At 43.2% G+C, this 72,089-nt stretch overlaps 2 protein-coding genes across 2 annotated transcripts in view; one reads left to right on the top strand and one right to left on the bottom strand.

Moving 5' to 3' along the window:
- Positions 1-11,314, bottom strand: part of LOC139367849 (BTB (POZ) domain containing 16) — a 27,213-nt gene extending 15,899 nt beyond the window's left edge. The window contains exons 1-6 of the mRNA XM_071106184.1: positions 11,176-11,314; positions 2,505-2,754; positions 2,382-2,409; positions 2,086-2,211; positions 1,688-1,881; positions 1,253-1,567 (exon numbers count right to left, since the gene is read on the bottom strand). Of these exons, the coding sequence (XP_070962285.1) occupies positions 1,253-1,567; positions 1,688-1,881; positions 2,086-2,211; positions 2,382-2,409; positions 2,505-2,754; positions 11,176-11,314 (1,052 nt within the window). The remainder of the gene's footprint in view (positions 1-1,252; positions 1,568-1,687; positions 1,882-2,085; positions 2,212-2,381; positions 2,410-2,504; positions 2,755-11,175) is intronic.
- Positions 11,315-16,503: 5,189 nt separating this feature from the next.
- Positions 16,504-61,419, top strand: LOC139368002 (wings apart-like protein homolog). Its single transcript, XM_071106475.1, has 20 exons — positions 16,504-16,784; positions 18,173-18,666; positions 25,349-26,057; positions 26,347-26,690; positions 29,511-29,635; positions 34,427-34,519; positions 35,434-35,604; positions 37,225-37,361; positions 37,533-37,644; positions 37,775-38,008; positions 41,870-41,981; positions 47,304-47,401; positions 47,829-47,905; positions 50,529-50,707; positions 51,015-51,130; positions 51,235-51,399; positions 54,819-55,038; positions 55,256-55,344; positions 58,407-58,502; positions 59,144-61,419. Exons 2-20 carry the CDS (start codon positions 18,195-18,197, stop codon positions 59,207-59,209), a joined length of 3,615 nt encoding a protein of 1,204 aa, XP_070962576.1. The 5' UTR covers positions 16,504-16,784; positions 18,173-18,194; the 3' UTR covers positions 59,210-61,419.
- The last annotated feature ends 10,670 nt before the right edge of the window (positions 61,420-72,089 follow it).

Below are 72,089 nucleotides of genomic sequence, written 5' to 3'. Positions count from 1 at the left end.
GCGAGTGGAATTCCAACCGGATGCTTCAGCTTTATACATCGTGTGAAATAATTTTCTCCTTGTTCTATCTGTGCTATTACCACAGAGTTTCTAAACCCAGAGGTGCAACATCGTCAGACTTCCAGGAACGCTTGCGAAATAGACCAAGCAGACCAGGCGTGGGTTTGGGGTTTAAGAAGTCAATGAGAGAAGTGAAAAATTCTTCTTTAGTTGTTAATTTTCTCTAAATATAAGGCACAACCTAGATTTGAGCCATGTCTTAAGTAGTTGAACATGTTTTTACTCCAACCTCGTGAAAGTAGCAAACTGACACATTTTCATTTTTGTCAAAAACAACTTTACTCTATATCGAAAGTGTGCCTTTGATTTGAAGGCCTGCACATGTGCAGTTTGTTGCGAAACAACCGTTAAACCCGATGACGTGTTTCTGCGCATGAGCTCAGCTAGTCAACATCACCATAACATCACCTACAAGCGTGATCTGGGATTTCTATTGGAGAAGCAGTTTCTGCCTGTACTGTCTTTGGTATTTCCTCTAGGTGTGAACGCAGTCAGCCCAGCCGGTAATATACTTGTGTCCCCTGGCAACAGATTCCTACATAAAGCATCCTCCATTCAGGCTGCAAAGGGAAATGGATTCCCTAGGGAAAGCAAGAACAAGATGGTTGTCAGGAGTAGTGCAGTATTATCATAAGGAGATGTATACTTGGAAAACGGAGGAGGAATGGAGGGAAAAGGAGAAGGAGAGGAGGTCTAAGAGAGAGACTGAGCTTGAAGAGGGTGAGCTTGAGTCGGATAAAAATGGTGGGAAAAATGGAGATGGTTTGTTTAAGAAGAATGGTAGAAAGTGTAAGAAGAGGGAGCGGAAGGCAGGAGGAGAAATGAAAGTGTGTAAGGGGTGCGTAACTGGTGGCAGGGAAGTCAAACGCAGGAGAGCAGAACTTGGTGAATAGCCGGAGCAGTTTAATATATAAAACTAACAGCATACAAAACAACAAACACATGGGTACAAAACCCGTAGCGCATAGCATGAGTACTTACAAATAAACAATTCCCGACAAAGACATCGGGAGAAACAGAGGGAAAATATACAACATGTAATTAGGGAATTGAAACCAGGTGTGTGTGAAAACAAGACAAAACAAATGGAACATGAAAAATGGATCGGAGATGGCTAGAAGACTGGTGATCAACCTCCGAACACCGCCTGAACAAGGAGAGGGACCAACTTCGGCAGAAGTCGTGACAGTACCCCCTCTTGACGCGCGGATCCAGCCGCGCGCCGACACCGTTCTCGGTGACGACCCAGAGGGCGAGGTGCAGGGTGATCCGGAAGGAGACAGTGGAAATCCCGCAGCATAGAAGGTTCAACACGTCCTCCTCCGGAACCCAGCATCTCTCTTCCGGACCGTACCCCTCCCAGTCCATGAGGTACTGAAGGCCCCTCGCCCGACGTCTCGAATCCAGGATGGATCGAACGGAGTACGTTGGTTCCCCCTCAATGTCCAGAGGGGGCGGAGGAACCTCTCGCACCTCAGATTCCTGGAGCGGGCCAGCCACCACCGGCCTGAGGAGCGACACATGGAACGAGGGGTTAATGCGGTAATCAAGGGGAAGCTGTAACCTATAACATACCTCGTTCACTCTCCTCAGGAATTTAAATGGCCCCACAAACCGTGGACCCAGCTTCCGGCAGGGCAGGCGATGGGGCAGGTTTCGGGTCGAGAGCCAGACCCGGTCCCCCGGTGCGAACATCGGGGCCTTACTGCGGTGACGCTGAAGATGGACAAGGGCGGCGTCCCATGTTTCCTCCGCGCGCCGGAACCAGTCATCCACCGCAGGAGCCTCCGTCTGACTCTGATGCCAAGGAGCCAGAACCGGCTGATACCCCAATGCACACAGGAAAGGAGAGAGGTTAGTGGAGGAGTGGCGGAGTGAGTTCTGGGCCATCTCTGACCGGGGCACGAACACTGCCCACTCCCCTGGCCGGTCCTGGCAGTAAAACCTCAGAAACCTACCCACATCCTGGTTAACTCTCTCCACCTGCCCGTTACTCTCAGGGTGAAAACCTGAGGTAAGGCTGACCGAGACCCCCAGATGTTCCATGAACGCCCTCCAGACCCTCGACGTGAACTGGTGAGCCCGATCAGACACTATATCCTCAGGAACCCCATAGTGCCGGAAGACGTGAGTAAACAGGGCCTCCGCAGTCTGTAGGGCCGTAGGGAGACCGGGCAAAGGGAGGAGACGACAGGACTTAGATAAACGATCCACAACGACCAGGATCGTGGTGTTACCCTGTGAAGGTGGAAGATCGGTTATGAAATCCACCGACAGGTGTGACCACTGCCGTTGTGGAATGGGTAAGGGTTGTAACTTACCTCTGGGCAGGTGCCCAGGAGCCTTACACTGGGTGCACACCGAGCAGAAGGAAACATAAACCCTCACATCCTGAGCCAAAGTGGGCCACCAGTACTTCCCACTAAGACAGCGCACCGTCCGACCGATCCCAGGATGACATGCGGGCCCAATAGATCAGCCAGTCGCGTACAGCAGACGGAACGTACAGACGCCCAGCTGGACACTGAGGGGGAGCGGGCTCTGCACGTGACGCCCGCTCAATGTCTGTGTCCAGCTCCCACACTACCGGCGCCACCAAGCAAGAGGCAGGGAGTATGGGAGTAGGATCCATGGGCCGCTCCTCTGTCATACTGCCGGGACAGTGCGTCTGCCTTAACGTTCTGGGAACCTGGTCTGTACGAAAGGGCAAAAACAAAACAGGTGAAAACATGGCCCACCTTGCCTGGCGAGGGTTCAGTCTCCTTGCTGCCCGGATGTACTCCAGATTGCTGTGGTCAGTCCAGATGAGAAAAGGGTGTTTAGCCCCCTCTAGCCAATGTCTCCATGTCTTCAAGGCCTTGACGACAGCCAACAGCACCCGGACTCCCACATCATAATTTTGCTTTGCCGGGCTGAGCTTCTTCAAGAAGAAGGCACATGGTCTGAGATTCGGTGGCGTACCTGAGCGCTGAGAGAGCACCGCTCCTATCCTAGCCTTGGACGGTCCACCTCCACTATGAACGCCATAGAGGGATCAGGATGGGCCAGCACGGGCGCCGAGGTAAACAGAGCCCTTAGTTGCCCAAAAGCCCTGCACGCCTCAACTGACCACTGCAGACGTACAGTACCCCCCTTCAGCAGTGAGGTAATGGGAGCAGCCACCTGACCAAAACACCAGATACATCTCCGGTAGTAATTGGCAAACCCTAAAAATCGCTGTCGGCCAATTACGCACGGCTGAAATGCGTTCACTCTCCATCTCTAACCCTGATGTGGAAATGTGATACCCTAGGAAGGAGACGGCTTACTGAAAGAATAGGCATTTCTCAGCCTTGACGTACAGGTCATGCTCCAACAGTCATCCATGTACCCTGCGCACCAAAGACACATGTACGGCGCGTGTAGTGGAGTATATCAGAATGTCATCAATATACACCACTACACCCTGCAGGTAACTGAAAATTTCATCTACAAAGGATTGGAAGACTGATAGAGCATTCATCAACCCGAACGGCATGACGAGGTACTCATAATGCCCTGAGGTGGTACTAAACGTCGTCTTTCACTCGTCTCCCTCCCGGATACGCACCAGGTGGTATGCGCTCCTGAGTTCCAGTTTTGTGAAGAAGCACGCCCCGTGAATTGACTCAATCGCCATGGCGATAAGGGGTAGCGAGTAACTGTACCTCACTGTGATTTGATTGAGACATCGATAATCAATGCACGGGCGCAGACCTCCATCCTTCTTCACAAAAAATAAACTTGAGGAGACGTGGAGGACCGAATGTACCCCTGACGCAGGGATTCGGAGACATATGTCTCCATAGCCACCGTCTCCTCCTGTGACAGAGGATACACGTAGACGCTGCACTTCTCAGGAGTCACCAGGAGATTTATCGCACAAACCCCCCATCGATGGGGGGGTAATTGAGTCACCTTCTTTTTACAGAAGGCAAGAGCCAAATCGGCATAGTCGGGGGTGATCGGAAACCCCTACACACCTCCCCAGCACTCTTGCGACCACCCTGCAAGAGCCCTCTGTTGCCTTGAAATGGTGGGGTCATGAGGAGCCAACCAGGGAAGACCCAGTACCACGGGAAACGCAGGAGAGTCAATGAGAAAGAGACTGATTCTCTCCTCGTGACTCCGGGGAGTCACTATGGCCAGGGAGATAGTGGCTTCCCCGATTAGCCCGGTCCCCAATGGTCGACTATCCAGAGCGTGTACGGGGAACTGTCTAACCACAGGAATAATGGGGATCGCTAAACTAAGAGCGAGCGCTCTTAGAAAGGTCAACAGTCCACCAGCACAGGGAGTGTGTGTCAACATTGTAGATAGCACTACCAAGCAAGTGGCACCATGGCGAACGTAAAGGTAATGGCGGACTGAATGAAGTTATGTAGAGCACCTCAAGATAAAACGTCATATTCAATATTCGCACTACATAATCTGGTGGGTGATAACCTTCAATCTGGATAATAACACATAACAAATTTTAAGACTAGAGACATGTATCAACAAATATTACGAAAACAAGAAACACCTAGACATGACGGAGATTAAGACAGGGGAACCGATTTCAAAACGGAAACGTGACTCTTCTACAGACACAGACGATTTCATATTTTCACCACCGGGAATGGTAAAGGTCGAAACCGATCTGTTAAACTCAATAAATGACAAGCTGGGTATACTTGAATTTGTTAGTAAGGATGTAAAAGAGTTGAAGGCAAGCCTCGAGATGAGTGATGAAAAAGCTGCGACATTGGAGAAGGAAACACACAAGCTAAAAGGGACAGTCAATAAGATTGAAACTTAAATGAATTAAATTAAAAAGGAGAACACCGTTCTGAGGGAAGCCTTACTGGACATACAAACTAGATCAATGAGAGAGAATCTGGTACTTACAGGTATCCAGGAGAAAGAAGGGGAAGTTCCTGAATCTGTAGTTAGAGATTCAGCGCTTCAGATTCCACGCAAAGTTGTCGACAAAATCCATCTTGAACGTGTACACCGCTTCGGACAGAGAGGCCAAAGGTATGAACGCCCAATCGTTGCCAAATTTGCTTCATTTAAAGATAAAATAATGGTTAAAAGCCTGGGTAAAAGACTTGCTGGGACCAAAATTGGCATGAATGATCAGTTTCTGAAGGAAATTGCAGAACGGCGCAAAGTTCTGTATCCAATTTTCAAAGAAAATAGATTAAAAGCGAAACGAGTAGCTCTCGTCATTGATAAACTATATATTGATAACCAGTTGTTCAGAGACACAAAGACTACTCCATGGTTATTTTAAAAATTACAAAGTTCTCATAGATGAGGAAAATAAACACAATTCTAGCCCGGTTATGGATTGTAACAATACAATAAACAATATAGCTGTTCTATATATCTTCACATATAACTAATTGAACACACAAGCACTAATTCAACATAGTGAAGATAAAAACTATGTAAACAGAAGCCACAGTATGTGTGGATGGTGTGGTGTGTGTTTATTTTGATTTGTTATGTTTGGAAAGTTGAGTGAGTGAGTAATGAAATGGCTGCGTATCCCAGAGACAATGTATTGCTGTGGGCCGGGGTATGAGAGAGCTCTCAATGTTGTTCAGATGATGGATATACTTTTATAATGAATTATGTCTTTAGTTATTGTCCTATCATGGTGGAACAGTTTTAAAATAGATGATACATTTGATTTGTTATTGTCCTATCATAGGGAACTACATTTTTAAAATAAATTATATCTAATTATTTATTTATGATCCTATTTTAATGGTACGGTCCCATGACCCTATACCCTAGACACCCACCTGAATGACCCAGAGACTCAGGAGAAGTCCCTAACTGTTTTATGTGCATGCTGTAAGCGGTCTGTATGCAGCCAAAATGATGGACAGAGACCAAGAGCAGCACTGCCCCCTCAAGATTCTGAGCCTGCTTGGCAGGGTTGGTCCTGCAAAGCCAAAGCCCCCTAAAGGGAGAGCATACTACACAAGGAAATTCTCAAAGCTGCTAATGAGAACCTTGATGACCTTGTACCTAGCCGGTGGGGATTCCGGTGGGGTTCCCCCACCCAGGCAGTGGCAGTGCTGGTAACACTAGCTGCAGTAACCCATGGGGAGGGGGTCACGCTCGGACATGCAGAGAGGGGGTATATTATTGTGACCCTAGTGGCACAGAATCAAAGTCGGACTGCATGGAGATGCTTGGGAATATGGTCAATACGGGTGACCGTATTGTGGGTGTTTCAGGGAAAGGTGTACATTTGACCTCCATCATCTAGGATGTGATAATGGTAAATAAAATCTCTCAATTTTTGCCTATTTTTTGTGCGGTCTTGCAGGCCTTCTCATGCAGCTGCAACTGCAAGTGCATTTGTAAATCAAGACCTATCTTGATTTGGGCTCTGGAGTGGTGCAATTGTTGAGTAAGTAAGCTTATGGTTGTGTGGGGGTATGGGTTGAGTGTGTGTGGGTGGGTGTATGTGTGTATCCCACAACTGTTGCGAAGGAGTAAAAGATGTTAGGGACAATAGAGGATGATCCACAGCTATATATAATACAAATCGAGGTGAGGGCGATGGAAATGCATTTGGCAGTTAATCTACTTCAATTTTGTAAATGGCACTGTGAGATCCTTTCAAAGGATGGATCCCAGTCGGTTATGGGATACAGGGGGTCGAGGGTGGTCTGCCGGGCATTGGGATGACAACCCAACTTGGGATGAGGAGGGCTTTTAGCGGGTGGAATAGTAGGGACCAATTGGAGGTTTACTTAGTAGAAATGCAAAGATCATGGTACAGCTATATAGACACTCAATCATCATGTTACTTTTTAATGGTACGTTTACAAACATATATTTTGATAAAAAGAATTGAAAGTTGTGGTGAAACAAGTATAGCCAGTTACAATTGTAATGGCCTAGCAGGTAATAAGAAAAGACAATCAGTATTTACCTGGCTAAAAGAGAAGGAATATAACATCTATTGTTTACAGGAAACCCATTCAACAGTTGTAGATGAAGTTTTGTGGACAAGAACTGGGGGGACAAAATATACTTCTCCCATGGGCAAAGAAATTCAAAAGGTGTGATGGTTTTAATTAACAATCATTTTGATCCAAATGTGCAAATTGTCCAAACAGATCCTCAAGGTAGATGGATTATTTTAAATATGTTATTGGACAATAAACAGATATGGCTTATTAACCTATACGGTCTGAATAATGATGATCCAAGCTTCTTTGAAAATATATGTAAGAATTTATCAACTCTACAAGCAACACTAGACTCTATTATTATGGTGGGAGATTTTAATATGGTCTTAAATACCTCTATGGACCGGAAAGGAAATCACACTACAAACTATCACCCTCAGACACTTAAGGAAATCATGAATGTCATGGATATATTGGAATTAGTGGATATATGGAGACTTAAATACCCTGACCTAGTGAGATATACGTGGCTAGTCGCCTTGACTACTTCCTTATACCATTCTCTCTGGCACCAAAAGTTTAAAAAGTGTTGATAGGGGACAGAATGCGGTCGGATCATCACATAATTGGCATATATATTACTCTTACAGAATTTCCACGTGGGCGAGGATATTGGAAATTTAATCAAAGCCTACTAGATGATAAATTGTTTAGAACTAGGACAGAAGAATTTATAACTGACTTTTTCAGACATAACATAGGTACAGCAGATCCCCTTACTGTATGGGACACTTGAATGTGCTTTTAGAGGCAATGCAATTCAGTACTCATCTATAAAACAAAAGCAATTTAGATCAAAAGAGTCCATATTAACAAAGGAAATTGAAGGACTAACAGTACAGTTAGATAGCAATAAAAACGGTACTATAGAGGCACAGAATAAGTTAGAGGAAAAACAAAAAGAAAGGGAGGAACTTATTCAAGAAAGATCCAGTGTAATATATTATAATAATAAAGCGAACTGGATGGAATATGGGGAAAATGCACCAAATTATTTTTCAATCTTCAATATAGAAATGCTACCACAAAAAAAAAAGTATAAAGCTTGTTACAAATGATGGAGTCACGCATGATTCACCAAATGATATTTTGAAAGAGGAAGTACTTTAAGAATCTGTTTTAATTTCAGGCTCCTCCATCTCCACTAACTGAAACTAATTGTATGGATTTTTTTCCTAATAATAATGTAAAATTAATATCTGTACAGAAAGACTCATGTGAAGGCCAAATTACAGAGGAGGAACTGCTTGAGGCAATTGGGGCCTTTAAGGATGGGAAAACTCCAGGGCTGGATGGCATACCAGTGGAAGTATACAAAACTTTTTTGGTATACTCAAAGGACCATTATTGGCTTGTTTTAACCACTCCTATATAAATGGTAGATTATCAGACACGCAGCAAGAAGGTCTGATATCATTATTACTGAAACAGGACCCAAGCGGTATATATAAAGATCCAGTCCATTTAAAACAATTGGAGACCTCTTACACTTCAGTGTTGTGATGCAAAAATCCTAGCAAAATGCTTGGCACATAGAATGAACAAGTATTGTCAGATATTATTCATCCTAATCAGACAGGTTTTTTTACATGGATGATACATTGGAGATAATATAAGACAAGTACTGGAAACAATAGAACACTATGAAATATCGGGGACACCAGGCCTGGTTTTCATAGCTGATTTTGAAAAGGCTTTTGATAAAGTACGACTGGAGTTTATATATAAATGCCTAGAACATTTACATTTTCGGGAATCTCTTATGAAATGGGTTAAGGTTACGCATAGTAACCCTAGGTGTAAAATAGTAAATAATGGCTACATCTCAGAAAGCTTTAAACTATCTAGAGGAGTAAAACAAGGTTGTCCACTATCGGCATATCTATTTATTATTGCCATCGAAATGTTAGCTGCCAAGATTAGATCAAACAATAATATTAAGGGATTAGAAATCCGTGGCTTAAAAACTAAGGTGTCATTGTACGCTGATGATTCATGTTTTTTTTAGTTTTTTTTTTTACCACAATTAGTCTCTCCACGGCCTCTTAGAGGATCTAGATACTTTTGCTATCCTCTCTGGATTAAAACCAAATTATGATAAATGTACCATATTACGTATTGGATCACTAAAAAAATTCACATTTTACATTACCATGTAGTTTACCAATTAAATGGTCTGATGGAGATGTGGATATACTCGGTATACAAATCCCAAAAGAAAGAAATGATCTCACTCCAATACATTTTTATAGAAAGTTAGCAAAAATCGATAAGATCTTGCTACGATGGAAAGGAAAATACCTGTCTATTTGTGGTAAATCACCCTGATTAACTCCTTAGTTATATCACAGTTTACCTGTTTGCTTATGGTTTTCCTACACCTAGTGACCTGCTTTTTAAATTATATGAACAAAAAAATATTCTATTTTATTTGGAACGGCAAGCCAGATAAAATTAAAAAGGCCTATTTATATAACGAATATGAATTCGGTGGGCAGAAATTATTAAACATTAAAGCATTAGACCTCTCACTAAAGGCATCAGTCATACAAAAGTTATACCCTAAATCCAAACTGGTTCTCTAGTCAATTGGTACGAATGTGTCATCCTATATTCAGGAAGGGCCTTTTCCCCTTTATTCAGATTACACCTGCTCACTTTCGGTTGTTTGAAAAGGAAATAGGTAGGAAGGAAGGAATAGGAGGAATAGGAATACATACATTTAATTAGTGGAGTAGTGTTCATTTGTTTTGTTAATTTCATTTTATATTAGTGTTAGATGTTAGATGTCTTTTCAAGCAAAGTATAAGGGAGTTGTATACCAGTCTTGTAGGTGGTGCAACAAATTGGATGCTAACCTCCTGTCCCCTTTGCAGAAAAGCCTCCCCAAAGAATGATGTTTCCACCTTCATGCTTCACGGTTGGGATGGTGTTCTTGGGGTTGTACTCATCCTTCTTCTTTCTCCAGACACGGCGAGTGGAGTCTCATCAGACCACATGACCTTCTCCCATTCCTCCTCTGGATCATCCAGATGGTCATTGGCAAACTTCAGACGGGCCTGGACATGCGCTGCCTAGAGCAGGCGGACCTTGCGTGTGATGCAGGATTTTAATCCATGACGGTGTAGTGTGTTACTAATGGTTTTCTTTGAGACTGTGGTCCCAGCTCACTTCAGGTCATTGACCAGGTCCTGCCGTGTAGTTCTGGGCTGATCCCTCACCTCCCTCATGATCATTGATGCCCCACGAGGTAAGATCTTGGATGGAGCCCCAGACCGAGGGTGATTGACCGTCATCTTGAACTTCTTCCATTTTCTAATAATTGCGCCAACAGTTGTTGCCTTCTCACCAAGCTGCTTGCCTATTGTCCTGTAGCCCATCCCAGCCTTGTGCAGGTCTACAGTTTTATCCCTGATGTCCTTACACAGCTCTCTGGTCTTGGCCATTGTGGAGAGGTTGGAGTCTGTTTGATTGAGTGTTTGGACAGGTGTCTTTTATTCAGGTAACGAGTTCAAACACGTGCAGTTAATACAGGTAATGAGTGGAGAACAGGAGAACTTCTTAAAGAACTTCTTAAAGAAAAACTGACAGGTCTGTGAGAGCCGGAATTCTTACATTGTTAGTGAGTGATCAAATACTTATGTCATGCAATAAAATGCAAATTAATGACTTAAAAATCATGCAATGTGATTTCCTGGAATTTTGTTTTAGATTCCGTCTCTCACAGTTGAAGTGTACCTATGCTGAAGTGTACTACATGCTTTGTAAGTAGGAAAACCTGCAAAATCGGCAGTGTATCAAATACTTGTTCTCCCCACTGTATATGTACATGAATGCGTGCGTGTATGGAAAAATATATTTACAAAAAAATGGGGGATTGGAAATGATGCAGACAATTACATTGGAAGCAACATTCTTTCCACAATATTAAGCTGATCCACCCCCTAAAAAAAAAAAAAAAAAAGAGTGAGCGCTCTGACAATAAAATTCCCAGTTGCGCCTGAATCGACGAGCGCCTTATGCTGGGAAAATAAATAAATAAATAAAAATCAGGAAAACAAACAGGTACAAACAGTTGGACAACAGAGGACTCTGGACAGGAGTGGTGCAGACTCACCTGGGGTGCCCTGCCTGCTGCCTCGACTCCCAGAGGAACCAACCTGGCACCGACCGGCAGTGTGCCCTCTGCAGCCACAGATGGTGCACGAACTGGAACCCCCTCCGGTCTCCCTACGCACCGCCCCTCCCAGCTCCATAGGTTCAGGAGAGGGGGTGCGAGGGGATGGAACCACCAGACCCCGATCTTAACATCCGTGGGTAGCCAGCAGGTTGTCCAGCCGGATGGACAGGTCCACCAGCTGATCCAACGTGAGGGTGGTGTCTCTGCAGGCCAACTCCCGACGGACGTCCTCGCGCAGACTGCAATGGTAGTGGTCGATCAGGGCCCTGTCGTTACCATCCCGCATCTGCAGCCAGGGTCCTATACTCCAGGGCAAACTCCTGGGCGCTCCTCGTCTCCTGCCTCAGCTGGAAGAGGCGCTCACCGCCTCTCTACTCTCGGGCGGGTGGTCGAAGACAGGTGAACTCTGTGAAGTCCTCCAACGCCGCATCTCCTTCTCCCCACACGGCTTTGGCCCACTCCAGAGCTCTCCCTTAGTGGCATGAGATGAGGGCCGTCACCCTCTCCATTCCCAAGGGAGCCGGGTAAATGGTGCCCAGGTATAGGTCCAGCTGTAACAGAAAACCCTGGCACCGTGCTGCCGTCCCATCATACTCCCCGGGAAGGGCAAGACGCATCCCACTGGGACCGGTTGCAGGGGGACTGAGTAGTGGAGGTTCGGGTTGCGTTGTTGAAGGCGCTGGAGGACATCCCTGTCTCTCCCAACGGTCCAGGGTCTGGATAACTTGATCCATGATGGCGCCGAGATGGTGGATTACTTTCGCTTGTTCCTGAATGCGCTCCTCGACCCCTATACCAGGGGCATCTGTTCCTGCTGACTCCATAAGTGGTCGGGAATTCTGTAAGGGGTGCGTAACTGGTGGCAGGGAAGTCAAACGCAGGAGAGCAGAACTTGGTGAATAGCCAGAGCAGTTTAATATATAAAACTAACAGCATACAAAACAACAAACACATGGGTACAAAACCCGTAGTGCATAGCATGAGTACTTACAATAAACAATTCCTGACAAGGACATGGGGGAAACAGAGGGAAAATATACAACATGTAATTAGGGAATTGAAATCAGGTGTGTGTGAAAACAAGACAAAATAAATGGAAACAATTGGGTAATGTGGAATCGGTGAGGGTAACCAGAAGTGGTCTAGTGATAATTGTTTGTGTTTCTGTTGGTCAGAGGGAGAAGGCGCTCGGAGTAAAACAAACGGGGGCAAGAAAAGTTTATTGTTTTGCTCTCAAGAAAAGGGCACCAATGGAAGGAGTGATAACTGGGGTAGTAGTAAATTTAAAAGTTGACCAGCTGAGGGGAAAGATTCCCTGTGTATGTGGTGCTCGTCGTTTGATGTGAGGCAAACAGGGTGGCAAGAGTAGAGAAACAGAAGAGTCATTGTCTGTTCTTTTGAGTTTTGAAGAGTCTTTGCCCGACAAAGTGAAGTTTGGTTATATAAGTTATCCTGTACTAGCGTATGTGCTGAATACATGACAGGTGTCAAGCTTATGGGCCTGTGGCAGCAGTGTGTAGGAGGGAGGGTCTAAGGTGTGAAAGGTGTGCAGAAGGGCATGAGACAAAGGAATGTGTAGTATTTGGGAAAGTAGTGGAATGTGTTAATTGTAGGGGTGCCCATGGAGCTGGGGATCAGAAATGTCCCGTGTGAGAGAGGCAGGTTGAGTAGTGCAGAAGTTGTCATATGCTGAGGCAGTGAGGAAAGTAGAGGACGATGGGTTAAGGGGGAAGAGTGGTGAGAGTAGTAGAGATATCCCAGTGTAGAGGGATAGGCCAAAAAGTTATATAAGTTTCAGTAAGATTGGATTTTTAGCTCTTATAGCAATGGTTATCAACTGTACTGCAGGGATGGAACGAAAGTCCCAGAAAATTGAGGTTGTGGTGGAAGCTGCAGAGAGGCATTTGGGTGTGTGAGATTTGACATCAGAAGAGTTACAGGATGTGTTAAGTGGTGATGTCCCATCCTTTCAGGATGATGGCATGAGGTAGGAATACATACATTTAATTAGTGGAGTAGTGTTCATTTGTTTTGTTAATTTCATTTTATATTAGTGTTAGATGTTAGATGTCTTTTCAAGCAAAGTATAAGGGAGTTGTATACCAGTCTTGTAGGTGGTGCAACAAATTGGATGCTAACCTCCGTTAAACCTCATAGAAGAAGATGAAGACGAAGAAGAAGGAAGGCTGCGAAGGCGTCGGTTTGTTAACTCGATTTAATGGCTTGTCAGTGGAAAATAAAAGTGGAAAATATGCGTACTGTCTTAATAAAACACTATTTTCCACCACCGTGCTAGGGGGGCTAATGCTACTTCCTGATGGTGCCCACCACATCCAGCAAGGGGTAAACAACAGACTCATGCGGTGTGCAACATCTGTAAATTGTCAGAAAATCCCAAAATGGTGGTGGAAAATTGTGTTCTATTAAGACAGTATGCATATTTCCCCAATTTATTTTCCACCGACAAGCCATCCGATTGAAATTGAGTTAAGGAGGAAATCAGCGCCTTTGCAGCCTGAATGGAGGGCGCTTTATGTATGAACTGGTCGCCGGGAGCGCATTAATCCCAGATGAATACCAGATGATAGTGAGGATCCATAGTGCACACTAGCAGATGCTCAGGCTAGGGGGGACCAGCTTGGTTGTCTTAAGGGTTGGTTGTCACAGTGCTAATTATTCCCAATCGTAAGTGGTGCTGTGTAGAATTTTTAAGCTTTAACATTTGTGAATTATTTGAAAGAACTCATCTACCTAGTCAATTCATGTCAGCATGACATAACGTTGAGGTAAGGGGAATTTATGTGTTTTGGAGGTGAAAGTAAAAATGGTTATCAACACATCACGCCAGGGTAAGCCTACAGAAACACAGCCCTTATTTTAAGTCTTTCATAAATCCCCTATGGGAAAAATGAATGGTGGAAAAACAATTGGAACTATTTCCCTGTTTGACTGCTAGGTTTTATGCGTATTATGACACCTCCACTGTGGGGCTGTATACCACATCAGGAAGAACGCCGCCCTCTAGGGGTCTTGGGCTATGGTCTTCCCTATTTTGAGCACATTCGTGCATATCACGTTATTCAAGATGGTCACCGTCTTTCAACGCGTGTTGCATTATGGGGATAAAAATTGTCTGACTTGCATGACGACCGCATGAACTTTACAGAAATGATGTGATCAAAGATCATCAAGTTTAGACTGCAGTCGACTCCAAGTTTCTGCAGTTGCTCTTCACCAACTTCCGCCTGCAGCCTTGCTTGCATTGTTCGGAGGCTCTATTGTTAATCAGTCGTTAGGGTGTTTTTTGTTTGACCCAATGGAATGTCACCAAAGACATGACTGAAACAGGAACCTACATAATTCATACAGTTAAAAGCCTATATACAAATGAATGTAATATTTTAGTCTCTCTCCCAGTAGTTGATTGTACAATGAACACACGTATGATTTCAGTTCATGAGTGTGTGATATGCAGGTTAGAGACATTTTTAATTAGACATTATAAAGAACAACTTGTATGAACAATGGCAATATTGGTTCTGTGAGCTTGTGTGGCCTACCACTTCGCGGCTGAGCTGTTGTTGCTCCTAGACGTTTACACTTTACAATAACAGCACTTACAGATATCTCAAGTTTTGAGGGAGAGCTCTGACAACACCAGAGCTGTTGTCAGAGAATTGAATTTTAATTTCTCTACCATGTTGTGTTAGAGAATTTGGCAGTATGTCCAAACCAGCCTCACAACTGCAGACCACACGTATGGCGTTGTGTAGGTGAGCAGTTTGCGGATGTCAACATTTTGAACAGAGTGCCCCATGGTGGTGGTGGGGTTATGATATGGGCAGGCATTAGCTATGGACAATGAACACAATTGCATTTTATCGGTGGCAATTTGAATGCACAGAAATACCATGATGAGATCCTGAGGCCCATTGTGAGGCCATTTTTTTTAAGGTATCTGTGACCAACTGAGGTATATCTGTTTATTTTTTATATTTTTTATTTCACCTTTATTTAACCAGGTAGGCTAGTTGAGAACAAGTTCTCATTTACAACTGCGACCTGGCCAAGATAAAGCATAGCAGTGTGAACAGACAGCAACACAGAGTTACACATGGAGTAAACAATAAACAAGTCAATAACACAGATTATTATTTATTTTTTAAAGAGTCTATATACATTGTGTGCAAAAGGCATGAGGAGGTAGGTGAATAATTACAATTTAGCAGATAACACTGGAGTGATAAATGATCAGATGGTCATGTGCAGGTAGAGATACTGGTGTGCAAAAGAGCAGAAAAGTAAATAATTAAAAACAGTATGGGGATGAGGTAGGTAAATTGGGTGGGCTATTTACCGATGGACTATGTACAGCTGCAGCGATCTGTTAGCTGCTCAGATAGCAGATGTTTAAAGTTGGTGAGGGAGATAAAAGTCTCCAACTTCAACGAGTTTTGCAATTCGTTCCAGTCACAGGCAGCAGAGAACTGGAAGGAAAGGCGGCCAAAGAGGTGTTGGCTTTAGGGATGATCAGTGGGATACACCTGCTGGAGCGCGTGCTATGGGTGGGTGTTGCCATCGTGACCAGTGAACTGAGATAAGGCGGAGCTTTACCTAGCATGGACTTGAAGATGACCTTGAGCCAGTGGGTCTGGCGACGAATATGTAGCGAGGGCCAGCCGACTAGAGCATACAGGTCGCAGTGATTGGTGGTATAAGGTGCTTTAGTAAAAAAGCGGATGGCACTGTGATAAACTGCATCCAGACTGTATTCCCAGTCATGTGAAATCCATAGATTTGGGCCTAATGAACTTTAACTCTGTAAAATCAATGAAATTGTTGCATGTTGAGTTTGGGCCAATTTTGGCAATTGATAGGGTCTTCAACTTTTGTTTTTCTTGGCTAATTGTTCCTTTGGGATATTGGCCAGCACCTAGTCAAATGTACAATATAAATGCACTTTTATTGATTGGTTTATAATTAATTTCAGCACACAATTTGCCTTCAGTTTGCACATTTATTTACATTCCAGGAGCTTCAACCACTGAATGAGCGATATATGAACGGCTTCGACACCCCCCAAAGAGGACGCCTCTCACCAACAGTCCAATGAAATGCGAAGGTGTTTGGTCTTGTCGGCTTTTGAACCAATCACAACGGAGAATACTGCTTCGCAGCGCTAGTTCACTGTCACATCCAAATATGTAGCTTCCTGATTGGACCACAGTGTACTAGCGGCTAGGTGACAGTGCGGTTGGAAGCGAAAGGGAGGGGGAACCCGAATGCAAGCCATCGGTGTAACACAAGAGGAGACAATTGAGTTTGAGATAGCTTCAAAAAGGGAATATATCAGACGTAAAACCAACATTATCAAAATAACTTTGTTACACAAAAAACACAGGACTTTGTGCAGTTGTTGACTGTCCTCTAGCTTTCAATACTACAGGAAATTTAGTCTTGTTTATATTGTAAGGGAGGCCCAATCTGCTGCGGGAAGCGGACGCCTTCGGAGTGTTGTTGAGTGGTTCGGTCTTTTCGCGCACCTAGTAAGTGAGGCTGTTGTATGGTTGTATTCACTTACATTTTATGAAATATACAGTGATTTTCAAACTACTTTAAACCTTCAAATCAATGTGAAAAGTGGATGTTCGTCAATCATGTTTCGTCTGTTGATACTAACCTGATAGCTAACTAGCCAAGTAGCTATTTCGTTACTATACTTCGCTAGGTAAATTGTTTTTTTCCTCACTTTCTAGCCACAACGATAATGTGATGACTAAATTATGTTAGTGTTAGCCAACTATTATTATATTAATGAACAACGCACAGGACGTTTGCAGATGGCGTTGGCGTTATTTAGCTAACGGTAGCTAGCCATCGCACTATCACACGACGTTAATGGCTAAGTTGGTTAGCTAGCTAACGTCGCAACTAGCTAGCTCGCCATATGGGTCTGTTTTGGTATCAACACTAAATTAATACTACAACTCCCTATGTCAATATCATGATAATATCGAGGCTAGTTAGATAACGTTAACTTTGCTTATATGTACTGCTGCTAGACACCCTATATTTTCTTCAATAACAACAGCTGATTGATTTAACTAGCTAACTGTATAGTGGCTAAGCTAATTGTGGTGTATTGTTGCTAACGTTAGCTAGTTGTACACACATTGCGTTAGCCACATCCAGAGCAGTTGATGCTGCATTAAAGTGCTAATCGGAACGAGGAAACTGCGACTTGTTAACTGGTTGTAGTCATACACGTGCTGCGTTCAACGATTCAGAAAGTCGGACATTTCCGAGTTTAGTTCCGGTTAGTATGCTAACGCAGCAGTAGTCTCAGTTTACTCAAGCTGATAATAAAGATCCCACTAACGCAAAAGGGTTCCCTAAATTTTACTGCACAACTACATATTTAAACTAGAAAATGCAGCATACCTCACTTAGACATATTTGATTCCCTAGTTAACGCTGTGTGTTATTATTCACAATTTTTGGTCCCGCAGGCTGTCTCAACACAATGACATGAAGTGTAAGGGGTCCTTAGTTGACACAAAGGTTGTATTCTATGCCCATTTGAAGATGAATGAGACAATTGGAAGCTGGGGATGATTAGGTGGACAGATTGGGAATTTAGCCAGGACACTGGGGTTAACACCCCTACTCTTACCATAAGTGCCATGGGCACTTAAGTGACCACAGGCAGGGCACCTGTTTAACCCTCTGAAAGAGGGCACCCTACACAGGGAAATGTCCCCAATCACTGCCTTGGAGCATGAGGATATTTGTTTTAGACAAGAGGAAAGAGTGCTCCCTTCTAGCCCTCCATTACAGTAAAAGTACATTTCAACCACAATATTGTTATTGCGTTGATGAGAAATGGCCTATGATGACGGCAACTAATGCATTTTATATTTTGTGTCCGTCCCAGAGAATATGAAACAGATGCCACAATGACATCGAGATTTGGTAAAACCTACAGCCGTAAGGGCGGCGATGGATCATCATCATCCAAGTTTGATGAGGTCCTGTCCAACAAGAGAGCAACGCTCAGCACCAAATGGGGCGAGACGACATACAAGGCCAAGGTGAGCTCCAAGCGCCCGGGCCAGAGGAGTGAGGTGGCAGAGCAGCCCAAGAGGCCCAAACTCTCAGATGAGATCTCTGAGGACCCCTTTGGCTTTGACAGCGATGATGAGTCCAAGACGGTCACCTCTCGCTTCCCACACGCCAAGGCCTCCCCAGCCAAGCCGGCATCAGCAGAGCCGCCTCAGGCAGGGAGGCCAGGCTTCTGCCTGGAGTCCAGGAGCAGCCAGCAGAGCAGCCTTGTTCCCAGTAAAGCTACCTCTAGCATGGGTAGTGACAGAAGCCAATTGAGGGTCACAGAGGACACAGCCAGGTTCTTCAACACCACCACCACAACAGGTAGGAGGAGCCTCGTGTTGCAAAGTAGGACTACTAATCCAATGTAGAATCAAATCTTGGGCCAGAAGACCTTTGCTTCCAGGGGGTGTAAGGGATAAATTGCTTGCAATATGGCGGACTCATTTGTTAAGATCAAATGTTGTGTGCCGTGTCAGCCAACTTCGGTTCTAATTATTGAAACGGTTATTTCCTGTCATTGATTTCAAGCACATTTATTTTTAAGGTAGTTATAGGACTGAGTACCAAATATTTTGATGGTCTTTAGTGATCCAATATTAGTAATCCAATATAGTAAAAGATTTGTAAAGAATAAATTAGTTGTGCTAGTGAGTCTACAAAAGGAAAATGCTAAATTAAGTTAGGATGCACTTGCAATTCGTCTTGTTAATTTCGGACCATATGATGTCATCCAGCCATTTGATTTAGACAGCAGATTGGTAGCTGACCTTAGGATTCAGACAAGTAGTCATTTAAATTGAACAGCAATTTAACTCTTTACAATCATCGTTGTAAGCTTTTGACTTTGGGAAAACTTTGATAGCCCAAATCTTGGAACAGAAAAACATCTAATCTGGCAGTGTGTTTTTGGAGCAGGCTTCAACAGGCTGCCAGGAGTGAGTTTAGCTTACCCTCTGGACTGGAATAATGGGCACCAACTGTCAGCCTAGCAGGTGGCTCTTGTGGATTACACCCAAAGCACTCGCTGGGGAGAAGCAAACCCATCAAAATTTACAGTCTGCATTATGTTGATGCTCTTCTCTAATACGAAACCGGTCCACTTGACGGGTACAGCCTCGTTTTAGGAGGCCATCTCCTCTATGGCAGGTGGTTCTGATTGTATTCCGCATTGCTAAGCAGACACGCTGAATGTTATTTACTGCCAGAGGCAGCAACTTATTGCTCTAGTTACGGGCCCGTTTCAATGCAATGCTGCCTGCTGTTGTGTGCCCTTGTCCACTGCAAAAACACTATCACATAATTTGTCACTCCTCCATATGGCTGTATGCCCTCTGTGACTGTCATTCAAATCAGTGGCCCTGGAAGTTGTCTAGGCTTTGAGTCACTTAGAGAATGGGCTTGTTTGACACATTTCTGTAGGCATTGAAGTTGCAGGCTCAGGTATGGAACAATAGCCACAAGCATATCCTTTGTCATGCAAGTTAGCGCTAGTCACATGATGAGTAAAAGTTCTGTCAGTCTGTAAACTGAACTGAAAGTATTACTCATTGGCACATTTAGCAACAGCACTGCCACATTCCTACACAAACCCAGGATATCCTCCAAGGCCCAGTGTTCACTTGTCCACCCATAGAAACTCTCTACTTGTTTGTCTTGAGGAGAAATCAATATGAGCAGATCTGGGGTTAAAGGAAACTTTTCACAGCTGGGACTTGCGGTCAGACTGATGTTAATACTTATTGAACCTCGTTTAAGGATTCATCAAGCAAAGCATTCCGGCCCTTTTTTTATGTGGCTAATTATTGAAAAGCTTTGTTGGATCTAGAAAACTTTTTAACTCCGAGGTGCTCAGTCTTTAGCGACAATGGCGTGATTGTCTTTGCATTCAGAGTGTGTCCAGACAGCGATCCCTCAAGTACCAACTGCATAATAAACCAGGCCTGTTACGGCTCTGATTGAAATCTAATCAGGCATTTTCTCAGTCCGATGATTTTTTTTAGTGCAAAAGATTCTAAAAATAAAACATTCCCATTAATTTTTTTATTTTTATTTACAGAGGTGGAAGGGTAATTCAAAACACAACCTGTTCATCAAATGTCTTGGCATGCTCAGCAAAAACCACACCACCCTGAATTAATGACAAAACCCAAGTTATTTTGAAGTAAAATGTAGATTGAGGATGTAGGATGTCTACTTACTATCTTTCTTGTGATAGGATATTTCTCATTGATATGCCAAGCTCAGTTAAAGGGGTACTTGGAGCTCAGTTAAAGAGGTACTTGGAGCTCAGTTAAAGAGGTACTTGGAGCTCAGTTAAAGGGGTACTTGGAGCTCAGTTAAAGGGGTACTTGGAGCTCAGTTAAAGGGGTACTTGGAGCTCAGTTAAAGGGGTACTTGGAGCTCAGTTAAAGAGGTACTTGGGATTTTGGCAATGCCATTTAGCTACTTCCCCAGAGTCAGATTAATTTGTGGATAATTGCGCTAGGACTAAGAAGTTGCTAACTAGCGCAATTGCTAACTAGCATTAGCGCAATGGTTGGAATTAATTGTATTAACACTAGTTAGCATTGGCTCGTGAATCTACCTCTAACTTTCTTCATACTGGACACTGTGGTATCCACATTTTCATCTGAATCTGGGGAAGTAGATATATGGCCTCATTGCCAAAGTATCTCTTTTCAGGATTTTTTTGTTAGACAGCTTTTCAATTTTGTTTGCATGTGGTGCACATATGTAATGTAGTACGCAATTTTTGAGGACTACTTTTGCCTCGTGGGTGCTACTTTCAGAACTACTGGCTAAACAGTAAACAGAAGTGCAGGAGAATCTCTTTAATTCCCTTGGTTGAATAACTTTGAATTCTATGGACATTTTGGACTGAGGTGTCAGCTCTTGTCAGTGATGAACCGTCAAATCACATCTGATTTTGGGATTCCGAGCCTTGGAAGGATTAGTTTGGGACTTGTCAAAAATTAGGGGCCTTGGTCGGGGAGGTGACCAAGAACCCATTGGTCACTCTGACAGAGCTCCAGAGTTTCTCTGTGGAGATGCAAGGACCTTCCAGAAGGACAACCATCTGTGCAGCATTCCACCAACCAGGCCTTTATGGTAGAGGGGCCAGACAGAAGCCACTCCTTAGTAAAAGGCACATGACAGCCCTGCTTGGAGTTTGCCAAAAGGCACCAAAATCCAATAAAATCACATTCTATTGGTCACATGCACATGGTTAGCAGATGTTATTGTGAGTTTAGCAAAATGCTTGTGCTTCTAGTTCCGACAGTGTAGTAATATTTAACAAGTAATCTAACAATTCCACAACAACTACCTAATACACACAAATCTAAGTAAAGGGGTGGAGTAAGTATATGTACATATATAAATTCCAAATCTGGCCCTCAAACCATCAGTCACCTAATAATCCCCAGTTTACAGTTGGCTCATTCATCCCCCTCCTCTCCCCTGTAACTATTCCCCAGGTCGTTGCTGCAAATGAGAACGTGTTCTCAGTCAACTTACCTGGTAAAATAACGGATAAATAAAAATATGTAAATAAATGGATGACCGAGCGACATAGGCAAAGATGTAATAGATGGTATAAAGTACAATATATACATATGAGTAATGTAGGATATGTCACTTTCATAATGCCACTTTAATAATGTTTACAAGTGATCCATTTTTTTAAGTGGCCAATGATTTCAAGTCTGTATGAAGGCAGCAGCCGCTCTGTGTTAGTGGCTGTGTAACAGTCAGATGGCCTTGAGATAGAAGCTGTTTTTCAGTCTCCGTGTCCCAACTTTGATGCACATGTACAGACTTCTCCTTCTGGTGGGGTGAACAGATGGTGGCTTGGGTGGTTATTTTCCTTGATGATCTTTTTGGCCTTCCTGTGACATCGGGTGCAGTCGGTGTCATGGAGGGCAGGTAGCTTTCCCCAAATGATGCTTTGTGCACACCGCACCACCCTCTGGAGAGCTTTGCGGTTGTGTGCGGTGCAGTTGCCGTACAAGGTGGTGATACAGATCAACAGGATGCTCTCAGTTGTGCATCTGTGGAAGTTTGTGAGGGTTTTAGGTGACAAGACAAATTTCTTCAGCCTCCTGAGGTTGAAGAGGCGATGTTGCGCCTTCACCACACTATCTGTGTGGGTGGACCATTTCAGTTTGTCCGTGATGTGTACACCAAGGAACTTAAAACTTTCCACCTTCTCCTGTGCTGTCGATATGGATAGGGGGGTGCTGCCTCTGCGGTTTCCTGAAGTCTAAGATCATCTAATTTGTTTTGTTGATGTTGAGTGAGAGGTTGTTTTCCTGACATCACACTCCGAGTGCCCTCACCTCCTCCCTGTAGTCTGTCTCGTTGTTGATAATCAAGCCCACTACTGTTGTCGTCTGCAAACATGATTGAGTTGGAGGCGTGCATGACAACGCAGTCATGGGTGAACAGGGAGTACAGGAGTGGGCTGAGCATGCACCCTTGTGGGGCCCCAGTGTTGAGGATCGGCGAAGTGGAGATGTTGTTTTCTGCCTTCACCACCTGGGGGTGGCCCATCAGGAAGTCCAGGACCCAATTGCGCAGGGCGGGGTTGAGACCCAGGGCCTCAAGCTTAGTGATGAGCTTGGAGGGTACTATGACGTTGATTGCTGAGCTGTTGTCAATGAACAGTATTATTAGATAGGTATTCCTCTTGTCCAGATGAGATAGGGCAGTGTGATGGTGATTGCATCATCTGTGGACCTATTGGGGCGGTATGCAAATTGACGTGGGTCTAGGGTGGCAGGTAAGGTGGAGGTGATATGATCCTTAGTCTCACAAAACACTTCATGACATAAGTGGGTGCTACGGGGCGGTGGTCATTTAGTTCAGTTACCTTTGCCTTCATGGGTACAGGAACAATGGTGGCCATCTTGAAGCATGTGGGGACAGCAGACTGGGATAGAGACAGATTGAATATGTCCATAAACACACCAGCCAGCTGGTCTGCACATGCTCAGAGGATGTGGCTAGGGATGCCGTCTGGGATGGCAGCCTTGCGAGGGTTAACACGTTTAAATGTCTTACTCACGTCGGAGAATGAGAGCCCACTCCTTGATAGCGGACCGCGTCGGGGCCACTGTATTTTCCTCAAAGCAGGCTGGTTTTCTATTTGTAGTCCGTATTTGCCTGTAGACACTGCCACATACGTCTCGTGTCTGAGCCATTGAATTGCAACTCCACTTTGTCCCGATATGGATATTTTGCTTGTTTGATTGCCTTGTGGAGGGAATAACTACAGTGTTTGTATTCGGACATATTCCCAGTCCTCTTTCCATGGCTAAATGCGGTGGTTTGTGCGTTCAGTTTTGCGCAAATGCCGCCATCTATCCACTGTTTCTGGATAGGAGTGGTTTTAATAGTCACAGTGGGTACAACATCTCCAATGCACTTCCTTATAAGCTCACTCACAGAGTCTAAATAGATATTATTCTCTGCCCGGAACATTTCCCAGTCCGCGTGATCAAAACAACATTGAAGCGTGGATTCCGATTGGTCAGACCAGCGTTGAGTAGTTCTCGTCACAGGTACATCCTGTTTGAGTGTCTGCCTATAGGACCGGAGGAGCAAAATGGAGTCGTGGTCAGAATTGCTGATGGGAGGGCGGGATAGGGTCTTGTATGCATCGCAGAAGTTATTGTAGCAGTGATCCAGTCTATTGCCCGCAAGAGTGCTACAATCAATATGCTGATAGATTTTAGGTGGCCTTGTTCTCACGTCTGCTTTGTTAAAATCCCTAGCTCTAATAAATGTTGCCTTCCAGTTTGCATGGTGTCCAGTGAAGTTCCTTGAGGGCCGTCGTGGTATCGGCTTGAGGGGGGATATATATGGCTGTGACAATAACCGACGAGAATTCTCTTGGGAGATATGGGTGGCTTTTGATTGTGAGGAAGTCTAGGTCATGTGAACAAAAGCTCTTGAGTTCCTGTATGTTACGATTATTACACCATGAGTTGTTAATCATGAAGCATACACCCCTGCCCTTCTTACCAGACCATGAGAAACAAGATTCTCTGGTCTGATGACACTAAGATTGAACTCTTGGCCTGAATTCCAAGCGTCACGTCTGGAGGAAACCTAGCACCATCCCTATGGTGATGCATGGTGGTGGCAGCATCGTGCTGTGGGATGATTTTCAGCGGCAGGGATTGGGGGAGAGTAGTGAGGATCGAGGGAAAGATGAACGGAGCAAAGTACAGAGACATCCTTGATGAAAACCTGCTCCAGAGTGGTTCCAACAGGACAACGACCCTAAGCACACAGGCAAGAAGCAGGAGTGGCTTCAGGACTTGAACCCGATAGAACATCTCTGGAGAGACCTGAAAATAGCTGTGCAGCGATGCTCCCCATCCAACCTGACAGAGCTTTAGAGGATCTGACGAAAAGAATGGGTGAAATTCCCGCTTGTAGCATCGTACACAAGACTTGGCTGTAATCGCTGCCAAATGTGCTTCAACAAAGTACTGAGGGTCAACAAAGGGTCTGAATACTTATGTATATGTCATTAATTTATTTTTAACGCATTTGTGCAGATTTATAAACCTGTTTTTGCTTTTTCTTCATGGGGTATTGTGTGTAGGTATTAAAAAAAAATAAAAAATTAGGATAAGGCTGTAACGTAACAAAATGTGGAAAAAGTCTAGGGGTTTGAATACTTTCTAAATGCACTGTATGTGTGCTATTTTTATTATTCTCTTATGTTTAGTTTTTGCGTCTTTTACTTTCGTTTTTGTACGCCAGCTTCAAACATCTGAATTATATTTATTTTTAAATTGATTTATAAATGTATATTTCACAGCGTTTTAGATGGTACAATGGTTCTAAACACTTGTTTTGTGTCACAAACTGAAATTAGTCTTATTATTAGAATTTTAGTAACCAGGAAATGCCAGAGCGATTTTGGCATATTGCACTTTTAAAATGTGGTGCTAATACACTGTGTTAATAGATTGCCCCCCCCCCCCCCCAGCCAAGCCAAGCCAACCCTGCTGGTCCAGCGAGGGTGCGACTGTGGAAAAACACAGCTATTCATGGTACTGCAACGCCTCGGAAAGTGACAAGAAGCCTATTGCGCAGACCACCACCCTAAAGAGCGAGGCCAAGGACTCTTACGACAACTGGGACGCAGTGATGGGTCTGGGGCCCACCCCAGAGCCCCCCAGAAGCCCCCCTTCGTCAATGTGGAGTGGCGAGTGGGGATATGGTCTCAGTCTGGCCAGGCAGGACAAGACCTCCACAGAGCCCACTCCCAGTGACGTTGTGGGCCTGGGGGACTTCGAGATCCCGATCGAGCCCTCCGAGTCCCAGGACTACTCCCAGTCTCTGCTCAGGGTCAGCACCCACTGCCGGACATACCGCCGGCCCAACAAAGGCAAGCAGGCCGGGGACTCTGACAGTACCAGTAGTACTAGGACCAGTACAGCCTTCAGTAGTGGGCCCGGATCTGGCCCTCTCGAGACCAACAATACAGAGAACAGCAGCAAGCAGGCGGGCCGCGGGCGGACGAGAGACTTCACAGTGCTTCACCCGTCCTGCTTGTCGGTGTTTAACGTCACCATTCAGGACAGGGTCATGGAGGAATACACCCCCGCTGCCGCCGTGGCTGCCCCCCTGACAGACCAGGGAGAGACTGGCCGCCTGAGGAAGAAGACCGAACCAGCACCAGCTAAACCCACCAGGTGATCTACTGCTACCTACCTACTTACCGCTAGACTGGGATAATCACTGTTGTTGTTAGATTATGATGTTTGGGCTATTTCTGCTCCCTTCACTGAGTCATAACAATGAGGTATGTTTCTCTCCCCCTGTGGGAATAATCTGCACACTGCAGTATAGGCTATGCTCTCAAATGTGTGTTTGGATTGTTCTATTTTCCTGATAAACATGCATCCGTCAATATCTCGCACCTGCTCAGACATTGGATATGTGTCGGTTGTTCTAACTTCTCTCTCTGCTTCTCTCTACCAGGTTCAGACCCACACAGAGCAAGACCAAGAAAGACACCAAGTTGGACTTTTTTGGCTTTGAGGAAAACGAAGCGGGCCGTGGTGCCACCCAGGAGGAAGCCAGTTCCGACCCTGTGGCATCCGGCAGCTCCAACTACAAGATCAAGTATTTTGGCTTTGACGATATGAGCGGCAGCGACAGCGACGAAGACGAGGGCTCCCAGGCCAAAGAGAGGAGGAAGGCTAAAAGGGCTGCCGCGGCTGCAGCCACAGCTTATGCTGCCTCCGCTGCTGCCATGGAGATGAGGGTGGACAGCCCCCTGTCCGTCAGCGAGGAGCTGGACAGTCGGACCAGCAGCCACTCAGGTCAGGCACTGGGCCTCAGGCGAGGCCAGTAGTAACACACACACACACAGACCAGCATCGGTACAGGGCAGACTCAGTCAAGGTCAATTTCAAGAACATGGATTTCTCTGCACACACACACACACTTCTAAAGCCTGGTGGACACTACACAACTTTCAAAATCCTAACGTCGCTGAGCTTCTCGCGTTAAACAACCTTCTTTCCTGTAGTTGTCTTGCTAACGTAGTGGTGCGCACTAAACGATGTGGCACAGGCGGATCACACTGCACGATTCTTCACTTGGTTGTGAGGATTCTAGATACCAAGTTGTCTCACAAAAACAAGGATGTGCTTAGATTTAACGTAGCTACTAGCTGTGCAGTAAAGTAGCATAAGCATTCTCAGACATTCACGCTTGCCATACGGAGTTGAAATATCTAGCAAACATTTTGAATTGAATAACATTGCTTGTACATTTCAGAACTGTAAAGATTTTACCCTTTGGCTTTGGTTAAAGGCAAGTACAAACGCATACTTGTACTAGTCATCGCTCCAGCTCGAGTCTACACATTCTGGTTGATGCGAAACAATGTCATCTCACTGGCTTTTTTTGGTGAGCTCTCATTGGCTATTGCTGATCACCGTTCTCAAAACTTGTTGTTGCTCATATCACACTACAGGAACATTGCAGATTTTGTGCGGATAAAATCAAATGTTTGATAATATCGGGACGTCTGGAACTGCTCGAAGACGAGATTGGTATCCCTCAGATTGCGTCTCTGAACCTCTCGCATTAAACGAGCATCCCAGTTGTCTGGGACAGCTACACTGACCAAAAATATCAACGCACCAAGTGTTGGTCCCATGTTTCATGAGCTGAAATTAAAAAATCCCTGAAAAGTTCCATAAGCACAAAAAGCTTTCTCTCTGATTTTGTGCACAAATTTGTTTACATCCCTGTTAGTGAGCATTTCTTATTTGCCAAGATAATCCATTCACCTGACAGGTGTTGCAAAGCAAGAAGCTGATTAAACAGCATGCTCATTACACAGGTGCACCTTGTGGTGGGGACAAGACTACTAAAATGTGCAGTTTTGTCACAACACAATGCCACAGATGTCTCATGTTTTGAGGGAGTGTGCACTTGGCATGCTGACTGCAGGAATGTCCACCAGAGCTGCTGCCAGATAATTTAATGTTTATTTATTTACCATAAGCCACCTCCAACCTTGTTTTAGATAATTTAGCAGTATGTCCAACCCGCCTCACAACCGCACACCATGTTTATAGCGTTATGTGCATCAGCGGTTTGCTGATGTCAACGTTGTGAACAGACTGTCCCATGATGGTGTGGTGTTATGGGCAGGCATAAGCTACAGACAATGAACACAATTGCATTTTATCAATGGCAATTTGAATGCACAAAGTTGCCTTGACGAGATCCTGAGGCCCATTGTCGTATCATTCATCTGCCGCCATCACGTTACGTTCAGCATGATAATGCACAGCCCCATGTTGCTGTACACAATTCCTGGAAGCTGAAGATGTCTCAGTTCCATTTCCTGCATGCTCACCAGACATGTCACCCATTGATCATGTTTGGAATGATCTGGATTGACGTGTTCAGCAGCGTGTTCCAGTTCCCTCTAATGTCCAGCACCTTGGCACAGCCATTGAAGAGGAGTGGGACAACATTCCACAGGCCACAATCAACAGCCTGAATAACTCTATGTGAAGGAGATGTGTCACGCTTCGATTTATGAGGCAAATGGTGGTCACACCAGATACTGTTTTTCTGATCCACTCCCCTACCTTTAAGGTATTTGTGACCAATCGATCCATATCTGTATTACCAGTTGTGAAATGCAATGATTAGGTCCTAATGAATTTATTTCAATTGACTGATTTCCGTATGAACTCCTAACTTTGTTGTGTTATTATATTTAGTTCAGTATAAATCGTGTAGTGTACACCTTGCTAAAGCTAACATATGGGTTTCTACTAAGCCAACAAGGAATTGTGTTACCAACGATCATTTAGTGATTTGATTTGGAATTTTAGGGCTGCTGTAAGTATACAAAATTGTCAAAATATTTTGAACCCTTGAATTTGGCTTTGCTGCTATTAGCCCATAGACATGCATTGAATAACAGCTTTGTACATGGATAAACGGTCACAAAAAAAGCAAAAGGAAGTTCGTCCGGGAGTGTTTGTCTTATATCTGAGGGAAATACTTCATTTATTTATTACATGTATTGACCCCTTAGTTTAGTGCCTAAAGCATCTCCATATATACTTCCATTCATTTTTTAAAATGGATACCTGGCTGCCTTTTAGACTTGTCTTCAGAGGCTTGTGGGCATCCTAGAGCAAAACAACCGACATGTTCGTGAGAGACTCACCTTTCCATAGAGGGATTAGTGTGTAGCCCAAACTGTTGGGACGCTACAGACAGAAGTTGGCAAACCATCTGTACCGACGTCAGGCGAGTGCAGTGGATTGAGACGCAGCCCATGTTAAAAAATAAAAAAAACACGTCTAGCTTAACCTGACGGATTTTGATGTGGATTTTTTTAATGACGCTAATTAGATTTCCGCGGGGCACGAACATCGACTCTTGAGAGTTAACCCTAGTTGCTCCTGTAAGTCGCTCTGGATAAGAGCATCTGCTACATGACTAAAATGTAAATCTACTATACTCAAACCATTTAGGCTAGTAATGTCTTCGTCACAGATCTTATAATTCACGATAGGATTCTGTTTATGTAGTTCTATGGACTTGGTAATGAACTGTGATGTTCCCGTCCTATTCTAACACACCTTTTGGCATGTCCCCTGTAGATGTGATGGACTTCCCAGAGGACAACTCTGCTTCTGTGGGCCTAGAGATGCCCAGGAGACCTCAGGCAAAACAGGTGGAGAAATCCAAGGAGACCAATAGGAAGATCTTCAGTGGCCCCAAAAAGGTAAGAAGTGTTCTATGGCAACTCTCCCTGTACTCAAGTCCAGGATCGCGTTCATCAGGCCACAGCGACACATCTCAGTGAAACGTTTTCCAACGGAAAACAAAAAAGCTCTTTTTTTTGGACATGGTCAGGTAGTTCCCTCCCTGTTTCAGTATGTTTGGTGCCCAATGAACTAGACCCAGAACGTTCATCAGAGAATAAGTAGACTACACTATGTATGCGCTGCTGAGATGCCAGGCCAAAACGGCTTGTTGGATTATTTGTATGTGGATGAATGGAGCGATGAGAGCTGTCACTGAAGGTCTCTGGTCCTAGGTACTAATAGGTGTGAAGCGCCCCCACCTATGGGACTCCATTCATTTAGCTGAAGTTCCATACCTAGCAACCGTCATTTATTTAATGTTTTATTCATCCAGAGAACCAGTAATGCCCGCTCTCCAATCTCGCTTAGATGGACTTCATCTGTAAGTGCTCCACTATTGATCTTTAAGACCAAGGCCATGTTTAGAATGGAATGTGAAATCATTTTGTGGAAAAATCCGGCACATTTTATGTGTTGAGGTTGTTAAGTACAGGTTATAGGTCATACAATGGTTCATATAGTCATTATTTGTGAAGGCAACTTGCACATTTTAGGTGTATTCTCATAAATCTGTCTTTGCATTCGGGCTACTACAAACCTGTGGAGTGCCACGGTGCCTTCCAAGTCTTTGGAGGTGTTTTCTGCTCAGAGATTCCTCATACATAGCCCTGTAATGTACTCCATGCAAGTAAAATAATAAAAGCGCTGAACTCATTTGAAAAACAATAGCCCTCCAAAAGGACCTGGCTATTCATGAGTCATCAAAAGGCAGCGTTTTCTATTGCGACTGGCCCAAATGCAGGGGTAGTGAAGTGGCACTCTGGCGCATGCAGTTTACATGGACATGTCCTGAATTGCGCACGCTTCCCTATATAGTGCACTATTTTTGACCAGGGCCCCGTTGTGCACTTTGTAGGTAATAGGCTGCCATTTGGGGCATAGCCTGTAACTAAAGAACCCTTACAAAAAACGATTTGAATTGGATGCATAACAATCTATCTTCTTCTCATGCGGTTTGCTTACAAATGACAGAAAAAATGCTGCTGTTTTGCATAATAATCCAACAATTCCCTCTTTCATTCTGCATAACCAGTTGTGCTTGATGCATTATTTGTGTATGTACATTTTGGGCCTCTGTATTTGTCTCTTTAAAATGTATGCCAAACAACAACCAATGATTGTAAAGTTTAACATGCTATGCACAAGGACAATTTATAACAATTTCCACTGAATTTGAAAATAAACACATTTGCTTGAAGAACAGTGCAGATGCAAAGTTTGGTAACAGAATGACGGTTTGTGCCTTCATTCTGTTACCAAGCTTTTCATCTGCACTGTGCTTAAAGTAAATGTGTTTTTGTCGAATTTTCGGTGTGCCTTGTGCATGGAGTTTGGTTTTGACGTACATTTTAAAGCGAAACATTGGAGTCTCCGCATCATTCTGTTACCGTAGAGTTGCCCGTATGCCAATCTGTTGATGTCGGCTGTCAGATGTTCGAGGTTGATTTAATGGCCACCATCATTATCATGTGGTCTCTGACTAATTCATGTCAGTTCTGTATATGGCCACCTAGCACTGCTCCAGTCTGGATGAGTGGATGTGGCTGAACAGCGAGTGTGTTGTGTTTATTGAGTAGCTCTCTGTCAGGCTGGTTAGGGCTCTGTCTGCTGCTTATGGACCTTCCAAGGCTGCCCTTCCCTCCCCTCTGTTCACAGCACACTTCTAGACTCTGAGCCAGGTTGGCTCTCCTACATTAATCATGGATATAATACATCTACTGACTCTCATTTTGCCCACACTCTTTTCAACTCTCTTTGTCTGTCCATCTTCCTCACTCTCAGTCCTCTAGTTAACTTGGCTGTTTTTTCTCTATCTCCCTGGTGGTTGTCCCCAGGCAGTGATTTGGCCCATATCTCTCCTAAAAGTCTTGCTATTATTGCTTTATAGATTTTTCTAGGATTCCTCTTCCTGTTTTCAATCTGTTATTGTGTCTGGTTCTGCTGAACCAACCTCTCTTCCTGTTTGTGTGCCTGTTGCCTAAGGAGAGGCTTATGGCTCCTGCCTTCTCTTGGATTGGCTTTGAGCTCCAATGTTTGTGCACAAGATGGATGTTGGGCATTTTTATACATGCAACAGTTGAACCTGAGAGCTTGTGTGCTCTCATTGCGCCGTGAAAATGATTTCTGCAGGCCAGGCATCGGTAACAGGATGCATGTTGGTTGGGTGGGTGGTGCTGGCCCGATTAAAACAGCAGCATTGGATTGCAGGAAGACATTTTTAACCTACCTTGAGCGCTATTCTCCTCACGGGGTTTATTGTTGTGGGTGTTAATGATGGTTGGTAGTGACTCATTTCAGACGGTTAAAAGTAATTCAATTAGAATCAGGGTTCTCCCCAAATAATATATATATACATTTTTGTCTTAAGGCCTTTTTGCTCTATATTGCAGGATATGGCAGTTACGCCGTTCTCTCGGCATATCACCGTGTTAAAATATCCTGCAGAGTACCCTAAGAATGCGCCACAGGTTATTTATAGTGTCAAGCCCAATTCTCTCCTCGGTAGAGATGCACAGGTGTTTAAAGTCCCAGCATTCCCCCACTCCTCATCATAATCATTCTCACTCTGGCTTAATGACTTCAGTGGCTCACCGACAGCATGGCGTAGAAGACTGGGCTGAATACGGTAGAGAACGAGGCAATAATCTCGTCAGATACCTTGCTGGTGGTAGTGTACATTCCAAATGGCACTCTATTCCCTTATATATGAAGTACTTTAGGGGCCCTGGTCACAAGTATGTGTGGTGTAGGTTGTCATGTTGGATTCATACATAGTAATGCCCTCTGTCTGTTTCCACACGTTCTGTGATTGTCTTTAACAAAACCAACTGGTTTCCAGGGTTGGGTTGGCTGATGGCTGGCAGGAACATTAAGTGGATTTTTTTCTATTTTCTTTCACAGCTTTGTTTTGGTGTTATAACGACAGCTTTTAAATCTGAGGCTCATTTGAGGTTTAACGGCATTGGCGTGTGTGTGAGACGGTGTGGTCATGAGTCATACACGTATGTTTGCATGTGGTGTGTTCCACGGAATCGGAATCACTAAGCCGGGATTCCGATTTTTCACTTCAATGTATGCCAAACAAAAACGATTGATTTCAGTTTAACAAAGCATACAACTATATGCACAAAGACTACTTTGGACAATTGACAAACTTTGTATCTGCACAGTTCTTCCTGTAAATGTTTTTGTAAAATATTCAGTGGTGGAAGTTGTTAAAAGTAGTCCTTGTTCTATGGTTAAACTTTGATTTAAATGTTTTTTGATTGGTATATATTTATTTTTTTAAGTGACAAATCGGAGTCTCAGCGTATTTCCGTTATCATGGAATTGCCCATCTCTCACAAGACCAGAGCAGGGCTGCTGTTACTGTCTTGAGTGGTCCTGGAGCACAACAGCTGATGGCTGGCTGAATGGTTTAATTGAACCCCACCTACAGCTGTAAATGACAGCTCCTCAGTCTTCTGCTAAGTGTCTGTGTCTGTGTTTACTTGCACTAGTCTCAGAGGGCCTTGGTCAAACATGACTTAATTTGGCAGTGTTGGGGAGGGCTCAAGTGTTCATTTCCTTGTATCTGACCTTCTCGTGTTTTTGTGTGTGTGTGCGCGCGCGTGACCGATAAGTGCCCATGTTTACAGAAAATGCCTTTTGTCATGAGCTCACACTCCCATGGGGGTGGGGTGCGGGGTGGGCGTTGAATCTTCCTGTCTGTGTCCTCTTGATTAGGATCATTGTTAAGAGTAGAGGGCCTAAATGAACGTCTCCATTCATTGTTTCCTGCAGTGCTCTGTCCTCAGACAACAATGTCTGTTTTATTTCTCCTTTTTCTTTGATTCATTATTAATATCCCAGCAACAGGCTGAGCCAATAGGCTCCCTTTAAGCAGAGAGGAGGTTTACGTGACTGTGTGCATACTCATGCCTGTGTGTGTATGTACACAGCGCTGGCTGTTGTCTCCAGTCAGTCCTGCTGTTTGAGCAGTCCTGACTGCCTCTGGTGGTTTAATAGGCATTCATTTAGTTTCTCTCTCTCTCTCCCTGGGGCTTCTTTGTTATAGGAACCAACAAAGGCTGATGTCTTGTATCCAATCCGCTCTCTGTATATTCTCTCTCTATCGTCTCTCTCTAAATGGGGGTGCGAGGGAAAAGTTGTCCTTGGTTCATAGAACCGGGGTTACATCAGTCACCTCCGGTAGCCGCTAGATGCGGTTATAGTGAACAGCCGTTTCTGTTTTCTTCCTACAAATATGGCTCTCTTTTGAACGGTTTATGCTACAAAATATTTTGAAAGATAAAACTCGAATGAACACGTACATACTTTCTTATCCGTATTTTTTTTTAAACTGCACAACACCGTTTGGGAACCCCTGCTCTACTTTGACGAGTGAATTGAGGTGCTATGTTCCAAGACATTGAGATCACGTCTAGTATCAGAAATCACCTCGAATTAGGAGATATTGACTGTACTTTGAATAAGCTTAGTTGTTTTTAAACACAGCATACTGTTGCAGTTGGGCTGTAGTGTGTGGTGATCAATGATTCTCATTTGATGTATTCTAAGTAACACTGTTCTAGCAGGAAGGGCTGAACTGTGATGGAATGTGAAGTAACCTGATGGACTTACCTCGTGTTTTTCTGTTTCACCTGTAGTCTCCCACTAAAGCTGTGTACAATGCCAGACACTGGAACAGAGAGCCAGAGGAGCTGCCCCCGCCACCTTTACTCCGTTCAACCACTGCACCCGTGAGTAACCCCCCCAATCACCACCCTAGTTACGGGTGTCACCCACCAACCCCACGCCAAATACTAGACCTGGCACTCCCATCAGCCTGCCTATCCACTGCACCACAAACTCTCATTTTCTGTCTCATTCTCTCTTGCTCTCTCTGTTCAAGTACCAGCAACATGGTGAACACTAATGCAATTTTCCATGCCCTCGACTTCCATGCGACACTCCCTTTCCACCCTCACTCTCACCCTCCCTCCACCACAAACGATGCTCCAGTTGGCCTCTTCACTGTGGTTTACCACCTTAAGGCCACTCTACTTCATGTTGTGTCCCAATTGGCACCCTATTCCCTTTTTATAGTGCACTCAGGTGCTATTTTAGGATGCACCCTGCGTCTGATTCATTTTCCATATGTCATTAGATGCATGTGTGGCACCGTGCCATTTCCTGGAATTCATTATCCTTTTAAAAATGCATCACAGCTCTGAACGCTCTTTACCGATAATGTTAGGACGGCTCTGAACGCTCCTCCGTCTTACCAATGATGTTAGTACCGCTCTGAACGCTCCTCCTTATCCTTAATGTTAGCCATATATTACAGGTCCTTTTAACTCCCTCATCCCTTGCCTTCCCTCAAACTGCTAGAAGAGACTCGGAGCCTGTGTGTGGTGTGAAACTGAGTGTTTTTACTGGGCCTTATCTGGCCTTATGTAAGGGGCAGGAGGCTGTTGGCTGGTGTTCAACAGCATGAATCAGCAGCAGCGCCGTGTACTGAGCTGAGAGCAGGTGGCTGTGTGGTTCTGCTTGTCTCCCTCTGACCCACTCTCTACTTCTGCCCTTCTCACTCTCTCTCACACACACACACACCTTCCTTATCCTCTCTTGTTTCTCTCTCTCTCTCTCGTTTCTTTCTCGTTCTATCTACCAGGCTAGCCAGTCAAGCGGGGGCAGCAAGGACTCTACTAACTCTCACAAAGACGATGGCCTGTTCAAGGCACCGCCATGCCCGCCTCCCAAAGTTATCAAGTCTGTGTCGTTCCCCACTGAGCCCTACCAGGACATCGTCACTGCACTGAAATGTAGGAAAGAGCACAAGGAGGTGAGCTTCTGTTCTACCTGGCAGCCCATCACTGTAGCTGTGTTCGAATACTCATACTAACCGTACTATTTGAGGTAAATTTAGTATGTAGTATGCTTATTGGTCATAGAATGGATATAGTTAGAATGCCAAAAGCTCCAGGATGTCGTATTAAATACTAACAGTGGACACTATTTCCATGTTTTTAGTGCCTGTAATGTAATTCTTCAGAAAACGGTGTAAAATATGCAGCTGAAGTCCAACGAGAGCCGATACAAATTCTTTGCTGTCAATAATTGACAAATAAAAGAATGACTTTTCAAGTAAATTACCTTCCACGTTATGTTTGCTAACAATCTGTTAGCTAGGCTATCGTTACTAGCCACATAGCATATCATTACAGCAGTATGTACCGGTATTTTAGCTAGCTACCTAACGTTAGTTTGCTACTAATGCATTTAACTTGCCAGTATATTAACTATATGCTATCTAACTAACTACCCAACGTTTATTGATTATTCCAGTCATTCTTAAGTGGTATAGTTGTGTGTTCTCAATGGACATTTGGGTGCTTTCGTAAATTCGCTCTGGCTAGCTACTCTGATTTCAAAGCACTCTCGTCACTCTCGAGTGTACCAGAGCTCAGAATAACTGATGAATTTACTAACGCCCAGAGCGCACTCTGGCACTCCAGATTGAATTGAAGAATGCACCCGAAGTTGTAAAATGTCTAGCTAGTAATTTGTTATGCTAACAAGAGGTTGCATAGCGACAGCATCAACTTCTGGGAGACAGGTGCAGCGCTAGTACACTCAACTGAAACGATACCGTTCGTTTACAGTATACTAAAATTAACTAATTAGTACATTGTGTGTGTGTGTATATATATACTCATTAAGTATGTAGTATGTCAGTATGGGTATTCAAACACAGGTTGTGTCTGGATCTCAGTATCTATGAAGTACAGCCTATAAAAACACAAGCGATTGTCCTGGGGCTGTATGTATCAATCATCTTGGATTAAACGTGCTGATCTATGATCAGTTTTGCCTTCCAGATCATAATGAATAAGTTTTATTTGGACAGGGGGACCTGATCCTTGATCACCTAATGAATATGGGACCTGGTTTACAATGTTGAAAATGTAGTTAAACAAAAGCACCAATTCAACTGAAAGGATAATGATCAGACATATCTTGTTTGGTCAGGTGTAATTCATCTTATTTAGAAATAGCCTCTTGAAACGAATCAGTGAATTCTGAGGCTGTGTATCGATTACTCCATACCTCCTATAAGACAGTACTGCAGGATCCTTGAATCGCTAAACAGTGGTTAATGTAACCATCTGTAGTTATTTATCTTATTACAGAGGTGTCTTGCATGCTAAGCAGTGTGAGCCCCTCTAGGAACTGCAGTGTGGGCAGTTCCATAGGCAGGAGCAGTGTAATGAGTATCTCACATCTTTAAATTCCATCTGCAGTTTCATTTGCTGTCTTGTGTTTGTGGTCTTGGCTCCTGACCAACAAGGCAGGCGGTTGGTGGGTGCATAGCTCTGATGCTGGGAATAGCAGGACTGGGCTCTAAGCTCGATCTAGTACCTACGTTATGTGATTTGATGAACCCAACAACTCTTTGTCCCAGCTATACACGGTAGTCCAGCATGTCAAGCACTTCAACGACGTGGTGGAGTTTGGAGAGAACCAGGAGTTCACCGACGACTTCGAGTACCTGGCCACCGGCCTGAAGAGTGGCCAGCCCCTCAACACACGCTGCCTTAGGTAAGGCTAGTTTCCACTAACTGCTGATACAGGGTCACATTCTTTGGCATCTTCATTATGGTTAAGGTAATGATTCATGGCAGTAAAGAGCTTGATGATCTTGCAGAGGCAGTGACCCCCCCCCCCTCTGTTCAATTCAATAAAACAGTATTTATCTGTCCTCTCCTGCAGTGTCATTAGCCTGGCCACCAGGTGTGCCATGCCCAGCTTCAGGATGCATCTGAGGGCCAGGGGGAAGGTGGCCCAGGTCTTCAAGACACTCAACGACGCCCCACAGCACCCGGTAAGTGAAGCCCCCTGCCTCTTCAGAGATGGTGGCTGACTTGACTTGGTTTCTGTCAGATCTGTGGACGACACTTTAAAAAGTCAGGATATCAGGTTCACATATCCTTTCTCTGTCCTCCCCCCTCTAGAACCTGTCCCTGTGCACAGCTAGCTTGATGTACATACTGAGCCGAGACAGACTCAACATGGACCTGGACCGGGCCAGTCTAGACCTGATGATCCGCCTGCTGGAGCTGGATGGGGACCACTCAGTGGTCAAGGACGACCAGCTCACCACCAAGGAGATGTCAAAGGTCAAGGAGAAGATCCGCAAGCTGTGCGACACGGTGCACAACAAGCACCTGGACCTGGAGAACATCACGGTACGGGTCTCCCGTAGAGATAGTCCTCCTTGGGTCATATTCATATGCAACTACAAATGTTATGTAAAGGAAAACACACTTTTTTTTGTTTCCTATTGGACAAGTTCAGGTGGTCCTTCTCGGTTTGTCTGTTCTTTTCCATTTGGTTCCCTAATGAATACGACCCTGGTTTTTGCTTAGAGGATGGAGGCTAGCTGCAACCCTCTGTCCTCCTGTCTTTTTGTTTAACCTTTATTTAACCTTTAAGAACAAATTCTTATTTGACCGCCTAGGAACAGTGTCTACGCTGTCATTCTGCCTTGTTCAGGGGCAGAATGACAGATTTTTAACTTGTAAGCTCGGGGATTTGATCTAGCAACCTTTCGGTTACTGGCCCAACGCTCTAACCACTAGGCTACCTGCCGCCCTGTCTCTTTTGCGTTGTTGGGTGGAAAAACCCTCAGTCAGTATCTGTAACCGTTAACAAAAAAACATGACTTATAATAACATTTTTATATAGATAGTACCAGTCAAATGTTTGGACACCTACTCATTCAAGGGTTTTTATTTTTACTACTTTCTACATTGTATAATAATAGCGAAGACATCAAAACTATGAAGAAGCATATATTAAATCATGTTGTAACCAAGTGTTAAACTAATCAAAATATATTTGTAGTAGCCACCCTTTGCCTTGATGACAGCTTTGCACACTCTTGGCATTCTCTCAACCAGCTTAGTCACCTGGAATGCTTTTCAATTAACAGGTATACCTTGTTAAAAGTTAATATGTGGAATTTCTTTCCTTAATGCGTTTCAGCCAATCAGTTGTGTTGTGACATGGTAGGGTTGGGCTCACTTAGAAATGTCCTTGTTTTTGAAAGGAAAGCTGATTTTTTTGTAATTTTTTTTCTTCTTTTTTTTCCCCATTAAAATGACATCAAATTGATCAGAAAGACAGTGTAGACATTGTTAATATTGTAAATGACTATTGTAGCTGGAAACAAAGGATTTTTATTGGATTATTCACATAGGTGTGAAGAGCCGACTCCGGGATGCTGGCCTTCTAGGCAGAGTTGCAAAGAAAATGCCATATCTCAGACTGGTCAATAAAAGATTAAGATGGGCAAAATAACAGATACTGGACAGAGGTACTCTGCCTAGAAGGCCAGCATCCCGGAGTCGCTTCTTCAGAGTTGACTTTGAGACTGGTGTTTTGCGGGTACTGTTTAATGGAGCTGTCAGTTGAGGACTTGTGAGGTGTCTGTTTCTCAAACTAGACACTCTAATGTACTTGTCCTCTTGCTCAGTTGTGCACCTCTTTCTATTCTGGTTAGAGCCAGTATGCTCTGTTTTGTGAAGAGAGTAGTACACAGCGTTGTACGAGATCTTCAGTTTCTTGGCAATTTCTCGCATGGAATAGCCTTCATTTCTCTGAACAAGAATAGACTGACGAGTTTCAGAAGAAAGTTCTTTGTTTCTGGCCATTTTGAACCTGTAATCGAACCCACAAATGCTGATGCTCCAGATATTCAACTAGTCTAAAGAAGGCCCGTTTTATTGCTTATTTTATCAAAACAACTGTTTTCAGCTGTGGTAACATAATTGTGAAAGGGTTTTATAATGATCAATTAGCCTTTTAAAATGCTAAACTTCGATTAGCTAACACAATGTGTTATTTGAACACAGGACTGATGGTTGCTGATAATGGGCCTCTGTACGCCTATGTAGATATTCGGTTACAAATCAACCGTTTCCAGCTACAATAGTCATTATTTACAACGTTAACAATGTCTACGCTGTATTTCTGATCAATTTGATGCTATTTTAATGGACCAAAAATGTGCTTTTTTCAAAAACAAGGACATTTCTAAGTGACCCCAAACTTTTGAACGGTAGTGTATTTGGTGAAAGACCAAGTCCATATTATGCCAAGAACAGCTCAAATAAGCAAAGAGAAATGTCAATACATCATTACGTTAAGACATGAAGGTCAGTCAATCCGGAACATTTCAAGCTTCTTCAAGTGCAGTCGCAAACACCATCAATCGCTATGATGAAACAGGCTCTTATGAGGACTGCTACAGGAAAGGAAGACCCAGAGTTACCTGTGCCGCAGAGGATAAGTTCATTGGAGTTACCAGCCTCAGAAATTGCAGCCCAAATAAGTGTTTCACTGAGTTCAAGTAACAGACACATCTTAACATCAAGTGTTCAGAGGAGACTCAATCAGGCCGAATTGTTCAGAGGAGACTGCATGAATCAGGCCTTCATGGTTGAATTGCTGCTAAGAAACCACTACTAAAGGACACCAATAATAAGAAGAGACTTGTTTAGGCCAAGAAACACAAGCAATGGACATTGGACCGGTGGAAATCTGTTCTTTGTTCTGATGAGTCCAAATTTGAGTTATTGGGTTCCAACCACCGTGTCTTTGAGATACAGAGTAGGTGAACGGATGATCTCCGCATGTGGTTCTCACCGTGAAGCATGGAGGTGGTGTGATGGTATGGGGGTGCTTTGCTGGTGACACTGTCTGTGACTTATTTAGAATTCCAGACACACTTAACCAGCATGCCTACCACAGCATTCTGCAGCGACACACCAGTCCGACTAAGCGCAAACCAGATTGGATGTAATTTGTTTTTCAACAGGACAATGACCCAAAGCATACCTCCAGGCTGTGTAAGAGATATTTGACCAAGATTGAGAGTGATGGAGTGCTGCATCAGATGACCTAGCCTCCACAACCACCCAAACTCAACCCAATTGAGATGAGTTGGATCGCAGAGTGAAGGAAAAGCCGCCAACAAGTGCTCAGCATATGTGGGAACTCCATCAAGACTGTTGGAAAAGCATTCCAGGTGAAGATGATTGAGAGAATGCCAAGAGAGTGCAAAGCTGTCGTCAAGGCAAAGTGTGGCTACTTTGAACAATCTAAAATATATTTTGATTTAACACTTATTTGGTTACTACATTATTCCATATGTGTTATTTCATAGTTTTGATGTCTTCACTATTATTCTACAATATAGAAAATGGTAAAAAAAAACAACTCTTGAATGAGTAGGTGTCCAAACTTTTGACTGATACTGTATGTATACATTTTTAAAAAATGGTGACCTATCCCCTTGTAGAAATGGATGAACAGTCGACTCTGACACTATGGCTTTGCACGGTAGAGCCAATGGAAATCATGTATTTGAATTGGGTCTGGCAAACTGCAGAGTTTAAACAGTTTGATCTGATTCATTTGAACGTCTGAAGACGTAATGATGTTTGTCTTTTTTCACTCCCATCCTCTATAAATATCCTCTCTGCTGATGTTGTAGTCGGTGTCCTACATGGCAACCTAATCCCTATGTAGTGCACTACTTTTGACAAGGGCCCATAGGGCTCCGGTCAAAAGTAGGGTGCCATTTGGGATGCAGCCCCTATTCTTCAGAGAGCAGACTGACCATTCACCTCAATGCCTCCAACTTATTTTCATTCGTTTAAGCACTCTTTATATTTCTGACTGTTAGACTGTTAGCTTCCATGTTGAATTAATCATTAGATTCTCTTATCGTTTGAGCTCAACAGTTTGCTTTAAAATATTTAATAGTGTTAGAAAGCTTATTTTTATCGACAATGTAATTAGAGACGGCAGTATTGTTTTGGTTGGATTCAAACGCCACCTGCATGCAAACTAGCTTCTCCTGGCACCCTCCTTCACTGGAAGGAAGGAAGTCATATTTTTGTTCCTGTTTCTCCTCCTGTAATTGTCTGTCATAGTTGGCCTCTTTGAATCACAGTACACGGTCAGTAATGTCCATTTTATACCCTGTATGTGTGATGTAAATGTGTTTTCATTACTCCCTGTGTATCTGTTTGCGAACGCAGACGGGGCATTTAGCCATGGAGACCTTGTTATCGCTGACCTCCAAGCGGGCCGGGGACTGGTTTAAAGAGGAGCTAAGGCTTCTTGGAGGCCTGGACCACATAGTGGATAAAGGTGAGCTAGACCTACACCACGTTACCCTGAAACTGTGTGTTCTGTGTCTAGGCTAAACACCCCGAAGGGCGGTTCCCCTGATCCTAGGAGCTGACAATTCAATTAGATTCAAAATGCATTGTTGGTATGACAAAACATTTATTCGTATTGAATGTTATTAGTATTTTATGTGTTACTTTTTCATTGTGTTTGTCTGGATACAGACAGCCCTGTTGAAGCTCACTCATGACTACCTGTGGGGAAATCAAGGAGATCCCAAATGGTGGAATCACTGTGGCAGTATACTAATGTTCAATATGGCATTGGTTGAAGCTCAATGTTAAATTCAAATCTCCCTACCATCATATCTAAGCCAATATGACACAATGTTGAATATTTGCTAATCAATTGAATTGGAGTGAGGCAAAATACTCCACTGCCTCTCGGCATGAGCAGTCTGGCTGTTACCAACAACCACACATCAGACTTTGAGCAATTTAGTATTTTCTGCGCTCGCTTAGCTCAAATTCTAGACTTTGAATTAAAACGAGAATGTAGCGTACATAAAGTTACCATTGGATTTCATTTTTTTAGATTGACTAAGTTTGTAGGTGTAACAGTTTTTATTAAATGTATAATTTATCCCTTACGTGCTCATTTCTGTCTTTAAGAACCAAGGAGGTGCTACCTTTGTTTAGCATTTCTGACAATGATAAAGCATTTCTGACAATGCTAAGGTCTTTTCAGCCGAAACTGAGTTCGAAAACCGGACGAAAGCAGTTGGGTTGCGCAGCAACAGTGCTATTAGCTAGCTAACACCAGTTGGATGAGAGGCAAGCAACAAGCAAAGGAAGCTAGCTTTATTTTGCTATGGAAGGTTTTTCACATGGCTGAAGTCATCTGTTTTAAACTGTTGGCCTTGACACTTACATGTAATCAAAGCACGAACACAAATAAGAGCAGCCAAGGATATTCGCTATATTGCCAGTAAGGTAGCCAACTAACATTAGCCAGGAACGTTAGCTAGCTAGAAACCAACAAGGCTCTAACGTGTGCTGTATTTTGACATTCTTCCACAAAGCCCAGCTAGCTAAAGTATGTAAAGTTCATAGTCAACACCAAACTTTGGGAAACTGCCACGCTGCTAATGTATAAAACACGCAATGTGTGGTGTTCATCTTACGTTAGCTAACGTTACTCCATACACTGGTCAATTTGGCTTGCTTAGCCATGTAGCTAGCTAATGTTATACAGCCCTTACCTTATGCATTGATTCAGTACACTCCCTCTGTCAATGCAATTTTCTTAATGTCATTGTAATCCATGTGTTGCGCTGACTATCAGTGTCAAGTTACTTTTCAATGTGTTCTCTAAAACCTGAAGTTGCCATCTAAGTGAAAAGTATCCTTGGGGTGGGAGTGCACCCAGGTTAAACAACACAAACTGCTTGCTTGCGTGACCTTTGCGTATTCAAAGGATGATGCCATGCATGGTAACCTGGTTGGCTGTGTGACTGTTTTTGTGTGTGTCACAGAGATCTGAAGGTCCTGGGTTTGCCTTTTTTGACACCCTGCTCCCAGCCCCAGCACACACCAGTGCACACACGGTCTGTGCTTATTTTCACTTATTACATTGCTCTTAAAAGAGCTTTGTTGAGTGGCTATAGACGGGGAGTGTGGTGTGTGTGTGTACGAGTGCGCACGTCTTGCTTCTACGGAGAAGAGAACGGTGGAGACTTGAGAGACCAATGGTTTGAGACTTTATCTTACGCAACCTGCCTACACATCGTTTGAAGTACAATAGACTAACATAGCTACTGTAGTGGGTCAAAGCTGTGTGCTGGGAAACCTTGGTAGAGCATGGGTGGAGTAGACATTGTGGTGCTCATGTGAATTTCCTTCATTTTCCGGCATCAGAGCAATGCATGACTGAACATCGAATGAAATGGCCACCAAACAAACCCACAGCTTGGACACTTAGTCACGATCACCCTAATTGGCAGCACCTAAAGTGCTTATCAACCAGGCTCAACGTCTGGACATGGTTGCTGCTGCCACCAGGGGAAATGGAGTGTGGAAGTGGTAGTAAGCTGGTCTGCCATCTACCTAACCTATTCCATAACACAATGAATGGATGGGGATAAGAGATCAATGGAACACAGACTGTTGGGGGATAGAACACGGACGCAGTGATTGGTGCCTATTCAAAACAAAGCTGGTCAAATGAGGTGGATATTAATCAAATCTGTCAATACAGTGCTTTGCCAAAGTATTCATCCCCCTTTTCGTTTTTCCTATTTTATTGCATAACAATCTGTAATTTAAATAGATTTTTATTTGGATTTCATGTAATGGACATAAACAAAATAGTCAATTGGCGAAGTGAAATGAAAAAGTAACTTGTTTTAAAATTTCAATTTAAAAACGGAAAAGTGGTGCATGCATATGTATTCACCCCTTTGCTATGAAGCCCCTAAATTAGATCTGGTGCAACCAATTACCTTCAGAAGTCACATAATTAGTTAAAGTCCACCTGTGTGCAATCTGTCACATGATCTCAGTATATATACACCTGTTCTGAAAAGCCCCAGGGTCTACAACACCACTAAGCAAGTGGTACCACCAAGCAAGCGGCACCATGAAGACCAAGGAGCTCTCCAAGCAGGTCAGGGACAAAGTTTTGGAGAGGTACATATCAGGGTTGGGTTATAAAAAGAAATATCTGAATCTTTGAACGTCCCACGGAGCACCATTAAATACGTTATTAAAAAATGGAAAGAATATGGCACCACAACAAACCTGCCAAGAGAGGGCCGCCCACAAAAACGCATTTACCGGGCAAGGAGGGCATTATTCAGAGAGGCAACAGACCAAAGATAACCCTGAAGGAGCTGCAAAGCTCCAGAGCGGAGATTGGAGTAGCTGTCCATAAGACCACTGAGCCGTACACTCCACAGAGTGGCCAGAAAAAAAGCCATTGCTTAAAGGAAGAAAATAAGCAAACACATTTGGTGTTCGCCAAAAAGCATGTGTGAGACTCCCCAAACACATGGAAGAAGGTACTCTGGTCAGATAAGACTAAAATTGAGCTTTATGGCCATCATGGAAAACGCTATGTCTGGCGTAAACCCAACACCTCATCAGCCCAAGAATAGCATCCCCACAGTGAAGCATGGTGGTGGCAGCATCATGCGGTGGGGATGTTTTTAATCGGTTGGGACTGGGAAACTGGTCAGAATTTAAGCAATGATGAATGGCGCTTTATACATGGCATTTCTTGAGGGGAAACCTGTTTCAGTCTTCCAGAGAATTGAGACTGGGATGAACATTCACCTTCCAGCAGGCCAATGACCCTAAGCATACTGCTCAAGCATCACTCAAGTGGTTTAAGGGTCAACATTGAAATGTCTTGGAATGGCCTAGTCAAAGCCCAGACCTCAATCCAATTGAGAATCTGTGGTATGACTTAAATATTGCTGTAACCAGCGGAACCCATCCAACTTGAAGGGGCTGGAGCAGTTTTGCCATGAAGAATGGGCAAAAGTCCCAGTGGCTAGATGTGCCAAGCTTATAGAGACATACCCCAAGAGATTTTCAGCTGCAAAAGGTGGCTCTACAGTATTGACTTTGCGGGTGTGAATAGTTATGCATGCTCAAGTTCTGTTTTGGTGTCTTATTTCTTGTTTGTTTCACAATAAAAAAAATATTTAGCGTCTTCAAAGTAGTAGGCATGTTGTGTAAATCAAATGATACAAACCCCCAAAAATCTATTTCAATTCCAGGTTGTAAGGCAACAAAATCGGAAAAATGGCAAAGGGGTGAATACTTTCGCAAGCCACTGTATTTGTGTTTTTAGAGGCCCACAGTCTGGTTAAAATCCTATTTGGCTGTTTTCACTCCATAATATTTCTAAGTTGTAATTTTCAGATTTAGCATTTTTTGCTAAATGCTAACTCCTCTTCGGATAAGCTGGTGGCATAGCTATGATTTAGACATCGGCAGTGGTGGAAAAAGTACCCAATTATCATACTTAAAGTAAAGATACCTTTTATTAGAAAATGACTCAATATTACTAAAGTGAAATGATTTGTGTTTAATTATTCTTAAGTATCAAAAATAAAATTGTAAATCATTTCAAATTTCTTACATTAAGCAATTTTCTTTTTTTGGATAGCACTCCAAAATCTTGTCTGTCAGATTAGAGGCAGAAGGGATGACCAGGGACGTTCTCTTGATAAATGCGTGGGTTGGACCATTTTCCTGTCCTGCTAAGCATTCAAAATGTAACATACTTTTGGGTGTCGGGAAAATGTATGGAGTAAAAGGTATATTATTTTCTTTAGGAATTTGGTGAAGTAAAATTTTCAAATATAAAGTACAGGTGCCCCAAAAAACGACTTAAGTAGTCATTTTTTTATTTAAGTACTTTACACCACTGGAAATCGTTGGTGGTATTTGAAGTCCTTCTTAGGTGTAATGCAGTTGATTGGTGGCGATGACATGAACGTATTGGGGTTGACATTAGAGCTCTGCTCCCCGAGCCCAACGGACCCCGACATTATACAGCAGGTTAGGGCCGGGTAGGGTCTGTTCAAGTTGCTCTGGTTAAGTGATATCTTCATGTCTAATTAAGATCAGAACATGATGCAAGAAGTGCTTCAACCTTGTGAAATGTAGAGGGAGATTATTTCACAGAAAATGTTCCTTGAGTTTTGTCGGAGTTTTGAGTGACAAGTCGTTAACTGCTCTCTTATGTCTCTTCATTGAACAGAGCAGCCCAAGCGGAGCCGTTGCTATGGAGACTGAGCCATCCATACCAGCATTATAGTCAGATTTTTACCCCCAACGTAATGTGAAATACACATATAAACAATGGAGCCGGGAGTTGACAAGGACTTCACAATATATTATTACCATACTTCGATGCCGTATGTATTGAGATTCACACGATTCTATATGTGTTGCGATTCGATACTGCGATTCGATGTTCCAAACATATTGCTCACTATGTATGCTGCAGAGATGAGAGGGCAGGAGAAATTTCATTTTGGTCAGTCATGGAAATAAAAGTGCTGAAAACATGTTAGCTCACTATTTAAAAAGATGGAGAACAAAGCTATAGGATGATAAATACCGGTGTTTTGGCGCAGGCACAACCGACTAGCACTAGCTAATGCAACTTAGCAAATGTTTTGTAGGCACATTTTGATGGCAGGCAATGAGGAGATGTTGGATCTATCCTCCAAGGGCGGACGTGGCCATGACGTGGCGTTTCCATTGTTTTGGTCCAACTCTTACCTGATTTAGGTGGTTGTGGTTGAACCGACTTTCCTTGTTTCTGCAGTAAAAGAATGTGTGGAGAACCTGCGCCACGAGGATGATGAGGAGAAGCTGATGGCGTCACTGTGGGGAGCTGAGAGGTGTCTACGGGTGTTGGAGAGCGTGAGTACACATACTAATGTCTTGGACAACACTTCTGGCCACCAGAAGGCTGGATTCCTAATCGGGGCCCCGCTCATAGCGCTTCCTAGATCTTATTTAATGTAATTTATAAAGTATCCATGGAAAATATTGATCTTAGTAACAGCTGCTCATGCCTCCTAAGCCTACAGTTGTGCTCGGTTTCAATCTCAGCCCGAGTACAGAGTGAAGGTTTAGATTGCAGGTCTGCTGAGGCTAGATTAGTGTGTGTGTGTGTGTGTGTGTGTGTGTGTGTGCAAACCTGGCACTAAGCCTGCGCTTATTGATCAACTCAGTCAGTGAATCCAGTGGGAGTCTTCTAGAAGGGGCTCTGTGTGCAGTAATGCATTCACTTGATTTGAGATAAAGTGTTGTATTTACTCTGTAACTCTGTTGTTGCTCTGTGCAGGTAACTGTTCACAACCCAGAGAACCAGGGCTACCTGATCGCTTATAAGGACTCCCAGCTTATCTGCTCTTCAGCCAAGTAAGTGGCCTGTATGGATGCGCACACACACACACACACACACACGCACACACACACACACATTGTGTGTTGTGCATTAAGCTCCAGACTGTATTGCATTTATCACCTGTATCGCCAGACAGCATCTCATTGAGGTTGAGGGGTCATCCTGTTCCCTACATAGGGGCCCTGGTCATGAGGTCGAGGGGTCATCCTGTTCCCTACATAGGGCCCCTGGTCATGAGGTTGAGGGGTCATCTTGTTCCCTACATAGGGGCCCTGGTCAAAAGTTGATGCGCATTATAAGGAATAGGGTGCCATTTTGGATGCAGGCCACTAACACCCACACAATTCAGTCTTCTTTGGCTACAGAAATGCACCGGACTCCTCACTGACACTACATTGTGTTACAAGAGTAATTAATGTACAAAAGTGTCTGTATGCAGCTGTATTGGGAAATGTCAGTTTTCATTATGCTGTGTGTTGGGTTCTGTTTTGACATAGTCAATCACGGCATTCCCCCCTCGTCCTGCTCCTATGCCGGTCTGTAAAGCTAACTCTGCCCCGTATACGTTTGCCTTACCTACCATCTCCCTTTCAATACCCCCGCTCCCCTTGTATGGTTCAGCAACCCCCCAATCGTTCCAGTGCCCCAACCCCTCCACCCCTCGTCCCACCACAGCCACTGTTCTGTCTTTATACCTGAATTAGCCCTGTCCCGGGCAGGGTTCGTTGCCTGCAGCCAGGGCCTTGGTCACTCTGCTCAGGTTCCTAACCCCTGCGTCACCCCTTGCACCCCCAGCCAGGAGGCTTCTCCGACTGGGTCTACAAAGAGCCGCTCTGACATCGCACACAGCAGCTTCATTAGCCGCATTCAGCCGGCCGCGCTAATTCGATTACGGGGGGAGAAATCGGAGGGGTCGAGCCACACAGCAGTACACAGCAGCGCAGAGGCCCTCATTAACAGCCCCCTCCCCCAGATAATATATTAACTCTGCCTTTGCTCTCCTCTCTGCCTTAACGGATGATCCCCCATTATTTCAAATCTCATTATTGTTTTTATTTTGCATGAAGCTGTTTTGCTGCTGGTTAGCCATGCTGCAGTCATGCACGTCTGTTGCTAACCTTTTGTTATGGTTAAATTCACCCTTCGTTCTCTCCCGCTTCGCACTGCCTTTTTTTAAATGTATTGTCGGGGATGCTGTCTTCCTAATGGTGTAGGCGTATGTCTAAAGTGGAGTCTGAAATTGACACCCTTAATAAAGATGAGCAATAATGACTATTGAAAATAAATATATAACCCCAAATATACTGAGCTATATTGTATGCTAATACAATTGTTCAGATTTGTTAAAGTTCTCAAACATTTTTAGTATTTGATGCCATATTCCCAGCATGCATTGAATACATCAATCTTGTGACTCTACAAACTTGTTGGATGCATTTGCAGTTCATTTTGGTTATACATTTTGTATTGTCATTTTGTAGTCACTTTTATTGTAAATAAGAATGGAATGTTTCTAAACTCTTCTACATTTAATGTGAATGCTACCATTACGGATAATCCTGAATGAATCGTGAAGAATTATGCATGAGGAAATTAGAGGGTGAAAGATGATACCACCAAGTCATGCTAATCCTCCCGTTATTGGTAATGGTGAGAGGTTAGCGTTTCTGGCGGGTAATGCTCTTTGACCCTCTTGCTCAATCATCATTATTCACCAATCGTTCAGGATTATCTGTAATCATGGCAGCATCCACAAGAAACATTCTAATTCTTATTTACAATAAGTTACTCAAAAATGACAAATTTACCATTTCTATTTGGCACAAAATAATCTGAAACACAACTAAAACTAACTGCAAATGCATCCAACAAGTTTGTGGAGTCACAAGCTTGATGCAGTCATTGGGTGCTAGGAATATGACATCAAATACAAAACATTTGACTAGTTGATGAGAATCTGTAGGGGTGTCTAATTTTGACCCAATACCTTTAAAAAAAAATATATATATATATTTAAATTCTCTCAACTCTATCTAGGCAATTGTATTAGTATACAAAATGTCCCCCTTTTTTTTGCATGTAATATAGCTCAGTATTTGAATTGTCATTATGGCTCATCTTAATCAAGGGAGTCTATCATTTCGGACCCCACTGTATATGTAAAGAGACAATGTAAACGTGTGTTACTGCATTCAAATAATTTCATACCAGTTTTTCATTGGTTTACAAGCACTAGCTTTTCCCGCGTTGTCTGAATAATACAAAAACCCAATAGGAAGAATTGTTGCCCTGAAGAAATCGTTGAAGCTTATTTGCCAGACACACACTGCCGTTGTGGTAGTGTTTAATTCAGTATCAAGTCCCTCCAGAGTTGTCTTCCAGACCCTTTCAGTCCAGTCTGTCAGCCAAACAATCCTCCCATCAAATATTAAGACTATTATCTCCCAGCACAACATCAGAAGGCTAAAAGTTCAATGCTGAAATATGAGAATCTTCAAACTTGAGTGGACGTAAGGGGCCGTAAATGGAAGTGAGCTATATAGCTGACTACCTCTGGTTCAATACTGTTGTGCTTCCTTGGTCCTTGGTACATAAACTAATGAATAATCCATTTTCCCTGTGTGGGGGTATTGACAGGGCTCTGTGGCACTGTGAGGAGATGATCCAGCGCTATAGCCGGGAGATGGGAGTGAACAGCGCCCTGTGTTTGGCGGGCACCGCCCTGCCCTACGCCAGCCACAGCAATGTGGGCAAAGCCGTGGAGGACTGCATGAGGGCCATCATCGGCGTGCTGCTAAACCTCACCCACGACAATGGTGAGGCGTGCGCACACACACACTTGAATATAGAGACACACACACTCCATGGCTCACAAAGTATCATCTGGACACAGAATGAGCAGACGGTGCCAATGCCACTGTGGTGGTCGTATATGATTATGGTTATTGAGGACATAAGCATACCTACACCATCTTGGGCACTGGGCAGCACTCGCCTCTCATTCACAGAAGTGCGTTAATGCTTTTTAATTTGACCCCTAAAGAAATTTGGCTTCCAAAATGTGTTATGCACATAACTGTTGATGAGGCCCCATAGTGACTGTGTTCTACCCTGTGTGTGTAGAATGGGGAAGCACGAAGACAGGCGAGCAGGAGGACATGATGATGACATCGTTGAACTGTGTGCTCCGGGTCCCACAGTACCTTCCTCAGGAGAGGAGGTTCGACATCCGAGTACTGGTGAGGGTGGTGTAGTGTGGGTTTGTAGGGGTTTGTATAGCTCGGTTTGCGTGTGAGGGTGGGGGGGGTGTATTTCTTCAGTTTGACGTGTGATGATTCTCCAGGGGCTGGGCCTGCTGATCAACCTGGTGGAGTACAGTGCCAGGAACCGCTACTGCCTGGTGGAGATGGCGATGGATGGAGGAGCTCCCTTCAACTCTGTCCTGGTGGCTGACAAAGAGGAGCTCAAGACAGAAGGATCGCTCACTGCCATCGCTGCCCTGGTGCAGGTGGGTTAGAGAACTGAAGGGTGTGTGTGTTTGTGGGCTCATAGGTCGTATTGAGGTCTCATACACTTCAATGAGCAATAATGCGATCTCATAGGCATAGATATAGAATAATATATTTTATTGGAGTTATATATTCAGTACCAGTCAAAAGTTTGGACACACCTACTCATTCAAGGGTTTTTCTTTATTTGTACTGTTTTCTTACATTGTAGAATAATAGTGAAGACATGACAACTATGAAATAACACATTTGGAATTATGTAGTTAACAAGTCAAAATATATTTTATATTTGAGATTCTTCAAAGTAGCCACCCTTGGCCTTGATTGACAGCTTTGCACACTCTTGGAATTCTCTCAATCAGCATCATGCGTTAGTCAACTGGAATGCTTTTCAATTAACAGTTGTGCCTTGTTAAAAGTTAATTTGTGGAATTTCTTTCCTTAATACATTTGAGCCAATCAGTTGTGTTATGACAAGGTAGGGGTGGTATACTGAAGATAGCCCTATTTGGTAAAAGACCAAGTCCATATTATGGCAAGAACATATAAAATAAGCAAAGAGAAACGACTGTTCATCATTACTTTAAGACATGAAGGTCAGTCAATCTGGAACATTTCAAGAGTCTTTAAGTGCAGTAGCCAAAACCAACTGTGCTACGATGAAACTGGCTCTCATGAGGACCGCCACAGGAAGATCCAGAGTGCCTTATTGCTATTATAAACTGGTTACATACGCAAATATTGTTTTGTCATACCCCTGATATACCACGGCTGTAAGCCAATCAGCCTTCAGGGCTCGACCTACCCAGTTTATAAATGGATTTATACCATGGCATTGTTGAATATTGATTGGCTTGATGTGCATTCTAGAGCGTGCATTATTTCTATAACACATGGTTTATTTGCACGGTAGAATTCAATGGCTATGCTCTTTGAGCTGCTTTTGAAAAGCAAAAGTCAAATTGAAAACATTGTTGAGTTAGATTTTCATAATAGCTAGTGCTGGTTTTGGTTGTCTAGGCAACTACTGTCGCTATCTAGTAAACTTGCTAGCTACTTCAGTGGATGTTGAACACGTCTACCTGCAAAATAAACACATTAACAGCAGTAAATGTGTTAAATTATAGCCATGGTATAAAAGGGACAATCAGCTTGGGGCTCTGCGTTGTCTGGAAAATAATGCATCTCTGTGGGAGGTCAGTTCCACTCCGCTAGCTCGTCGTGGAACACACCTTCCACGCCGTTCATTATTTTCCAGAGAACTCCTAGCCCCTCGTTGATTATCCCTTACATAGACTATTTGCTTTGACCCCCTTTTTATCTTTCTTGCAATGGCTCTATGCACACTCACTGAACTCTACCCACGCTCAGATACTACACTGACACTCCAACACACACAGACTACATCCGCTCACACACACATGCATGTTGACGCCAAACACACTTTCACACTATTTCACTCTTCACATTACACTGCTGCTACTCTGTTTTATTATCTATCCTGATTGCCTAGTCACTTTTACCCCTACCCACATGTACATATTAACTCAACTACCTCGTACCCCTGCACATTGGTACCGGTGCTCCTTGTACAGTGGGGCAAAAAAGTATTTAGTCAGCCACCAATTGTGCAAGTTCTCCTACTTAAAAAGGCGAGGCCTGTAATTTTCATCATAGGTACACTTCAACTATGACAGACAAAATGAGGGGGAAAAATCCAGAAAATCACATTGTAGGATTTTTTATGAATTTATTTGCAAATTATGGTGGAACATAAGTATTTGGTCAATAACAAAAGTTTCTCAATACTTTGTCATTGCCAACAAAGGGTATATAACAGAGGTCAAATGTTTTCTGTAAGTCTTCACAAGGTTTTCACACACTGTTGCTGGTATTTTGGCCCATTCCTCCATGCAGATCTCCTCTAGAGCAGTGGTGTTTTGGGGCTGTTGCTGGGCAACACAGACTTTCAACTCCCTCCAAAGATTTTCTATGGAGTTGAGATCTGGAGACAGGCTAGGCCACTCCAGGACCTTGAAATGCTTCTTACGAAGCCACTCCTTCGTTGACCGGGAGGTGTGTTTGGGATCATTGTCATGCTGAAAGACCCAGCCACGTTTCATCTTCAATGCCCTTGCTGATGGAAGGAGGTTTTCACTCAAAATCTCACGATACATGGCCCCATTCATTCTTTCCTTTACACGGATCAGTCGTCCTGGTCCCTTTGCAGAAAAACAGCCCCAAAGCATGATGTTTCCACCCCCATGCTTCACAGTAGGTATGGTGTTCTTTGGATAAAACTCAACATTCTTTGTCCTCCAAACACGACGAGTTGAGTTTTTACCAAAAAGTTATATTTTGGTTTCATCTGACCATATGACATTCTCCCAATCTTCTTCTGGATCATCCAAATGCTCTCTAGCCAATTTCAGACGGGCCTGGACATGTACTGGCTTAAGCAGGGGGACACGTCTGGCACTGCAGGATTTGAGTCCCTGGCGGCGTAGTGTGTTACTGATGGTAGGCTTTGTTACTTTGGTCCCAGCTTTCTGCAGGTCATTCACTAGGTCCCCACGTGTGGTTCTGGGATTTTTGCTCACCGTTCTTGTGATCATTTTGACCACACGGGGGGAGATCTTGCATGGAGCCCCAGATCGAGGGAGATTATCAGTGGTCTTGTATGTCTTCCATTTCCTAATAATTGCTCCCACAGTTGATTTCTTCAAACCAAGCTGCTTACCTATTGCAGATTGTCTTCCCAGCCTGGTGCAGGTCTACAATTTTGTTTCTGGTGTCCTTTGACAGCTCTTTGGTCTTGGCCATAGTAGAGTTTGGAGTGTGACTGTTTGAGGTTGTGGACGGGTGTCTTTTATACTGATAACAAGTTCAAACAGGTGCCATTAATACAGGTAACGAGTGGAGGACAGAGGAGCCTCTTAAAGAAGAAGTTACAGGTCTGTGAGAGCCAGAAATCTTGCTTGTTTGTAGGTGACCAAATGCTTATTTTCCACCATAATTTGCAAATAAATTCATAAAAAATCCTACAATGTGATTTTCTGGATTTTTTTTCTCATTTTGTCTGTCATAGTTGAAGTGTACCTTTGATGAAAATTACAGGCCTCTCATGTTTTTAAGTGGGAGAACTTGCACAATTGGTGGCTGACTAAATACTTTTTTGCCCCACTGTATATAGCCTCATTATTGTTACTATTTCCCTTTCCTACATTTTTAAAAACTATTTAACTCTGCATTGTTGGGAAAGTGCTCGTAAGTAAGTATTTTGTGGTGAAGTCTACACCTGTTGTATTTGGTGCATGTGACAAATAACGTTTGATTGGATTTTTTTTATGGGTGGGTTGATTACTGATTTACATGTACGTGCGACCTTTTCTGACCCGATTTGTGTTTGTGCCCTCAGCTCTTCCTCCAGCGGGAGCAAGCGGCCATAGCGGCAGAGGCGGAGACGGATGACTTCATCAATGATGTGCCCAAGCCCAAGCTGGACCAGAGCGGCGAGTGGCAGGAGTCTGGTGGCGAGATCCAATGGGTGGCCTCAGAGAACAACAACGCCAATGCCGTCAGCGAGAAAGAGAAGGCCAAGGAAGAGGAAGAGAACGAGGAGATAGACCTTACCAAAGGTAATGAATGACCTACTTGGTTAAATAAACGCAAAATAAGTCAATAAAATATAATTGAGTGTAATGTAATAGATGCATAATGGCATCTAGGTAACTCTGAAAAGAGATTCGGAGGAACCCATGTTTGGATTATAGGTTAGGAGCTGTATTGGTTATTCTATGAATATTTTGGTGACTGACACTTTCTCCCTTCTCCCTCCATCCCTTCCTGCTGCAGCTCTTCAGCATGCTGGGAAGCACATGGAGGACAGCATAGTGGCCTCCTACACAGCACTGCTACTGGGCTGTCTCTGTCAGGGGAGTCCGGTAAGGACACACTCCTTGTACTCCTGACACTCACACTGCCAGCTTTGAGTGGCATGGCTGCTCTACATAATCAAATAAACTGTTATTTAAATTGCAGTTCAAATCGGGAACACACTTTACAGAAAATCATTTAAATGATAAAAACACAAGCAATAGGCGAGATGAGAGATGAATAAAGAAACATAACGAATGTCGATAATAACAGTGAAATCATTGATCCGTTCTCGACACAACTGTTTAACCCTGAACCGATGCAGCAACTTCATGTTGAAGCAATGAGACAAGGTCACATCACATAATGGGTTGTATAGACTTAGTTTGGCCTTGTTCATTAGACATGTGGACTTTAGGCTACAGTTTACAGTGCATTCGGGAAGTATTCAGACCCCTTCCCTTTTTGCACATTTTAAGATTAGAGCCTTATTCTAAAATGGATTTAATGATTTGTTTTCCTCATCAATCTACACACAATACCCCATAATGACATTGAAAACAGGTTTGTATACATTTTTATACATTTATAAAAAATTCAAAACAAAACTTAATTACATAAGTATTCAGACCCTTTGCTATGAGCGAGCATCCTGTTTCCAGTGATCATCCTTTTTGTTTCTACAACTTGATTGGAGTCTACCAGTAATAAATTCTATTGATTGGACATTATTTGGAAAGACACACCTGTCTATATAGGTCATATCAGAGCAAAAACCAAGCCATGAGGTTGAAGGAATTGTCCGTAGAGGTCCCAGACAGGATTGTGTCGAGGCACAGATCTGGGGAAGGGTACCAAGACATGTCTGCAGCATTGAAGGTCCCAAGAACATAGTGGTGTCTATCATTCTTAAATGGAAGAAGTTTGGAACCACCAAGACTATTCTTAGAGCTGGCCACCCGGCTAAACTGAGCAATCGGGGGAGAAGGGCCTTGGTCAGGGAGGTGACCAAGAACCCGGTGGTCACTGACAGAGTTCCTTTGTGGAGATGGGAGAACCTTCCAGAAGGACAACCATCTCTGGAGCACTCCACCAACCAGGCCTTTATGGTAGAGTGACCAGACGGAAGCCACTCCTCCTGAATGCCAAGCGTCATGTCTGGAGGAAACCTGGCACCATCCCTAAAGTGAAGCATGGTGGTGACGGCATCATGCTGTGGGGATATTTTTTAGTGGCAGGGACTGGGAGACTTGTCAGGATTGAGGGAAAGATGAACGGAGCAAAGTACACATATCCTTGATGAAAACCTGCTTGAGACTGCTCAGGACCTCAGACTAAGGCGAAGGTTCACCTTCCAACAGGACAACGATCCTGAGCACACAGCTAAGACAACGCAGGAGTTGCTTCAGGACGAGTCTCAAGGTCCTAGAGTGTCCTGGACTTGAACCCGATTGAACATCTCTGGAGAGACCTGAAAATAGCTGTGCAGCGATGCTCCCCATCCAACCTGACAGAGCCTGAGAGGATTGGCAGAGAAGAATGGGACCAACTCCCCAAATACAGGTGTACCAAGCTTGTAGCGTCAATCCCAAGAAGACTTGCTACAATGCTATAATCGCTGCCAAAGGTGCTTAAACAAAGTACTGAGTAAAGGGTCTGAATACTTGTGATATTTTTATTTTCTTGTAATACATTAGCCAAAATTTCTAGAACCGGTTTTTGTTTTGTCATTATGGGGTATTGTGTAGATTGAGGGTGGAAATAATCAATTTTAGAATAATGCTGTAATGTCACGAAATGTGGAAAATAAAAAGTCAAGGGGTCTGAACACTTTCTGAATAGTGCATTCAGACCCCTTGACTTTTTATTTTCCACATTTCGTGACATTACAGCATTATTCTAAAATGGATTATCCACATTACATTTTTGCCATTTATCTTAACGTAGGTAAGGCAAACTAATCCATTGTGTACAAGCATAGCTAGTGCCGAGGTCATGCATGTTGTATTATGTTATGCATGTTAAACTAGACTGTCGTTTCCTCATGTACCCAACGTTCACTTCAAATACCCACATCACCATTTAGACAAGTTGGCTCGTCTGCGATGGCTCGTTCGAACGGCTGCAATAAACATCCGTCATCTGTGTCATTTTAAAGCCTCTCTCAGGGACCATCAATGGTTTCCTTCAAAATTGCCATCTTAAAAGTTTCACGGCCCGACTGTGGAAAAGGAAAATAAAAGCTGTGATAATGTTATTCTGGCTTTAATGGCTATTTCTCTTTTGAAGATGTTATTAGCGATCCAATGATGCCTTGAGAGCTCAGTACATCTGCAGTAATGGACTCTCTCTCGCTGAGTCTCCCATAGGGCAGCTAGGTTGTGATTGATGTGCCATGGACGTTATCCCTCTCTGATAAACCTGTACCAGTCCCAGGCTGTAGCTTTTATCTGGACAGGGCTCTGTGTTCTATCTCATAAAGGTCACGCCTCAGACTTTAAACAAGACTTTTGTCTTAAAACAAAATGACTGTGGCCTGGCTGGTCTAGCGGTCCAAGGCTCTGCCTGTAGAGTACATACTGCTGCCAGAATGGGTCCAAACCCGGCTCATTGTTCTTTCAGCGCCCTCCAACTTTTACTCGCTACCTCTGTCATCTGTAATAAAACAAAAACATATATCAAACAAAATAACTAGTTGGGTACACTAGAAGGACTGCACAAGTTCCAATGACTGAATTCCTAAGTTTTAGCCTAAACTAACTGAATACGGCTTTTAATGGAGGAATCGCATCAGAGAGATGGATGGCTGAGTGGACCGGCCATTCTAGCGCCTCTGACCACAGCACATCGGCCATCATTTTCTTTTCTCGACGATTCTACATGTTGTATCACCACCGTTCGTTGACACCCAGCATGTAATCCACTGCGCATGACTAACCTTGGTTATGGTGGCTACGGTTCTGGTGCGTCTTCCCTCGAAGAGATGATTTGGACATGGAGATTAGTTTATCACTAGAATTACTGTTCGCTGACATTCTATATCTGCCTGTTGTGATTGAATATCATCAGAGATTGGACATGAGTAGAACTAACAATGGTTTCAATGCTGATTCATAGTCTTCTCTTTCAGATGAATGTGACTACTGTGAGGGAAAGCCTGCCCAAAGGAGATTTCTCAATAATGACAGAAATGCTCAAGAAGTTCCTCAATTTCATGAATCTTACAGTAAGTTCTCTCACATAAAAAAAATAAATGTCAGATTTTATAACTTTTTTAAAACTACTTTTTCTCCCCAATTTCGTGATATCCAAGTTGTAGTTAGTCTTGTCCCATTGCTGCAACTCCCCTACGCACTCGGGAGATGCGAAGATCGAGAGCCATGCGTCCTCCGAAACACGACCCTGCCAAGCCACACTGCTTCTTGACACACTGCTTGTTTCACCCGGAAGCCAGCCGCACCAATGTGTCGGAGGAAACGCCATCCAGCTGGCGACCAAAGTCGACTTGCATGTGCCCGGCTTGCCACAGGGAGCCGCTAGAGTGCGATGGGACAAGGAAATCTCGGCCAGCCAAACCCTCCCCTAACCCGGACGTAACGGGTCTGTAGTGATGCCTCAAGCACTGCGTTGCAGTGCCTTAAACCACTGTGCCACTCGGGAGGCAAAATGTCTGTTTTTAAATGTCTTTATTGTGGCTTCTTCATTGTGTCATTGAGCTTGTACAGGCTCATGAGTAGTATCCCTCTCTGGTTCCTGTAGCCTTATGTTTAAATAGGGATGTTGTGTGGAGAGTGCTTCAGTGTGTGGTAACTGACCTCTGCTTTCTCCCTCTCTCTTTCACCCCCCCCCCCCCCTCTCTCTCCATAGTGTGATGTGGGCACCGCAGGGCAGAAGTCCATCTCTCGGGTCATTGACTATCTAGAGCACTGTTAGAGAGGCCTGGCTCTGCAGAAAGGGCCCACACTGGTCACACTGGGGACTTACTGCTCGCCTCACACAGAGACCAGGACAGTTGGGTGGACCCTACCCCAGAGACCACCCACACAGCCTGCTAATAACGACCACCCATCATTGTCATCCCCACGTTCACTATACAAACTGTGATGGTCTCCCCTCACACACGTGAGGCCTGAAGCACTGTTTCAACATTCCACCACTCCTATTATTATGACGTCTGCTTGGAATAACCAGAGAAGTAAATCCAATAAAACTCCCGTTAAATTCTTGACTTTGTTCTCAACGTTGGGTTGTTCTGTTCCCTCGTGAAAATATAATTTATGATTGACTCATTGATATTCATTCAATATGATTTTTTTTTCTTTAATTGATTTCCCCACTTGTTCTATTCAGGTTGTACATTTATATAAAAACTCCTTGTATTCCAAATCAATATTTCCCCTCCTTATTACAGCTATCTGCCTCGACATGTTTTTGTGGAAGGGCCAGACTGTGACATAATTTCCTCCTTTGTTTTGGGTTTTGTTTTCTGTCTGCTGTAAAAGATGGCTCTTTCCCTGCCTTCTTCCTCTGTTAACTTTCAATTGTCATCGAAGTGCCTGAATTCCCCCCTCTGAATCCATAGAAAGAGTTGGGCAGTGACCCACAGAACTGGAATAGGAGCCAGAGCTCTCAGCCTTCTTTGAAATGCTGAAAGCCTCCATAGCCCCATTGACCCGCTGCACTGATGCCATTGTATTGCTTTCACGACTGTTCTGCTTTTTTGTGTTCTAAAAACCTCTTTGTCGTTGAGTGAGGGGTGTCGAACCCACCATGCACAGACGTTAACGGATATCTGTTACATTTGGTTGAGTTATCAACTAATGTGAAATCAAAAAGATTTCACTAGGTCATTGGATTTAGGTTCAAAGTTGGGTGAACAATTGATACGTTGATGAGTTTTTGCAAATCCAATCAGTTTTCCATGTTGATTCATCGTCATCACATACATTTTGTTGTTGTTGAAATGATGTGGCAACGACGTTTATTCAACCAGTGTTTGTCCAGTTCAAATAGATTTGAGTTCTCTTTCAATGTGCACAAAGAGGTGAGGGTGAGACAGAATTGTTAGTTTGGTCAGTCCCTCACCTCTCGGTCTGTCCAAATCAATATTATCAGAGATTCTAGCTCTTCAAGGACAGACCTGAAATGGTCCCCATCTGTAGTGTTCACTAACGTACGAGAACTGCATAATTTAACTTATTCTTACCCCCATCATTATTAGTTATGGCCAACAGGAAAGTATGGATGTTTGTGCCTTTGAATTTGGACGGGAGAGCCTCTGTTAGTCTGAATGACCACAGTGCTTCACCTACCAATTGAAGGCTGTAGAACACTTCACAAATTGTTGGTTTCCAATCTCGCCAGCAACACTTCTGTCTTTGAATAAATAAAAAAACAGTCCCCTTTTCTCTGCAATGTTTCAATTGCTTTATTGAGGTTTTCTCAGTTAATTTCAACATAATAAATCAACGGGACTGGAAGCCTACCATATTTGTAGCATTTCAAACTTTTAAAATGAAGCACTAGAACTGATAAGATGACTATTCATGAACCAAGCCTCTAGTGGTTGCTGTACCCATACTCCATCTAAGTTTCATAACCGGGGCTCTCAGTTTTTTTAATTTCAGGCTAGATTAGGACTGCTATCGGCTTTAGAACAGTGTCAGCTACTGCATTGGTCATATGCTGTTTCCCATAGATTTCTCCCATAAAACTAATATCATTTTATCCTACCTTGGTTGTTGAGGCTAAGATTTACATTTTCTAAAGTTGCATTTATTCTCATTTGGTGTGTATTTCCGTGTCGTTTCTCATGGCTGTGCTAAGACACACACCCTCATCAGTACTTTCTAAGCTATTTCAACACTTCTAAAATTTACAAGAGCTTTATTCACAAATCTGGAAATGAATGGAATAATGTAAATACATTTGTAAATATTGCCTATTGGAAATTAGAAACTGTAGACTACTTTTCTGAATCCAACCCTATTTTTATTTTATACAGCATTTCTCAGTTATTTGAAAGTCAGATTAAAAAGGTATACAAAGCCAAATGCAGGAACATGATCTTTGTACCAATTTCAAGAATGTCTTTGGTTACCTGTATATAATTTTAACTAGAATAAAAATTGCTACTTTCAGTATACCGGTGTCTGATACTTTTTGTATTTTTGTACACTTCTGTACGTTTGTATCATGTTTTGGAATAATCTATTGCCCGTTTTTACAGAGCATAAACTGGCCCTATAACTTTCAGGCATGCGAAAGAAGCCGAAGCCTTTAGATAAAGCTCACATTGATGCGTAAATGTGTTTTTTTTTTACTTCAGCCAGATAATCTACATAAGGTTTCAAACAAGAATCAACATGTTTTGTATGAAGAAAAAAAACATTAGTAAACACAAACAAATATAATCAGTTATTTTGTGCCACTAGTTCTCTCCCACAGGTTCATAAACCCTCTCAGCTCTGTCTTCTGTTCTTCGAAAGGCGCGCGCATCACGTTTCCACTGTCTCTACATATATTGTATGTACCTGGCCCAGGTAGCTTTACAGTTGCGTCTTCTGTGGAGTTCATTGTTGACCTTCCGGTTGGGGCCGTATCCACCTTCGCCGTGCTCTCAAATGCAGTGGTGCTGAATTCCGCTACGGAGGGCCTGTCCTGCAACAAGTCGCTGAGCGTCGATATGTATATCTGCGCCATCTGAAGAGTCTCTGATTTGGACAGCTTCTTGTCGCTCTCCAGGTTAGGGATAACGCTCCTGAGCCGGTCGAAGGCAACATTGAGGCCGAGCATCCTCCTCCTCTCCCGGGCGTTTGCAGCCATGCGCCGCCGCCTTTGCGCTCTGTCGATGGTGCTCTGGTCCTGTTCGATGTATCCGAGCCCTGGCAATCTGAGTTCCCCAATAGCGCACGTGTCACATTCGCTCCTGCGCTCTGCTCTCTCCTCTATCCAACTGGTCTGCACAAGAGCTCCATGTGGCAGGTCTATAGGATGCACTTTCAAATCCACAACAGTGTCTGCGTTTCTGGAGATGTATGGCGCAAATAGACTTTTGCGGCGTTGCATTGTCCTGACTAGGGTATAGATTCAACAGTGCAGACGTAACTGAACTTCTACACCCGTGGCTTAAAAAAGTTTCTGGTGTGAGGGGAGAATTTATTGACAAACGCCAGAGTTTGCGAGGATGCTATGGGCGTGGCAAGGGTCGTGTGCGCGTAATGAATAGAGTTAGATCCCTTTGATAATGTCAGCAGGAAGTCTTATTAACCAAGTTCATCAAAAGTGGATTAGGTCCATCTGAGTGATCACTCTGCGCATGGGGCTTGACTGGGCTCTGGGCAGAAGTGCGATCAGGCCACTTTTTTAGAGCTCGTTGTCTAATAATTTTATTAAGATTTATCCTATATGCTAATAGCTAATATCTTCCCCCCCCCCCCCAAATTCCCAAAACAACGTTTTCATAATTATCATAGGCCTTCATTTACATAGTCACAAATGGTTTTTTAGGCTGGATCATTTAATTCAAGGGTGTAGCCTTATGCTCACTAAAGAGAGAGAGGAAAACCTTGGGTCACATATATTTATACTTATGTAAAAAGATAAATGAACAGTAGGATAACGGACAGGCAGGCCACAAACGCAATGTGTATAATCTCATCCGATTTAGCGCTGTCCACTAAAGCGATGTGGGCCCTATTTTCTCTGCGCACATCAACACTGCGGTAACCCACGCTTTCCCTACTCTGGCAACTGCCTCTTCAAAAATCTGTAAATGAATAATACACACATATTGTAGAGTGGTATCAGAGTTGGATAGTTGGCGAGCTCCAGCAACACGTGGTAGGAGGTCCTGACAGTTGTTGGCACACTCCTCATATTAAACTTAATGAAGCGTCTCATTGAACCGAGGAGGCAGGCCTGCGATCAAACCCCGCCGGACGAGTAGATTAGAGCGCCCCCCCCCCATGACGAGGGTAAATTGGAGTGCATACATGTCTGTCAGAGCAAGACAAGAAGAAATGAGGCCAAATTTCACTGACGGGATTAGCCGTGGAGGGTAAAAGGGGAAAAGCTTCTTCTTTTCAGTGTTTGCCATCACCAACAAAAGACGCAAACCGGACGCACGAGCCAAGTGTTGGAGAGAGGCTCACACTTGTCAGAAGTCATTAAATTCGGCTGCGCATCGAGTTAAGTAATGAAAAGGGATTTACCTGGAAATTATAATCAAATTATTCGAGTTATTCCTAATATGCGGATTTTAATAGGCCTAAAACAATTCACTTGATGAAATTAGTAGGCCTATCTGATTTAAGACGGATCAAATCTGAAAAATAATTGTGTCATGTTTATTTGATTAATCATGGTAGATTGCTAATAAACCATTGCTTTTAGCGAAGAAGTAAAACATCACTATATCCGTTATTTTCACAAATTAGCCTAATTTTAAACCTAATTAGCATTTTACTGGGAGAAGAAAAAGAGGGCATTCATCTAGGCCTATTGGAAATACACTTAGTTCATAACAGCAGAGGAAACATAACCCATGGTCATCATCAGTGATGTAAAGTACTTAAGTAAAAATACTTTCAAGTACTACTTAAGGAGGTTTTTTTTGGTATCTGTACTTTACTTTACTATTTTTATTTCATGACAACTTACTTTGCTACATTCCTAAAGAAAATAATGTACTTTTTTTCATACATTTCCCCTGACACCTTAAAGTACTCCTTACATTTTGAATGCTTAGAAGGACAGGAAAATTGTCAAATTCAAGCACATGTAAAGAGTACATTCCTGCCTCGGTTCTGGCGGACTCACTAAACACATGCTTTGTTTGTAAATTATGTCTGACTGTTGGAGTGTGCCCCTGGTTATCCATAAATTTAAAAAAACAAGAAATGGTGCCGTCTGGTTTGCTTAATATAAGTAATTTGAAATGATTTATACTTTTACTTTTGATACTTAAGTACATTTGATCAATTCCATTTCCATTTGATACTTAAGTATATTTAAAACCAAATACTTTTAAACTTTTACTTTAAGTAGTATTTTACTGGGTAACTCACTTTTACTTGAGTAATTTTCTATCAACGTATCTATACTTTTACTCAAGTATGACAATTGGGTACTTCTTCCACCACTGGTCATTATATAGTATATTCCTCAAATATTGGCTAGCCAGGCTATTGCTTGATAATTTTGTATAAAATAGTGTCAAAATATTGTAAACTACATTCCGTCTATAATCCGGCGCCAAGTTGATTTCTAACCTTGCACCTGTTTGAGGCTACCGTGCTGGCTGCGGTAGCAAGCCCTCGCCATCATCTAGGGTCTCGTCACTTTCACATTAGCAACAACCCTTCTAGACGTCACCTATAATTTTAGCAAACCTTAACCCTTGTCCTAACCTTAACCTAATTATTCTAACCTGCTACGTTAATTCTCTAACCTACTGCGTACATTATCCAAACATGCTAGGAAAAGTCACTTGTGACATTAGCAGCATCCCATCTAGTCAAAACCATCATCTAGGCACAGACAGATGTGCACCACCATAAAAGGCTCTGCGTGGTCAATCCGACGTCTGCATTGACCGTGCGGCATTTACGGTGATATGGCCTCTGCAGCGGTCAGGGCAATCATTCATACTTGCGCTTAGTTGTGCAGAGCTGTTGTCAAGGAAGTGAATTTGTGTTGATACATGACCTCCCGCCCCCACCTACCGTCAACCAGTCATGTCAAAACAAGCTATATGGAGCCCTCCACATTGTTACACAATTTAAGAGAAGCACAGTGATGCGGTACTGAGCTCAATTGAGCCTTCGCGTGCCTCCAGAGGCTACACAATTCCTTCTCGCATCTACACGCTCTCCTCCTCTCACCATTTCCCTTCTCTTGTGGAAAACACATCAGCTGTCTGGGACCAGGTGAAAAAACCTTTCCAAGCCAAACCTTCATATCATAACTGCTAACCACTACACACAGCCTACACCGTTGCCACCATATTAGCTAACGTCATAGTCAACATACAGTAGCTAATAGAACTAAAGTGTTAGTAAACCTGCTATAATCATGCAGTACATTGTACAGTCAGCAAGCAGTTTAGCACTCACACCGCTGGGCCCCGGTGGCAGTAAATTAATCAAACCAAAAGCTTACCTGGACTTGGAAGAGTTCCAATGTTGGGTAGCCATAGCCAGCTAGCTAACATAGCATCCCTCTCTGTTTGAGCCATGTGTTTCAGTAACATCACTTTTTTAATGTTTCACTATCTCCCCCCCCCCCCCCCCCCCTAAATTCACTGAGGAGGATGGTCCTTTCCTTCCTCCTCTGAGGAGCCTCCACAGATCTTCAGATCCTCTTTTTTTGTTGCAGCCACATTTCTCCACCACGTAACCTTTTAGAAAATAAAGACAAGCACAAGAGAAAACCAATTAAAAGCCATTATCAATCTTCTACTAACAGAGCTGACATAAGACAACACAGAAAAACATTTGATAAACAATGTTAATCTTTCCAACAATGGTCTCCAGTTTTCAGTCTCAAGTCGAGGGTGTCCTTGGCAACAGGTCAAAATAGGTAAGTAGAATGGGTAAGTATACCATTATGAACATCCTACAAGCACATATACCTTTTAGCTAACATGACAAAAACAGAAGCTTTATAGCTACATTTCAATGGGGATAGTAAACAGCTAAGCATCAAAGTAGTTATAAAACATAAAGGAAAGTTAAACAGATAATGCCAGCATAAGGGCTATGAAAGACGGGATGACAAAGGATGTAAGATGTTACATTAGGGATTGTCAAAAATAGTAGCTAGCTAACAACAACCAACTACTTCCTGTTTTTTATTCTTCTGCGGTTGCGTAAAGACGGTGTAGTTTGGCTGTAGTGTTCCCAGCAAACAGGAAAACCTTGTGTTTCGACGTGACGTTATCCCACTGATGTTCTGGGAATGTTCTAAGAATGTTGCGTGATGGCCCCAAGGGAACGTTCTCTGGGGGACCTTTGTGTCGTTCCCTGTATTCGCAGGATGTCACTGAGGACCGTGTCAGGACCTTTTTAAGACGTTCTCAGGACTTTTTATAGGTCCCGGTTTGTCCCGTGGATGTACTTGGGACGTTGTGTCATGGTCCCCTGAACATTGTTAGGATTTTGTGTCATTGTCCCCTTTTGTCTTGTTCACGGTTGTCCTGGGGATGTCCCAGAGGGCGTTTTGTAGGACGTATGCCCCCTGAACTTTCTTGGGACATTGTGTTATGGTCCCCTGGATGTGTTTGTCACACAAACCATTGTAAGTAATGAAATGGTATGTTCAGCTAAATGAAATGATTACACTCAACATGATCACTTTGTACTGACTTTTCAATATGACCCCACCTAGGGGTTTGATCTCACGTCCTTGGGATTTGGTGTATGCTGAGATTTCTGCTGTGCCACAAAGTCTGTCGAATTACAGAAGTCCCCTGCATGTTCATTACCTATAATATATCTCTGCACTTAGCGAAATAGTGCCATCTGCCCTGCTATTTTAATTATAAATTAATCTGACTATTCTCTATTGATTTAATTGACTTATTTCAGCGTTTGGATTTTCAGTATAGTTTCCTAATGTTGTTGGATGTTATTCGATTTTAATCGAACTCCTAAATCACTATGATAAATATAGTAGTTTTTCTTCAGGGTATTTTTTTAACAGATCTGAGATTTACATTGAAGTGCAACGCCAACCGGTGAAATACGTAATTGATACGTAGCAGGAGGATCAGACAACAAAGCAGTTGTGAGTTCAAATCCCAGACGAGGACACTATAAAATAACAGTTTATGTATGAATGAACATACACAATGTAATCATGTACGTCAAATATGTCAATTGAAAACACTATGTTAAAAGCATTGCGTGTGGGTTTCCCTAGCATTGCCAAAAGACAAAGAGCTGTGACTGGATCAGTGGTTTACCAATACGGGTCTTGATGATGGGCTTGGCAACAGTAACTAGGGGTGCTGTGTAATGAAACTAGGGTGTGTAAGTCCTAGGTAGAATAAAAATGGGGGGGGGGGGGGGTTCTTTGCAACCATCAGGTGGTGTCCCCGGGACAAACCAGTAAATAGACAAAATTCTCCAGCGGACCATGACACAACATCCCACAAAAGCCCCCGAAATAGTGGTAATAGGTTAGCCTCTTAACAAGTGAATGTGTAATGTCAAGTAATCAGTGCTCTGTCTGTGTGGAGTCTATGGTACACTATAATTAAGCAATAAGGCCAGAGGTGTGTGGTATATGGCCAATATACCACGGCTAAGGATTGTTCATATGCACAACGCAACGCAGAGTACCTGGATACAGCCATTAGCCGTGGTATATTGGCCATATACCACAAACCCCAAGGTGCCTTATTGCTATTATAAATTGATTACCAACATAATAAAATGAATATTATTTGTCATACCTGTGGTATATGGTCTGATATTCCACGGCTGTCAGTCAATCAGCATTCAGGGCTCAAACCATCCAGTTTATAATAGTGTTTATATATTGGCTACAGAGTTCATGTGCTTTATAACTGCACTGCACAGTCAGTAGGTTCAATCTAATGTGCAATCTTCCTTTTTTACCAGTCCATATCACTCCATCCCTCCATCCAGTATATTTGAACATACAGTATCTGACTCTGTTTTGGCAAAGCCCATCCATTGAACTAACTAAATCAAAGTTAAATGACGCTAAATTGTGTGCAGAGGCCAGGACTTACACTTTGAAACAGCTTCTAAGGAACAGTTTGGCTGGCCTTGGCCAAGTCCTCCGCGCTGGGAAATTAGATGTGTTTTTATCCATCTTCACCGCAGTGAATGAAGCCCAATCAGACTGGTACAGATGGGAGGCGATCCAAGCAAATGCATTTTTTATGGAAGCCTTTTATTACATCTAACAGTTCCCTCTCTCTGAAATTTTGTCAATATCTCTTTCTATCATTACCGTGTTCAATATAGCAGGCCAGAAGGGTTTGGGTAACTAGAATATATAGACCAGTGGTATTCAACTCTGACCCTACGAGGTCCAGAGCCCGTTGGTTTTCTGTTCTACCTGATAATTAATTGCACCCACCTGGTGTCCCAGGTCTAAATCAGTCCCTGGTTAGAGGGGAACGATAAAAAAAACAGTGGAACTAGCTTTGATGTCCAGAGTTGAATTTCAGGGCATTAGGCTAAGCAGAGGACACACATGCACAGTATTCCCTCCTGTGGAGGCTGGTGAGGAGAGGACAGCTCATAATGATGTCTGGAATTTAGTCAATGGACTTGTGGTTTATATGTGGTTGATACCATTTCAGGGACTCCAGTCCAGCGATTACTATGAGCCGTCCTTCCCTCAGTGGCCTCCACTGATTCCCTCCTGTTGCTATCTGTGAGCTTGATGTGTGAAACACGCCTCTAACAAATATCAACTACTGAGCTATCAGTGTGCCAAAGAAATAGGGATTGAATGGGATGACTCTCATGAATATTCTAAAAGATGGATTAGCCACAAATGGGACCCTATTCCCCATATAGTTCACTGCTTTTAACCAGTTCCAATGGCCTTGGTCAAACGTAGTGCACTAAATAGGGAATGGAGTGCCATTTGGGATGCAACCAATGGCTTGGATACAGGGTTTCAAATCAGAATACTGGAGATTTTTCTCAGCATTGCTGTTAAAATTCCAAGATCTGGTAGGCCTACATGAAAACATTTTTATTTATGCACTTTTCGAAAGGGCATAATTATTTTAACAGTAGAGGTGAGGATGAGAATACTCTGAAGGTAGAAAAGCACCTCGGTTCTCTCTCAGAACATCATGAACCTCAACTGTTATAACAACCTTTGGGGAAAGAGAGAACAATTCAGAGAGAGAGAGAGAGAAAGAAATAAAAATGACATTGCCAGTTGAAGGTCTTACTTACACAGTAGAGTCTTCACAAATCAAATAAAAAAATGTTTGTCAGGTCCAGATATTTAGCAGATTTTATCGCAGGTGCAGTGAAATGCTTATGTTACTAGCTCTTGTTTTCACTTCCATGCATTTATCAAATACCTTTTATTGATACTAAAATAGGTTTTCTTTGAAAACCAAATGAAGAAGATTAAGAGACATTTCACGTTTGAAAACCAGACTTTGATATTTTTATGCACAAAGAAGTCAAGGCTAGTTTGAAAACACATTTCTATGTGTAGTTTATAGAAGAGATCTGTATTTAAAATAAAAAATAACATTATGTATTATAAATGGGGAACACTGCATACTGAGAGCCAGCGGTTGCCAGATTGGAGGGTTTATTTATTAGCCTGTGGGCATAAGACACACTGGTGGTGTGAAGCCAATTAAATTGGGGATCAATGTTTTCTCTTTCCACCAGAGCTCTGCTTCTTTCTCTCTGCTGCGTGCACTGGTTTCTCTCTCTCTCTTCCCACCTCTCTCTCTTCCTTTCCCTTCTCTCTTTCCACCTAACTATTTTCTTTGACTTTCTCTCTCTCTGCCTCTCTTCCTCTCTGCCTACTCCTGAGAAACATATAGGATTACTGTATTGTATCTACTTTAGGCTGCATCAAGGAGTCGTTAATTTGCAAAAGCAATTTTCAAGTCTGTACATCATCCACTGGGATCAAATTTCTGCTTGCTTTCAAACGATTATTATGGCAGTGACCATGTATTATTAACTATGTGGATTAATGGTATTATGAAGCAATTGATACCTAACGGCGCCTAACAGCCTAAGTGCCTTCAGAAAGTATTCATATCACTTGACTTATTCCATATTCTGTTATGTTAAAGCCTGAATTCAAAATGGATTACGTTTATATATTTTTTTCTCACCCATCTACACACAATACCCCATAATGACAAAGTGAAAAGATGTTTTTAGAAATATTTGAACATTTATTGAAAATGAAATACAGAAATATCTCATTTACATAAGGATTTCCACCCTTGAGTCAATACTTTGCAGAAGCACCTTTGGCGGCGATGAGTCATCTTGGGTATGTCTGCATCAGTTTTGCACATCTGGTTTTGGAAATCTTCTCAAATATTTTCTTGCAGGTTTTCTCAGCAATCTTCAAGTCCTTTCACAGATGGGATGGGATTGAAGTCTGGGCTTTGGGCTTTGGGCAACTCAAGCACTTTCACATTCTTGTTATGAAGCCATTCCAGCATTGCTTTGGCTGTATGGGGTCATTGTACTGTTGGAACGTAAATCTTCGCCCCCCAGCCTAAGGTTGTTTGCACTCTGAAGCAGGTTCTCATCAAGGATCCACCTGGGTTTGGCTCCATTCATTGTTCTCTCTATCCTTACCAGTCTTCCAGTCCCTGCCACTGAAAAGCATTCCCATAGCCTGATGCTGCCACCACCATGCTTCACGGTAAGGATGGTGTTAGATGGGTGCCTGGTTTGTCCAAACCATAGCGTTTTGCATTCAGGCCAAATTCACATTTGTTTGAGGTCAGAGTCTTTCACGTGCCTTTTTGCAAACTTCAGGCATGCTGTGATGTGCCTTTTTCTCAGGAGTGGCTTCCGTCTGGCCACTCAAGCTCAACTTGGTGAAGTGCTGTAGAAACTTTACTGCTGGCAGGTTCTCCCATCTCAGCGAAGGAACTCTGTAGTTCTGTCAGAGTTGCCATTGGGTTCTTAGTCACCTCCCTGACCAAGGTCCTTCTAGCATTGTTGCTCAGTTTGGTCGGACGGTCAACTCTAGTCAGAGTTTCCCAATCATGGAGACCACTGTGCTCTTGGAAACTTTCAACACTCTAGAAATAGATTTATTCCCTTCCTCAGATATACGCCTCATCACAATTATGTCTCGGAGATTTACGGACGGTTCCTTGGACTTCATGGTATAGTTTCTGCTCTGACCTGCAATGTCAACCGTGGGACCTTATATAGAAAGGTGTGTTTCTTTCTAAAACATGTCCAAATCATTGAATTGGCCACAAATGTACCAACATTTCAAGGATGATCAAAGGAAATTAGATGCACCTGAGCTCAATTTGGGGTTTTGAGGGTTTGAGGGTCATAGCAAATGGGTGTGAATACTCATGTAAATGATATATTTCAGTATTTCATTTTCAATAAATTAGCTTTTTTTTTTTAAGAAACATGTTTGCACTTTTTCATTACAGGGTAATGTGTGTAAGAGGGTGAGAAAAAAGCAACAACAAATGGTGGAATAAGTCAAGGGGTATAAATACTTTCTGAAGGCTCTGTATGGGTATGTATTTGTAGCCTTATTTATGCTGCATTCAAGTGGGAAGGTGGTATTTACCACACACGACTGGGAAAAATAGTCTAGAACAGCCCTATAACTGGTAATTACTAGTGGGAAACTTGTCTATCATCTCTGAGCTCTGACTTCTCCCACATGCAGACCTCTGACGTACCCTACTAAGGAAATGACCTCATTGACAGTGTTTTTGGCAGTTACATTTATTTTGACAAAAAAAAGCATGTTTTTTAAACACTATAATTTGTTTACAAGAATGACAGCTGTACCTTTAGTTTTTGGTTTACGCAGCTGGTTGGCTATTAGCGTTTCTCAATGAGTTCAAAGTACGTGAATGCATCCAGCTGGTATTTACGACTTCACCACTTTTAATTACCACCTTCCCACTTGGTTATGAACACAGCATTATGAATGTTTGTGCATATCCAGACGGTGTGAATATGGCTTTCTGCTTGTCGTTTTTCTGAGTGAAGAAGATGCAGCCATCTTAGGAAACCTGTTAGGTAGCTCAGTCAATGAGTTAGCACAAAATGGATAGAAAAACAATATC

This window comes from Oncorhynchus clarkii, chromosome 16 (genome assembly GCF_045791955.1).
Source record: "Oncorhynchus clarkii lewisi isolate Uvic-CL-2024 chromosome 16, UVic_Ocla_1.0, whole genome shotgun sequence".
Taxonomy (NCBI): domain Eukaryota; kingdom Metazoa; phylum Chordata; class Actinopteri; order Salmoniformes; family Salmonidae; genus Oncorhynchus; species Oncorhynchus clarkii.
This window is presented reverse-complemented; position numbering and strand designations above follow the sequence as displayed.

Coding starts and splice junctions, on each gene's coding strand:
- LOC139368002 (XM_071106475.1), top strand. CDS start 18,195: ATGACATCGAGATTTGGTAAAACCTACAGCCGTAAGGGCGGCGATGGA. Junction 34,520..35,433: donor TCCGTTCAACCACTGCACCC/GTGAGTAACCCC, acceptor TCTATCTACCAG/GCTAGCCAGTCAAGCGGGGG. Junction 47,906..50,528: donor CTTATCTGCTCTTCAGCCAA/GTAAGTGGCCTG, acceptor GGGTATTGACAG/GGCTCTGTGGCACTGTGAGG.